Raw genomic sequence first — 72,089 nt, forward strand, 5'->3', positions numbered from 1 at the left:
CCGGCCAATAGTAGCCGGCATTGGTTCTCTTACGTCGAATGTGTCTGAATTTGTGGATACCCACATTAAGAAGTATGTTACCTATCTTCCATCTCATATTCGTGACTCCACTCATGTTTTGCAGATCTTAGAAAATGTTAAATGGGAAAGTAATTATATGTGGTGCACTGTGGATGTACAGGCTTTATATACGGCCATCCCCCATGTAAAAGGCATAAATAGTGTCAGGAATGTACTATCACAGGACCCTGAACTTAATATTCCTATGGTCAATTTCATCTGTGACTGCCTCCACTATGTTTTGGTACACAATTACTTCACATTCCTGGATGACTGGTATATCCAGTCATGCGGCACAGCGATGGGCACGATTTGTGCCCCGAGTCTAGCGAATATTTACATGGGTGAATGGGAAAATTCATCTATAGGGCAATTTGCGGACTATATAGTCCTATTTAAAAGATTCATAGACGACATTCTGATAATATGGAAGGGTGGTGAGGAACTACTTAAGACCTTCATTGATAATATCAACATCAATGAATATAACTTAAAGTTCACATATAAAGCGGATAAGTTCAAAATTGAATTTTTAGACCTAATTCTTGATAGCACTGAATTGACAACTATGGGTAAAATTAATACATATACATTTTTCAAGAAAGTGGACTGTAATAGTTACTTAGACTTTGCCAGCTGTCATTTACCTAGCTGGAAAAGAAATATTCCTTTTTCTCAATTCACGCGACTTAGACGAAATTGTGCCACTCTTGATAAGTTTGATGAACAAGCTTCAATTTATACAGAGAGGTTTCTGGACCGAGGGTATCCAATAGGCCTAATTGAACAGTCCAAAAAACGAGCAAGGGATAAGAATAGACAAGACCTGCTTGTATATAAGGACAAAGTGGCAAAAATGGAATTAGAGAAAAATAAAAATATATGCCCATTTGTCACAGACTTTAACAACGAAGCTGGAAACATAAAAATGATACTCAAAAAGAATTGGCATATTCTACAACTAGATCCTGTATTAGGGGAACATCTTCCTAGTCACCCTGGGATTTTTTACAGGAAAGCTAAAAATGTCAAAACTTTGGTATCAAGAAGCCGATTAGCACCTATTAGAGAGAATAAAGACAAACATTTTCTGGATGATCTCAAAGGCAGCCATGCCTGTGGTAGCTGCAAGGTGTGTAAACTCCTTGATAAGGAGAAAACTATCTTCTATGACAAAAACAAAACTAAAACATATCAAATTAATAGTTTTATTAATTGTAACTTTACCCATGTAGTATACATGCTTATATGTCCTTGCGGTTACAGATACATCGGCAAAACAAAAAGAATGTTAAAAGTACGTATATTGGAACATACTAGAAACATTAAAAATCAAGTCACAAATCACAGTGTTCCACGACACTTCAAGGAACACCATCAAAGTGATCCGACGAAGCTTCGATTTAAAGGTATCGAACACATTAGTATGAATAAATATGGGGGAGACCGGGACTTAGAACTAGAACGCAGAGAAACTTTCTGGATACTTACCCTCAAAACTCTGAGACCAGAGGGGTTAAATGAAGGGTTTGAGATCACCCCTTTCCTTAAGTGATATTCTCCCCACATATATATATATATATACTCCCTTTGATAACTTTCTGGCAATTCTCTGAATATTATTCTGTTTACGTGATTGTGTTGTCAGACCCATATAAATAATCATCCAGTCGTTTATGTACTTATTGTTTATCTAGTCATACAATAGCATAATGGGTACGCATTGTTATATGTATAAAATCCATCTATATTTGAATTGTTTAATCAGATGTCAACTAGTAAATTTTATATCCATGTATGTTCTATACATTGCGCCATTAAGGCCGGTGTACACTATGCCAGTTATGCTTTTATAATGTAGGATCTGACCGCACACTGTGGTATTGTAAAAAAATCCTAAAAAAAATCTTAGAAAAGGATTTAAATAATGAAGGAACACTTCCCCTGTAACTTGTATTTAACTATACACTATCTACGCTTAGCCGCATTTAGTGGTGCTTATTATTCATCCTAATTTAAATTGTTTGAATAACTGAAATAATCTATCTAAATAATCTAAATAATACTTGTTTTTAGTATAATATCCTAAATGTGTGTTCATCAGGGGTCTATTATGCCAATATACGACAGTTTGTGGCTCACATCCTGCAGACCCTATACTTATGTAATCTGATCTTTTACGGCTTTGTAAACCAAGCTGCAGACTGTGTCCTTAAATCCTATAAATGGTCTAAATTGTTTTATATAATTATGGAGACTATAATAGTTCCGTTAATGTGTACACCTTCATTTGAGAGGTGGTCTTTAATGATAACATGACAATGTAACAATATATATCTTCTTGTACATTTATCTAACAAGCTCTTAATTACTACCAGGGAGTATCGTTATGGTATACTTCCACCATAGCTTTTAACAACAGCCTGCAGCTCAGGTGTAATCACTCCAATACTCATGTAAATTAGACACTGAACACTTTATAATGGACCTGACCGTCACAGACTCCAGCCCTCTGACGAAGTCTATGACGAAACGCGTTGGGGCGGAGTCTGGTGACGTACATGATCGTTGGTATCGCTGAGCAAGGAGTCGGGGACGTGTGTGATTCCTGCCCGAGAGCCTGGGGAGACCAGCCGTCGTCGGGTGGAGGTATCCGGTATGATCGCCTGACACTTGCTGCTGCTTTTCCAATTGATCACTCTTACTTGAATCACGTGGTAACCAGCCCACACTGGTTGCCTTCTGGTACGAATATTTACAATTGGTTTTAAAATACCCTGTGTATTATTTTTAAAATAAAACTTTTATGCACTATGGAGCGCCCCCTATATATGTTTTGTTGATATATATATATATATACACTGCTCAAAAAAATAAAGGGAACACTTAAACAACACAATGTAACTCCAAGTCAATCACACTTCTGTGAAATCAAACTGTCCACTTAGGAAGCAACACTGATTGACAATCAATTTCACATGTTGTTGTGCAAATGGAATAGACAACAGGTGGGAATTATAGGCAATTAGCAACACATCCCCAATAAAGGAGTTGTTCTGCAGGCGGTGACCACAGACTACTTCTCAGCTCCTATGCTTTCTGGCTGATGTTTTGGTCACTTTTGAAAGCTGGCGGTGCTTTCACTCTAGTGGTAGCATGAGACAACCCACACAAGTGGCTCAGGTAGTGCAGCTCATCCAGGATGGCACATCAATGCGAGCTGTGGCAAGAAGGTTTGCTGTGTCTGTCAGCGTAGTGTCCAGAGCATGGAGGACCGCTACCTCCGCCTTTGTGCAAGGAGGAACAGGAGGAGCACTGCCAGAGCCCTGCAAAATGACCTCCAGCAAGCCACAAATGTGCATGTGTCTACTCAAACGATCATAAACAGACTCCATGAGGGTGGTATGAGGGCCCGACGTCCACAGGTGGGGGTTGTGCTTACAGCCCAACACCGTGCAGGACGTTTGGCATTTGCCAGAGAACACCAAGATTGGCAAATTTGCAACTGGCGCCCTGTGCTCTTCACAGATGAAAGCAGGTTCTCACTGAGCACATGTGACAGACGTGACAGAGTCTGGAGACGCCAAGGAGAACGTTCTGCTGCCTGCAACATCCTCCAGCATGACCGGTTTGGCAGTGGGTCACTAATGGTGTGGGGTGGCATTTCTTTGGGGGGCCGCACAGCCCTCCATGTGCTCGCCAGAGGTAGCCTGACTGCCATTAGGTACCGAGATGAGATCCTCAGACCCCTTGTGAGACCATATGCTGGTGCGGTTGGCCCTGGGTTCCTCCTAATGCAAGACAATGCTAGACCTCATGTGGCTGGAGTGTGTCAGCAGTTCCTGCAAGATGAAGGCATTGATGCTATGGACTGGCCCGCCCGTTCCCCAGACCTGAATCTAATTGAGCACATCTGGGACATCATGTCTCGCTCCATCCACCAACGCCACGTTGCACCACAGACTGTCCAGGAGTTGGCGGATGCTTTAGTGCAGGTCTGGGAGGAGATCCCTCAGGAGACCATCTGCCACCTCATCAGGAGCATGCCCTGGCGTTGTAAGGAGGTCATACAGGCACGTAGAGGCCACACACACTACTGAGCCTCATTTTGACTTGTTTTAAGGACATTACATCAAAGTTGGATCAGCCTGTAGTGTGTTTTTCCACTTTAATTTTAAGTGTGACTCCAAATCCAGACCTCCATGGGTTAATAAATTTGATTTCCATTGATAATTTTTGTGTGATTTTGTTGTCAGCACATTCAACTATGTAAAGAACAAATTATTTAATAAGAATATTTCATTCATTCAGATCTAGGATGTGTTATTTCAGTGTTCCCTTTATTTTTTTGAGCAGTGTATATATATATGTATATATATATATATATATATATATAAGCATACTCCCCCTCCCACCCCCCGTACCCACCTACCTCATAACCCTAAATACGATGGTACCAGGTAGACGTAATGAGGAATATGAACATAACTTTTTCAATAAGAATACACAAGATAATTCTGAAGATGCTTATTGTGTGTCAGCGATATGGTATAATGGGGACCATTCCGAGTTGATCGCTAGCTACCGTTGTTCGCAGCGCAGTTATAAGGCTAAAAATTGGCATTTCTGCGCATGCGCATGCACCGCAATGCACACACGCACATACGCGTACAAAGTTCTTTTTGGTTTTGCAGAGGTTCTAGTGAAGCTTTCAGTCGCACGGCACAACGCAGGATGATTGACATGAAGTGGGCGTTTCTGGGTGGTAACTGACCGTTTTCAGGGAGTGCTTAGAAAAACGCAGGCGTGCCAGGGAAAACGCAGGCGTGGCTGGGCGAACGCTGGGTGGGTGTGTAACTTCAAAAGCCGTCCCACCAACGTCAGAATCAACGCACACGAAGAGTAAGTCCAGGGCTGGTCTTGTATTGCACAAAATGTTTTTGCAGGTGTTCTGCTGCACAGGCGTTCGCACTTCTGTAAAGTGAAAAATACACTCTCCGGTGGGCGGTGACAATGCGTTTGTACGGCTGCTAAAAACTGCTAGCGAGCGATCAACTCGGAATGACCCCCAATATTGGAGATGTTTAGTGTAATTTTGAGTGATATAAATGTTTTTATTAACCTGTATTGTATATACTGTATACAGTAGATAGGTTTGGTATGGGGGAAGCAGTGATGATACCGCCGCATGGGATCCCGGCGATCACAATGCCGATGCCGGGATCCCGCACAGCAGTAAAGTGCCAGCACTGGAATCCTGCCACCACAGGCTTATCTCCCTTTATGGGTGTCCACAACACCCATAGAGTGAGAGTATAAACGGTGGTGAGCCACCATGCCCACAGTATGGCGAGTGCAGGTAGTCCACAAGGGGTTTACTAGCGCTCGCCCGCTGCCGGCATCCTGGCCATCGGTATTACATACTGATTCCCGGTACGGCATCGCAACTGTTTGAAATCCCGACAGGGGTGCAGGAGGCTGCTGACCCTAATCCTCTCCCTCCCCCTAACCCTGCCTCCCGCAGCCTAACCCTCCCTCCACGCAGCCTAACCCTCCCTCCCCGCAGCCTAATCCTAACCCTCCCCACGCAGCCTAACCCTTACCTCCCTGGGATACTTACATCCGGGATCCTGGCTGTTGGGATGCCAGTGTCAGTATTCAGTAGCGGATCTTGCCACGGGCAAGCAGGACTTTTGCCCGGGGCGCCGCCTTCCGGAGGGCGCCGGCGCCATCCGGAGGGCGCCGCACCAGGGCAAGATCCACTACTGCCCAGCTGCCCTCCGCTACTGCCCCCAGCTGCCCGCTGTGACCCGCTGCCCGCTCCGAAGGGAACTAGACGCGTAGCGTCTAGTTTCCCTTCATGGAGACGACCTTTACTGTGCGGTGCGCGATGACGTCATCGCGCACCGCCCAGCAAAGGTCCTCTCCACGAAGGGAACTAGACGCTACGCGTCTAGTTTCTCTTCGTGGAGAGGACCTTTGCTTTGCGGTGCGCGATGACGTCATCGCGCACCGCACAGCGTTTCAGCAGCGCTACTCTAAACAGGGGGGCGTAACTGAGCACGCCCCCTGCACGAAACCACGCCCCCTACTTCCCGCCCGGGGCGCAAACAGCGCTGGAACCGGCCCTGTCAGTATTCTAACAGGTGTCGGGATTCCAACGTTAGCATTCTGCCTGCCGGGATCCAGAGTGCCGGGATTCCAACTGCATCCCATATAGATTTTATGGTTTAATGTGTTATGTTGTTTTTTTAGGTTATTTTTACATAATATTATTCTGCTGTAACATTAGAAATGGGTGCAGGACTGATAGGCTGAGGCCACACTACATCATGATTAGTTGGAATGTATACAGATTTCCATTGTATTAGATCATTTAGTACTATAGTGCTATTTGTACTATGCTGCTGCTGATATTCCAGCACACAGCACCGGCATCCATTCATGATGCAAAATACGAATTGAGCCATGATTATATTTAGCAACTAGTTACCAGCCCGTCAAAATGACGGAACAACTAACAATAATGTCAGTGTTAGTGGCTGTGCGCGGGATCCGGTCTCTAGGTTGACAGTAACTAGGTCGACACTTTCTAGGTCGACCACTACCGGTCGACAGTAACTAGGTCGACAGGGTTTCTATGTCGACAGGTCTCTAGGTCGACATGTTCTAGGTCGACAGGTCAAAAGGTCGACATGAGTTTTCACTATTTTGTTCTTTTTTTGAACCTTCTCATACTTATCGGTCCACGTGGACTACGAATGGAACGGTAACCTGCCCGAAGCATGGCGAGCGAAGAGAGTCATGCGAGGGGACACGGTGCACCAATTTGGGGTTCCCGGTCACTCTAAGAAGAAAATGACACAATTTTTTTTTTTAAAAACTCATGTCGACTTTTTGACCTGTTGACCTAGAGATGTTGACCTAATTACTTTCTACCTTCCATACCGCACCCGCTGTGCGTGCCTGAATGGAGCAACACTTCAATTTTTCCATTGGGCGCCATCTAATGACCGCCAATGCGCAAAACACTTGAATTCCCCCATAGAAGTGGGGTGCAGCTTTGGCTTTTATTATATAGGATATGGATCGACAGTAATTACTTGATTAACTATTTGTATAGTTAAGAGAGCCTCCTAGCGGCATGTAGGCCAGCCTTCTGACAAAGGGGGTCATTCCGAGTTGATCGCTCGCTGCCGATTTTCACAGCGCAGTGATCAGGTAAAAAACGGCAAAACTGCGCATGCGTCCGGGCCGCAGTGCGCATGCGCAACGTACTTTCACACAAAACTATGCAGTTTTACACAAGGTTGAGCGACTCTTTTCCGTCGCTCTGTTGATCGGTAAGTGATTGACAGGAAGTGGGTGTTTCTGGGTGGTAACTGAACGTTTTCCGGGAGTGTGCTAAAAAACGCAGGCATGTCAGGTAAAAACGCAGGCGTGCCTGGGGAAACGGGGAAGTGGCTGGCCGAGCGCAGGGCGTGTTTGTGACGTCAAAGCAGGAACTAAACAGACTGAAGTGATCGCAAGGAAGGAGTAGGTCTGCAGCCACTCTGAAACTGCTTGAAAAAATTTCTACACTGTTCGTTCGCACTTCTGCTAAGCTTATATACACTCCCAGGGGGTGGCGGCTTAGCGTTTGCACTGCTGCTAAAAGCAGCTAGCGAGCGATCAACTCGGAATGAGGGCCAAAGTTTCATAAGTCTCATGATGAAACGTGTTAGGGTGTGGCCTACTGACACTGCCTTCTGCTGACACGGCATCTGCTCTCGCCTCCTTTGCCCGGCTACTCCCCGACATGTGGCTTCCTGCGCGGTGTGGGGAAGAAGCAATCTGCTGCTTCTTGCTGAATTTAATGTGGTCTGTAGTCCCAGTATTCACACTGGAGACGGTTGACGATTTCCTGGTGCAGTATACTAAACCATGTGGTATCCAGCCCACAGTGTATATTGATTTGGTACGAGCATATTGTACCTATTGCAGTGTTCTTATTGCTTGATTAAATAAATTATTTTATGCACTATGGAGCACCCTCCTAGCTTCTTGTTGTTTTTTAAATGTCAATGGACCCATGAGACCTTGGGATTTTTTCTACATAGGGAAGCTGCAATCTTAAGGGGTCATTCCGAGTTGTTCGCTCGTTGCTGATTTTCGCTATACTGCGATTAGTCGCTTACTGCGCATGCGCAAGGTTCGCAGAGCGCATGCGCTTAGCTATTTTACACAAAAGTTAGGTATTTTACTCACGGCATAACAAAGCTTTTTCATCGCTGTGCTGATCGTAGTGTGATTGACAGGAAGTGGGTGTTTCTGCGCGGAAACTGGCCGTATTATGGGAGTGTGCGGAAAAACGCAGGCGTGTCAGGGAAAAACGCGGGAGTGTCTGGAGAAACGAGGGAGTGGTTGGGCAAACGCTGGGTGTGTTTGTGACGTCAAACCAGGAACGAAACTGACTGAGCTGGTCGCAATGGCTGAGTAAGTCTGGAGCTACTCAGAAACTGCTAAGAAATTTCTATTCGCAATTCTGCTAATCTTTCGTTCGCAACTCTGCTAAGCTAAGATACACTCCCAGAGGGCGGCGGCTTAGCGTGTGCAATGCTACTAAAAGCAGCTAGCGAGCGAACAACTCGGAATCACCCCCATAATCTCTCTCGCTCTCTCTCTACCTGAGCTCTGTTCCCCTACTATGTTCTCCCCTTCTGCATCCACACAGCGGTGCAGTCTTATTTTCCATTGGCCAAAGCCGTGCTGTAGCTCATTATCTGTCAGCTGTCTCACAGCTCTGTTGTTTTTTTCTTTAACTCAGTAACTGATGCAAAAAGGGTTCCCTTGAGTACATATTTGACTTTAGGGAAAAGAAAGAAGTCACATGGTGCTAGGTCTGGTGAGTATAGAGGGTGTTCCAGGGCCAGATTAACAATGGGGCGGGTGGAGCTGCAGCTCCAGGCCCCCCATGAAAATAGGCCCAGATAGTACTGGTAGACATTGTTGACAAGAAAAAAATATTTTATTTATGTCACCACCATCAGTGGCCATCCGAAGTCCCACCCACTGCCTCCCTGGCTCCCTCACCCCCTCCACCCCACTTAGTGCCCACATTATACGTAACGTAGCGCAGTTGCATGCACTCCCTGCGTGGATACGGAAAAGAGGATGGCCCAAGGCCGAGACGGCCCTACCCTCAACTCATGTTTTCTCCCACTCCTCCTTTCCGCCGTGTGCTGCCGCGGCTTAACGCTGCGAGATCCAAATGATAGGGGCTGCTGCAGGCGCTAATGAAGGGAACACGTTGCTGCCAGCACTAAAGACGGGGACCCGCTGCTGCCACCGGTAAAGACAGGGACCCGCTGCTACCACCGCTAAAGAATGGAACCCACTGCTGCCACCGGTAAAGATGGGGACCTGCTGCTGCCGCTGGTTAAGACGGGTACCCGCTACTTCCGCCACTAAAGACTGGAACCCGATGCTGCCGCCGGTAAAGACGGAGACCCGCTGCTGCCGCCAGTAAAGACGGGGACCTGCTACCGCTGCTAAAGACGGTGATCCACTGGCACTGCTATTGAAGGTACGAAGTGCTGCCTGTATGAGGAGGGGCGGGGGGAGGGGGGGTGTTAGGGGATGCCTGGTAACATGATACCAAAGTGCACCTGTAAGGGGGGTTAGGGAATACCTGTCTCAACCCTTTCTCTCTACCCCCTTTTTTCTCTCACTCTGTCTCCTACCCACTCTCTCTGTCCCCCCTTCTCTCTCTCTGTGTCTCCGCCCCCCCCCCCCCCCCCCCCGTCTCTTCCTCTCTGTGTCTTCTCCCCTTCTCTTCCTCTCGGTGTCTCCCCCCTTCTCTTCCTCTCTGTCTCCCCCCTTCTCTTCCTCTCTGTCTCCCCCCCTTTTCTTCCTCTCTGTGCCGCTCCTTGTCTTCCTCTCTGTGCCCCCCCCTTGTCTTCCTCTCGGTGCCCCCCTTCTTTTCCTCTCTGTGTCCACCCCCTTCTCTTCCTCTGTGTCTCCCCCTTCTCTTTCTCTCTGTCTTCCCCCCTTCTCTTTCTCTCTGTGTCCCCCCCTTCTCTTTCTCTCTGTCCCCCCTTCTCTTTCCCTCTGTGTCCCTCCTCTTTCTCTCTGTGTCCCCCCTTCTCTTTCTCTCTGTCCCCCCCCCTTCTCTTTCTCTCTCTCCCCACCTTCTCTTTCTCTCTGTGTATCCCCACTTCACTCTCTTTTGGTGTCTCTGTCTCCTCCCTTCTCTCTATCTGTGTCCCCCCTCTCTCTCTCCCCCTCTTCTCCCTGTGTGTCTGCCCGTTCTTTCACTCCACTCTGTGTCTCCCCCTTCTTTCTCACTCTGTCTCCCCCCTTCTCCCCTTCTCTCTCTGTGTGTCCACCCCCTTCTCCTCTATGTATCCCCCGTTCATTCTCCCACTTCTCCTCCTCTCTCTCTGTCTCCCCCTTCTTTCTCCCTGTGTCTCCCCCCTTCTCTGTGTCTCCCCTTCTCTCTCTCTCTCTCTCTCTCTGTCTCCCCCTTCTCTCTCTTTCTCTCTGTCTCCCTCTTCTCTCTCTCCCTCCCTTCTCTATCTCTGTCTTGCCCCTTCTTTGTGTGTCATCCACTTTCTCTCCCTGTATCCCCCTTCTCTCTCCGTATCTCCCCACTTCACTCTCTGTCTCACCCCTTCTCTCCCTCCCCCTCTCTCTCCCTGTGTCCCCCATCTCTTTGTCCCCCCTTTTTTCACTCTGTCTCCCCCTTCTCTCTCTTTATCTACCCCTTCTTTCTCTGTCTCCCACCTTTTCCCCTTCTCTGTCTCCCCCCCTCTCTCTCTCCTCTCTGTCTCCCCTTCTTTCTCTGTCTCCCCCATCTTTCTCTATGTCTCCCCCTTCTTTCTCTGTCTCCCCGTTCTCTCTCTCTGTGTCTCCCCCTTCTCTCTCTCTCTGTCTCCCCCTTCTCTCGCTCTCTCTCTCTCTCTCTCTCTCTCTCTCTGTGTCTCCCCCTTTTCTCTCTCTCTGTGTCTCACCCCTTCTCTCTGTGTGTCAGCCACCTTCTCTCCCTGTATCCCCCTTCTCACCCCGTGTCTCCCCATTTCACTCTCTGGCTCACCCCTTCTCTCCTTCCCCCTCTCTCTCCCTGTGTCCGCCCTCTCAATGTCTCCCCCTTCTTTCACTCTGTCTCCCCTTCTCTCTCTCTTTGTCTCCCCCTTCTTTCTCTGTCTCCCACCTTCTCCCCTTCTGTGTCTCCCCCTTCTCTCTCTCTGTGTCTCCATCTCTCTCTCTGTGTTTCCCCTTCTCTCTCTCTCTCTGTCTTCCCCCTTCACTCTCTCTGTGTCTCCCCCTTCACTCTCTCCTTGTCTCCCTCTTCACTCTCTCTGTGTCTCCCCCCTTCACTCTCTCTGTGTCTCCCCCCTTCACTCTCTGTCTCCTCCTTTTTCCTCTATCTGTGTCTACCCACTTCTCTGTGTGTCTACCCCACCCTTCTCTCTTCCCGCACTCCCTCCTCTCTCTCCTCCTCATCACCCCCCTCTTTCCCCTTTCTCTCTCTCCCACTTCTCCCCCTCTCTCACTCTTTCTCTGTCTACCCCTGCTCTCTTTGTCTCCCTACTTCTCTCTCTTGCTCTCTCTGTGTCTCCACTTCTCTTTCCCCCTTCTCTCTCTCTCTCTCTCTCTCTCTCTCCTCTTTCACTAATATAAGTATAGCAGGGAGGGTTAGGGTTAGGCACAATGGTGAAGGTTAGTGTTAGGCTGTGGGAGGGAAAGGTTAGAATTAGGCTGTGGAAGGGGAAGGTTAGGGTTAGACTGCATGAGGAAAGGGTAAGGGGGAGAGTAAAGTGTAGGGTTAGTTTACTTACCAAGTGGTGTCAGCATCCTCCCTTACCCGACCCATAGACAGGCACATTCAGACATAGGCACATAAAGACATAGCGGAGCACATACAGGCATACTATAGGCACATACGGACATACAGAAGCACACATGGACATAGAGGAACACATACGGATATAGGCACGTATGAACATAGAGGGGCACATTTAGACATAGAGGAGCACATACAGACATATTTATTATTATTATTTTCCTTTATTTATATGGCGCCACAAGGGTTCCGCAGCACCCAATTACAGAGTACATAAACTAATAATCAAACAGGAAATCAGCAACTTACAGTTGACGACAATATAGGACAAGTACAGGGTAAATAAACATAGCTACATCAGCAGATGACACTGGAATAAGTATCAGGTGGCAGAAGACTGCTGGATTTGGTGCAGCTGAAGATTATTGAAGTAAGAAAAGGGTAAGCACATGAGGGAAGAGGGCCCTGCTCGTGAGAGCTTACATTCTAAAGGGGAGGGGTAGACAGACAGGGGTGAGACAGATGGGGTACATAGAGAGCGTGGAACAGAGGTTTAGGATGAGATTTGGCTGGGTTTGGTGAAGAAGTGGGTCTTGAGAGCCCGTTTGAAGTTTTGTAGAGAGGTGGAGAGTCTGAGGGGGAGAGGTAGGGAATTCCAGAGAAGTGGTGCAGCACGTGAAAAATCTTGGAGGTAGGAGTGGGAGGAAGTAATCCGTAGGCAGGAGAGTCTGCGAGCATTAGCAGAGCGAAGAGGACAGGTGGGAGTGTAAAGCGAGATAAGATCAGAGATGTAGATGGGAGAGGAGTGGGTGAGGGCTTTGTAAGCGAGTGTGAGAAGCTTGAAATGGATTCTGAAAGGGAAGGGGAGCCAGTGAAGGTCTAGTAAGAGAGGAGAGGTGGACGTAGTGCGTTTGGTGAGGAAAATGAGCCGGGCAGCAGCATTGAGGATAGATTGGAGTGGAGAGAGGTATTTGTCAGGAATGCCAGTCAGGAGGAGATTGCAGTAGTCCAGTCTGGAGATGACCAGTGAGTGGATAAGAGTCTTAGTAGCATCCTGGGTCAGAAAGGGTCTGATCCAGGAAATATTTTTTAGATGAAAACGGCAGGTTTGTGAGAGGTGCTGAATGTGTGGTTTGAAGGAGAGGGAGAAGTCAAGGATTACTCCAAGACAGCGCACTTGGGGGGTAGAGGAGATAGTAGTGCCATCAATAGATAATGAGATTGTAGGAGGTGAGGTTATGCGGGAGGGAGGGAAGATGATCAGCTCGGTCTTAGACATGTTAAGTTTAAGAAAGCGCTGGGACATCCAGGAAGAGATAGCAGAGAGACAGTTGGAGATACGAGTGAGGAGAGCAGGGGAGAGGTCTGGAGAGGAAAGATAGATTTGAGTGTCATCAGCATAGAGATGATATTGGAAACCAAAAGAACTAATGAGCTTACCTAGTGAGGACGTATAGAGAGAGAAGAGAAGAGGACCAAGGACAGAACCTTGGGGTACCCCTACAGTTAGTGGAAGTGAGGGGGAGGTGAAGTCTTGAGAGGAGACAGAGAATGAACGGTCAGAAAGGTAGGATGACAACCAAGAGAGGGCAGTGTCACGCAGACCAATGGAGTGAAGGATTTGCAGTACGAGAGGATGGTCCACAGTGTCAAAAGCAGCAGAGAGATCAAGTAGAATAAGTAGAGAGTAGTGTCCCTTAGATTTAGCAGCATGGAGGTCATTGCCTACTTTTGTAAGGGCAGTTTCAGTGGAGTGGAGAGGACGGAAGCCAGACTGGAATGGGTCAAACAGTGAGTGTGAGGAAAGAAAGGAAGTAAGGCGGTTGTAGACAATACGCTCAAGGAGTTTGGAGGCAAAAGGGAGGAGAGAGATGGATCGGTAGTTGGAGAGAGTGTTTGGATCAAGGGTAGGTTTTTTTAAGAATAGGAGAGATGAGTGCGTGCTTGAAGGCAGAGGGGACAGTGCCTCATGAGAGGGAGAGATTGAGAAGGTGGGAAAGATGGGAACAAGCAGAAGAAGAGAGGTAGCAGAGGAGGCGGGAGGGGATAGGGTCAAGTGGGGAGGTGGTGAGGGGACAGGAACGAATGAGGGCCATGACTTCCTCTCCAGATGCATGGGAGAAAGATGACAGAGTTGGTGCGAGGGATGGGGAGGGTTGGTAAGGGATGGGAGAAGGCTGGTTACTGATGGTCTGGTGTGATGTGATGTCCTGACGTATGGAGTCAATTTTGGATGTGAAGTAAGTGGCAAAGTCAAGAGCAGAGAGTGAGGAAGGGAGACGAGGTGGAGGTTGGCAGAGGAGTGAGTTGAGAGTGGCAAAGAGGCGCCGGGGGTTGGAAGACTGGGAGGAGATGAGGTTCTTGAAGTATGACTGTTTAGCAAGAGAAAGGGCAGCACTGAAGGATGAGAGCATAAGTTTGAAATGGAGGAAGTCTGCCTTAGAGCGTGATTTCCTCCAGTGTCGCTCAGCAGTACGTGAGCATTTTTGCAGATATCTGGTGCATTTGGTGTGCCAGGGTTGAGGTGTTAATTTGCGAGGGTGAATAGTGGTTGGTGGAGCAACAGAGTCAAGAGCAGAAGTAAGGGAAGCATTGTATGTGGAAGTGGCTTGTTCAGGGCATGAGAGAGAGAGAATAGGAGAGAGAAGTGAGTCAAACAGGGAGGAAAGGAATGTGGTGTCAATAGCTTCAATGTAACGCTTAGTGATGGTAGCCTTAGGAGGTAGAGATGGGGAAGTCGAGAGAGATAGGTTAAAGGAGAGCAGGTGGTGGTCAGAGAGGGGAAATGGGGAGTTGGAAAAATCAGAAATATCACAGCGGTGAGTGAAGACCAGATCCAGTGAGCTCCCATTCACATGGGAGGGTGAGGAGGTCCACTGGGAGAGACCAAGTGAAGAGGTGAGGTTAAGGAGTTTAGAGGCAGGGGATTGTGTGGGGATGTCAATAGGGATGTTGAAATCGCCTAGGATAATGGTGGGAATGTCAGAAGAGAGGAAGTGAGGAAGCCAGGAAGCAAAGTTGTCGATGAATTTGGAAGCAGTGCCAGGGGGGCGGTAAATGACAGCTACTCTAAGATGGACTGGTTGGAAGAGGCGTATGGCGTGGACCTCAAATGTAGAGACTATAAGGGATGGTTCTGGTGGTATGAGTTGGTAGGAGTAACTAGAAGGTAAAAGGACCCCAACACCACCCCCATGGTGACCCCCAGGTCGGGGGGTGTGTGTGAATGTGAGGCCCCCAGCAGAGAGAGCAGCAGCAGAAGTAGTGTCAGAGGGCGTAATCCATATATATAGGCACATTCGGGCATAGAGGAGCACATACAGACAGAGGAGCACATACAGACATAGAGGGGCACATACATACAGACATAGGCACATAAAGACATAGAGGGGCACATACAGACATAGGCACATTTGGACATACAGTACAGGAGCACACATGGACATAGAGGAACACATCCGGATATAGGCAAGTACGAACATAGAGGGGCACATTCAGACATAGAGGACCACATACAGACATAGGCACATAAAAGACTTAGGGGTCTATTTACTAAGCCTTGGGTGGAGATAAAGTGACCAGAGATAAAGTACCAGCCAATCAGCTCCTAACTGACATTTTTTCAAACCCAGCCTGTGACATTGCAGTTAGGAGCTAATTCGCTGGTACTTTATCTCCGTCCACTTTAACTCCATCCAAGGCTTAGTAAATAGACCCCAAAGGCACATACAGACTGAGGAGCACATACAGACAGGCACATATGGACATAGCAGAGCACATACAGACATAGGCACATATGGACATAGAGGACCACATGAGCTCCAAATTCTAACTTGCCACTAGAATGACTTTACACCCCACATCACTGGTCACACCCCCATATCACTAGTCACACAGCCACAGCACTAGTCACACCGCCACAGCACTGGTCACACCCCTGTGGTGGCACACAATAGGTCCTTCAGCAATTTCAGCTCCAGGCCCATGTGGGCCTTAATCTGGCACTGGGGTGTTCTAGCACTGCAATCTGCTACTTGGACAATAAACTGCTTTGCAGAGAGAGCTGTATGGGCTGGTGTATTGTTCTGATGGAGGATGAAACCCTTTTTCCACAACTCTGGCCTCTTTCTTCTGATTCTTTCCTGCAAAGTTACTAGACCATTTTTGTAGTAATGTTGATTCACTGTTGCACCTTCAGGTACCCAATCTACCAAAATAACACCCTTGATATCAAAGAAAACAATTAATATGGCTTTGAATTCGGATTTGCTTTGACAAACTTTCTTTATTCTTGATGACGGTTGCATTTTATTAATAAACTGTGGGGGGGTTATTCATTGATCAATTAAGTAACAGGTGGTATATGCTTCATATAAGCAAAGAGGGAAGGGAGATTAAGGTGGTTGAAGGTAGGTAAGTAGCTTTGCCCTCCACGGTGCTAGCAACACCCCACTGCACAGACCACACCCCACATCACTGGCCAAACCCATATATTAGTAGTCACACCCCCACCATGCTATTCACACCCCTTATGGCAGCACACAATAGGCCCTTCATAAATTTCAGCTCCAGGCCCATGAGGACTTTAATCTGGCACTGTTCTCACTACACTGCAACTATGTACATAATAAATTCAACACTCTGTAAGGCCTTATGTCAAACTCTACCTCTACGGCTCCCTCGGACTTGATCAATGATCATGTGATGAAAACTAGACAAATTGTGTTTCAATTCTAAAAAGTGACTAGCTACCAGCTGGTCAGAGGTCTTCCAATTCAGAGCTTTCCTGATCCCCGGCCTGTGCATGGCCATCCGCTCCTTAAAGGTGCAGATGATCTTGCTGATGCAACAAAGCCCACATAAGCGCTTAAGCAAATAAACCACAAACAAGCACGAACAAGTCAATGCAAATCTTATATTGTAATTACGCCCTGTATGTGGATGAAAAAGCATTTTTCCAGTTGTCATATGGCTACATGTTTTGCAACCAGTGCACTTGTAGCATCCTACACTCTTTTTCTGAATATTCATAGATGACAGAGCATGTTCAGTAATATCTGAGTGGACTATTTGATCCTTTATATTTCCTCCTCTTTTTAAACATGACAGTATTTTTGTTTGCTGAAAACATTCAATTTCTTTATCCCTTGGAATAATAGGCCAAAGGAATTAAGATGATCTTTCAATAATTTAATTTGGGTTAATTTTAGAGATGAGCGCCGGAAATTTTTCGGGTTTTGTGTTTTGGTTTTGGGTTCGGTTCCGCGGCCGTGTTTTGGGTTCGACCGCGTTTTGGCAAAACCTCACCGAATTTTTTTTGTCGGATTCGGGTGTGTTTTGGATTCGGGTGTTTTTTTAAAAAAACCCTAAAAAACAGCTTAAATCATAGAATTTGGGGGTAATTTTGATCCCAAAGTATTATTAACCTCAAAAAACATAATTTACACTCATTTTCAGCCTATTCTGAACACATCACACCTCACAATATTATTTTTAGTCCTAAAATTTGCACCGAGGTCGCTGTGTGAGTAAGATAAGCGACCCTAGTGGCCGACACAAACACCGGGCCCATCTAGGAGTGGCACTGCAGTGTCACGCAGGATGGCCCTTCCAAAAAACCCTCCCCAAACAGCACATGACGCAAAGAAAAAAAGAGGCGCAATGAGGTAGCTGACTGTGTGAGTAAGATTAGCGACCCTAGTGGCCGACACAAACACCGGGCACATCTAGGAGTGGCACTGCAGTGTCACGCAGGATGTCCCTTCCAAAAAACCCTCCCCAAACAGCACATGACGCAAAGAAAAAAAGAGGCGCAATGAGGTAGCTGTGTGAGTAAGATTAGCGACCCTAGTGGCCGACACAAACACCGGGCCCATCTAGGAGTGGCACTGCAGTGTCACGCAGGATGTCCCTTCCAAAAAACCCTCCCCAATCAGCACATGATGCAAAGAAAAAGAAAAGAAAAAAGAGGTGCAAGATGGAATTATCCTTGGGCCCTCCCACCCACCCTTATGTTGTATAAACAAAACAGGACATGCACACTTTAACCAACCCATCATTTCAGTGACAGGGTCTGCCACACGACTGTGACTGATATGACGGGTTGGTTTGGACCCCCCCCCAAAAAAGAAGCAATTAATCTCTCCTTGCACAAACTGGCTCTACAGAGGCAAGATGTCCACCTCATCTTCACCCTCCGATATATCACCGTGTACATCCCCCTCCTCACAGATTATCAATTCGTCCCCACTGGAATCCACCATCTCAGCTCCCTGTGTACTTTGTGGAGGCAATTGCTGCTGGTCAATGTCTCCGCGGAGGAATTGATTATAATTCATTTTAATGAACATCATCTTCTCCACATTTTCTGGATGTAACCTCGTACGCCGATTGCTGACAAGGTGAGCGGCGGCACTAAACACTCTTTCGGAGTACACACTTGTGGGAGGGCAACTTAGGTAGAATAAAGCCAGTTTGTGCAAGGGCCTCCAAATTGCCTCTTTTTCCTGCCAGTATAAGTACGGACTGTGTGACGTGCCTACTTGGATGCGGTCACTCATATAATCCTCCACCATTCTATCAATGTTGAGAGAATCATATGCAGTGACAGTAGACGACATGTCCGTAATCGTTGTCAGGTCCTTCAGTCCGGACCAGATGTCAGCATCAGCAGTCGCTCCAGACTGCCCTGCATCACCGCCAGCGGGTGGGCTCGGAATTCTGAGCCTTTTCCTCGCACCCCCAGTTGCGGGAGAATGTGAAGGAGGAGATGTTGACAGGTCGCGTTCCGCTTGACTTGACAATTTTGTCACCAGCAGGTCTTTCAACCCCAGCAGACCTGTGTCTGCCGGAAAGAGAGATCCAAGGTAGGCTTTAAATCTAGGATCGAGCACGGTGGCCAAAATGTAGTGCTCTGATTTCAACAGATTGACCACCCGTGAATCCTTGTTAAGCGAATTAAGGGCTGCATCCACAAGTCCCACATGCCTAGCGGAATCGCTCCGTGTTAGCTCCTTCTTCAATGCCTCCAGCTTCTTCTGCAAAAGCCTGATGAGGGGAATGACCTGACTCAGGCTGGCAGTGTCTGAACTGACTTCACGTGTGGCAAGTTCAAAGGGCATCAGAACCTTGCACAACGTTGAAATCATTCTCCACTGCACTTGAGACAGGTGCATTCCATCTCCTATATCGTGCTCAATTGTATAGGCTTGAATGGCCTTTTGCTGCTCCTCCAACCTCTGAAGCATATAGAGGGTTGAATTCCACCTCGTTACCACTTCTTGCTTCAGATGATGGCAGGGCAGGTTCAGTAGTTTTTGGTGGTGCTCCAGTCTTCTGTACGTGGTGCCTGTACGCCGAAAGTGTCCCGCAATTTTTCTGGCCACCGACAGCATCTCTTGCACGCCCCTGTCGTTTTTTAAAAAATTCTGCACCACCAAATTCAAGGTATGTGCAAAACATGGGACGTGCTGGAATTTGCCCATATTTAATGCACACACAATATTGCTGGCGTTGTCCGATGCCACAAATCCACAGGAGAGTCCAATTGGGGTAAGCCATTCCGCGATGATCTTCCTCAGTTGCCGTAAGAGGTTTTCAGCTGTGTGCGTATTCTGGAAAGCGGTGATACAAAGCGTAGCCTGCCTAGGAAAGAGTTGGCGTTTGCGAGATGCTGCTACTGGTGCCGCCGCTGCTGTTCTTGCGGCGGGAGTCCATACATCTACCCAGTGGGCTGTCACAGTCATATAGTCCTGACCCTGCCCTGCTCCACTTGTCCACATGTCCGTGGTTAAGTGGACATTGGGTACAACTGCATTTTTTAGGACACTGGTGAGTCTTTTTCTGACGTCCGTGTACATTCTCGGTATCGCCTGCCTAGAGAAGTGGAACCTAGATGGTATTTGGTAACGGGGGCACACTGCCTCAATAAATTGTCTAGTTCCCTGTGAACTAACGGCGGATACCGGACGCACGTCTAACACCAACATAGTTGTCAAGGACTCAGTTATCCGCTTTGCAGTAGGATGACTGCTGTGATATTTCATCTTCCTCGCAAAGGACTGTTGAACAGTCAATTGCTTACTGGAAGTAGTACAAGTGGGCTTACGACTTCCCCTCTGGGATGACCATCGACTCCCAGCGGCAACAACAGCAGCGCCAGCAGCAGTAGGCGTTACACGCAAGGATGCATCGGAGGAATCCCAGGCAGGAGAGGACTCGTCAGACTTGCCAGTGACATGGCCTGCAGGACTATTGGCATTCCTGGGGAAGGAGGAAATTGACACTGAGGGAGTTGGTGGGGTGGTTTGCGTGAGCTTGGTTACAAGAGGAAGGGATTTACTGGTCAGTGGACTGCTTCCGCTGTCACCCAAAGTTTTTGAACTTGTCACTGACTTATTATGAATGCGCTGCAGGTGACGTATAAGGGAGGATGTTCCGAGGTGGTTAACGTCCTTACCCCTACTTATTACAGCTTGACAAAGGGAACACACGGCTTGACACCTGTTGTCCGCATTTCTGGTGAAATACCTCCACACCGAAGAGCTGATTTTTTTGGTATTTTCACCTGGCATGTCAACGGCCATATTCCTCCCACGGACAACAGGTGTCTCCCCGGGTGCCTGACTTAAACAAACCACCTCACCATCAGAATCCTCCTGGTCAATTTCCTCCCCAGCGCCAGCAACACCCATATCCTCCTCATCCTGGTGTACTTCAACACTGACATCTTCAATCTGACTATCAGGAACTGGACTGCGGGTGCTCCTTCCAGCACTTGCAGGGGGCATGCAAATAGTGGAAGGCGCATGCTCTTCACGTCCAGTGTTGGGAAGGTCAGGCATCGCAAACGACACAATTGGACTCTCCTTGTGGATTTGGGATTTCAAAGAACGCACAGTTCTTTGCGGTGCTTTTGCCAGCTTGAGTCTTTTCAGTTTTCTAGCGAGAGGCTGAGTGCTTCCATCCTCATGTGAAGCTGAACCACTAGCCATGAACATAGGCCAGGGCCTCAGCCGTTCCTTGCCACTCCGTGTGGTAAATGGCATATTGGCAAGTTTACGCTTCTCCTCCGACAATTTTATTTTAGGTTTTGGAGTCCTTTTTTTTCTGATATTTGGTGTTTTGGATTTGACATGCTCTGTACTATGACATTGGGCATCGGCCTTGGCAGACGACGTTGCTGGCATTTCATCGTCTCGGCCATGACTAGTGGCAGCAGCTTCAGCACGAGGTGGAAGTGGATCTTGATCTTTCCCTAATTTTGGAACCTCAACTTTTTTGTTCTCCATATTTTATAGGCAGAACTAAAAGGCACCTCAGGTAAACAATGGAGATGGATGGATTGGATACTAGTATACAATTATGGACGGACTGCCACGGTTAGGTGGTATAAAAAAACCACGGTTAGGTGGTATATATTATAATAATAATACAATTATGGATGGACGGACTGCCTGCCGACTGCCGACACAGAGGTAGCCACAGCCGTGAACTACCGCACTGTACACTGGTTGATAAAGAGATAGTAGTATACTCGTAACAACTAGTATGACACTATGACGACGGTATAAAGAATGAAAAAAAAACCACGGTTAGGTGGTATATATTATAATAATAATACAATTATGGATGGACGGACTGCCTGCCGACTGCCGACACAGAGGTAGCCACAGCCGTGAACTACCGCACTGTACACTGGTTGATAAAGAGATAGTAGTATACTCGTAACAACTAGTATGACACTATGACGACGGTATAAAGAATGAAAAAAAAACCACGGTTAGGTGGTATATATTATAATAATAATACAATTATGGATGGACGGACTGCCTGCCGACTGCCGACACAGAGGTAGCCACAGCCGTGAACTACCGCACTGTACACTGGTTGATAAAGAGATAGTAGTATACTCGTAACAACTAGTATGACACTATGACGACGGTATAAAGAATGAAAAAAAAACCACGGTTAGGTGGTATATATTATAATAATAATACAATTATGGATGGACGGACTGCCTGCCGACTGCCGACACAGAGGTAGCCACAGCCGTGAACTACCGCACTGTACACTGGTTGATAAAGAGATAGTAGTATACTCGTAACAATTAGGATGACACTATGACGGTATAAAGAATGAAAAAAAAACCACGGTTAGGTGGTAGGTATATAATAATAAATAATACAATTCTGGTCGGACGGACTGCCTGCCGTGTGCCGACACAGAGGTAGCCACAGCCGTGAACTACCGCACTGTACACTGGTTGATAAAGAGATAGTAGTATACTCGTAACAATTAGGATGACACTATGACGGTATAAAGAATGAAAAAAAAACCACGGTTAGGTGGTAGGTATATAATAATAAATAATACAATTCTGGTCGGACGGACTGCCTGCCGTGTGCCGACACAGAGGTAGCCACAGCCGTGAACTACCGCACTGTACACTGGTTGATAAAGAGATAGTAGTATACTCGTAACAATTAGGATGACACTATGACGGTATAAAGAATGAAAAAAAAACCACGGTTAGGTGGTAGGTATATAATAATAAATAATACAATTCTGGTCGGACGGACTGCCTGCCGTGTGCCGACACAGAGGTAGCCACAGCCGTGAACTACCGCACTGTACACTGGTTGATAAAGAGATAGTAGTATACTCGTAACAATTAGGATGACACTATGACGGTATAAAGAATGAAAAAAAAACCACGGTTAGGTGGTAGGTATATAATAATAAATAATACAATTCTGGTCGGACGGACTGCCTGCCGTGTGCCGACACAGAGGTAGCCACAGCCGTGAACTACCGCACTGTACACTGGTTGATAAAGAGATAGTAGTATACTCGTAACAATTAGGATGACACTATGACGGTATAAAGAATGAAAAAAAAACCACGGTTAGGTGGTAGGTATATAATAATAAATAATACAATTCTGGTCGGACGGACTGCCTGCCGTGTGCCGACACAGAGGTAGCCACAGCCGTGAACTACCGCACTGTACACTGGTTGATAAAGAGATAGTAGTATACTCGTAACAATTAGGATGACACTATGACGGTATAAAGAATGAAAAAAAAACCACGGTTAGGTGGTAGGTATATAATAATAAATAATACAATTCTGGTCAGACGGACTGCCTGCCGTGTGCCGACACAGAGGTAGCCACAGCCGTGAACTACCGCACTGTACTGTGTCTGCTGCTAATATAGACTGGTTGATATTTAAAGAGATATTAGTAGTATACAACAATACTATACTGGTGGTCAGGCACTGGTCACCACTCCTGCAGCAAAAGTGTGCACTGTTAATTAATATAATTGTACTCCTGGCTCCTGCTAACAACCTGCAGTGCTCCCCAGTCTCCCCCACAATTAATTATAAGCTTTTAATTTATACATTGATGACTGTGCAGCACACTGGGCTGAGCTGAGTGCACACAGACTGAGTCACACTGTGTGACTGACTGTGCTGTGTATCGTTTTTTTTTTCAGGCAGAGAACGGATATAGCAGAGAGAAGTGAACGGATATATTATATTAAATAAAAGTTAACTAGCAACTGCACTGGTCACTGACTGTGGTAAACTAACTCTGTCTGCGACTCTGCACAATCTCTCTCTATCTAATCTATCTATCTCTATTCTAATGGAGAGGACGCCAGACACGTCCTCTCCCTATCAATCTCAATGCACGAGTGAAAATGGCGGCGACGCGCGGCTCCTTATATAGAATCCGAGTCTCGCGATAGAATCCGAGCCTCGCGAGAATCCGACAGCGTCATGATGACGTTCGGGCGCGCTCGGGTTAACCGAGCAAGGCGGGAAGATCCGAGTCGCTCGGACCCGTGGAAAAAAAAGTGAAGTTCGTGCGGGTTCGGATTCAAAGAAACCGAACCCGCTCATCTCTAGTTAATTTGTACCCAGTGAAAACGATTTTTAACCACATCCCTTGATGATTTCTTCCAAAGGAAAGGATCCTCCAAAGATCAAGGCAGCAATTAGTCATGCTGCTTCAGGTCTCCTTCATCACTATACAACTACAAAAACTAATCAGGCGCGGACAATGAGAACTAGAGATGAGCGCCTGAAATTTTTCGGGTTTTGTGTTTTGGTTTTGGGTTCGGTTCCGCGGCCGTGTTTTGGGTTCGAACGCGTTTTGGCAAAACCTCACCGAATTATTTTTGTCGGATTCGGGTGTGTTTTGGATTCGGGTGTTTTTTTCCAAAAACACTAAAAAACAGCTTAAATCATAGAATTTGGGGGTCATTTTGATCCCAAAGTATTATTAACCTCAAAAACCATAATTTACACTCATTTTCAGTCTATTCTGAATACCTCACACCTCACAATATTATTTTTAGTCCTAAAATTTGCACCGAGGTCGCTGTGTGAGTAAGATAAGCGACCCTAGTGGCCGACACAAACACCGGGCCCATCTAGGAGTGGCACTGCAGTGTCACGCAGGATGTCCCTTCCAAAAAACCCTCCCCAAACAGCACATGACGCAAAGAAAAAAAGAGGCGCAATGAGGTAGCTGTGTGAGTAAGATTAGCGACCCTAGTGGCCGACACAAACACCGGGCCCATCTAGGAGAGGCACTGCAGTGTCACGCAGGATGTCCCTTCCAAAAAACCCTCCCCAAACAGCACATGACGCAAAGAAAAAAAGAGGCTTTTTACTGATATTTGGTGTTTTGGATTTGACATGCTCTGTACTATGACATTGGGCATCGGCCTTGGCAGACGACGTTGCTGGCATTTCATCGTCTCGGCCATGACTAGTGGCAGCAGCTTCAGCACGAGGTGGAAGTGGATCTTGATCTTTCCCTAATTTTGGAACCTCAACTTTTTTGTTCTCCATATTTTATAGGCAGAACTAAAAGGCACCTCAGGTAAACAATGGAGATGGATGGATTGGATACTAGTATACAATTATGGACGGACTGCCACGGTTAGGTGGTATAAAAAAACCACGGTTAGGTGGTATATATTGTAATACAATTATGGATGGACGGACTGCCTGCCGAGTGCCGACACAGAGGTAGCCACAGCCGTGAACTACCGCACTGTACACTGGTTGATAAAGAGATAGTAGTATACTCGTAACAACTAGTATGACTGACTATGACGGTATAAAGAATGAAAAAAAAACCACGGTTAGGTGGTATATATTGTAATACAATTATGGATGGACGGACTGCCTGCCGAGTTCCGACACAGAGGTAGCCACAGCCGTGAACTACCGCACTGTACACTGGTTGATAAAGAGATAGTAGTATACTCGTAACAACTAGTATGACTGACTATGACGGTATAAAGAATGAAAAAAAAACCACGGTTAGGTGGTATATATTATAATACAATTATGGCTGGACGGACTGCCTGCCGACTGCCGACACAGAGGTAGCCACAGCCGTGAACTACCGCACTGTACACTGGTTGATAAAGAGATAGTAGTATACTCGTAACAACTAGTATGACACTATGACGGTATAAAGAATGAAAAAAAAACCACGGTTAGGTGGTATATATTATAATACAATTATGGATGGACGGACTGCCTGCCGACTGCCGACACAGAGGTAGCCACAGCCGTGAACTACCGCACTGTACACTGGTTGATAAAGAGATAGTAGTATACTCGTAACAACTAGTATGACACTATGACGGTATAAAGAATGAAAAAAAAACCACGGTTAGGTGGTATATATTATAATACAATTATGGATGGACGGACTGCCTGCCGAGTGCCGACACAGAGGTAGCCACAGCCGTGAACTACCGCACTGTACACTGGTTGATAAAGAGATAGTAGTATACTCGTAACAACTAGTATGACTGACTATGACGGTATAAAGAATGAAAAAAAAACCACGGTTAGGTGGTATATATTATAATACAATTATGGATGGACGGACTGCCTGCCGACTGCCGACACAGAGGTAGCCACAGCCGTGAACTACCGCACTGTACACTGGTTGATAAAGAGATAGTAGTATACTCGTAACAACTAGTATGACACTATGACGGTATAAAGAATGAAAAAAAAAACACGGTTAGGTGGTATATATTATAATACAATTATGGATGGACGGACTGCCTGCCGACTGCCGACACAGAGGTAGCCACAGCCGTGAACTACCGCACTGTACACTGGTTGATAAAGAGATAGTAGTATACTCGTAACAACTAGTATGACACTATGACGGTATAAAGAATGAAAAAAAACCCACGGTTAGGTGGTATATATTATAATAATACAATTATGGATGGACGGACTGCCTGCCGACTGCCGACACAGAGGTAGCCACAGCCGTGAACTACCGCACTGTACACTGGTTGATAAAGAGATAGTAGTATACTCGTAACAACTAGTATGACTATGACGACGGTATAAAGAAAGAAAAAAAAATACCACGGTTAGGTGGTATATAATTATACAATTATGGATGGACGGACTGCCTGCCGAGTGCCGACTGCCGACACAGAGGTAGCCACAGCCGTGAACTACCGCACTGTACTGTGTCTGCTGCTAATATAGACTGGTTGATAAAGAGATAGTATACAACAATATACTACTATACTGGTGGTCAGGCACTGGTCACCACTAGTCACACTGGCAGTGGCACTCCTGCAGCAAAAGTGTGCACTGTTTAATTTTAAATTAATATAATATTATGTACTCCTGGCTCCTGCTATAACAACCTGCAGTGCTCCCCAGTCTCCCCCACAATTATTATAAGCTTTTATACATTGATGTGCAGCACACTGGGCTGAGCTGAGTGCACACAGACTGAGTCACACTGTGTGACTGCTGTGTATCGTTTTTTTCAGGCAGAGAACGGATATAGCAGAGAACGGATATATTAAATAAAAGTTAACTTAACAACAACTGCACTGGTCACTGTGGTAAACTCTGTCTGCACAATCTCTCTCTCTCTCTCTCTCTTCTAATCTATTCTAATGGAGAGGACGCCAGCCACGTCCTCTCCCTATCAATCTCAATGCACGTGTGAAAATGGCGGCGACGCGCGGCTCCTTATATAGAATCCGAGTCTCGCGAGAATCCGACAGCGTCATGATGACGTTCGGGCGCGCTCGGGTTAACCGAGCAAGGCGGGAAGATCCGAGTCGCTCGGACCCGTGAAAAAAAAAGTGAAGTTCGTGCGGGTTCGGATTCAAAGAAACCGAACCCGCTCATCTCTAATGAGAACTCAGCAATGTGATCCAATATCCCTCTCAGCTAAACTGCAGCCTCAAATGGGGGTCACTGTAACCCCACAGAAAATAGAAATACACCCAAATATGGGGGTCATTCCGAGTTGATCGTAGCTGTGCTAAATTTAGCACAGCTACGATCATCTTCCCTGACATGCGGGGGGATGCCCAGCACAGGGCTAGTCTGCCCCGCATGTCAGTGCACCCCCCCCCCCACACACACACACACAAATACAAAAGCATCGCACAGCGGCGATGCCTTTGTTTTTGTGGAGTAACTCCCAGCCAGCGCAGCTCCTGCGGCTGGCCGGGAGTTAATTGTCGCTGCCACTGGCCGCAGCGGCTGCGTGAGACGTCATGCAGCCACCGCGGCCCGTCCCCCCAACGGTCCGGCCACGCCTGCGTTGGCCGGACCGCTCCCCCTAAACGGCGGCTTAACGCCGCCGTCCAGCCCCCTCCCGCCCAGCGACCGCCTCTGTCTCAGAGGCGATCGCTAGGCAACGACGGCTGCCATGCGCCGGCGCACTGCAGCGCCGGCGCATGCGCAGTTCCGACCCCATTGCTGCGCTGCAACAAACTGCAGCGAGCGATCGGGTCGGAATGACCCCCTATACACATAAAACATTTATTAACACTCACAATATATACAATTACACATGGGCAGTGATTAGTATTTAAAACATATAAAAGATATTCAATAAGCTCTTTCTACAACGACTTGCTGGTTATTATACCAATCCACTATATTTTCAAATAACTTATATTAGTTACCGCAACGCATTTACTCAAATGGGTAACACAATATTCATGGATGTGTGAAGAACAAATCTTTTTCCATGTCAAACATGATTGAGTTCACATATAATAGGGCCTTTTAGTTGTCAGTAATATTGGCCTTCAAACATGAAATCATTTCTTTTGAGTGTTAACCCTATAAAAAAAAAGTAATATCCGGACCTGTATATTGCATAAAAGTCTCCTTGTAGATTCAAGTATCCAATGATGAGGGATGTTTGCATAGAGACTGATAACATCACTGGTACATAGGAAACAGGATGCCAAATCATTTGGTAGACACTGTAATTTAACCACTTAACAGACAATTTTTTCCCTTCAGAACTTTTATAACTGTTTTGTTTTTTTATTTAATATAGTTTAATTTTTTTTAAATATATATTTAAATATTATATTGTATTAAGCCATGCTTGACACAAATGGTGATCCCGATCTAAGGACTTGATGGCGAGCTTGCCCGTGTGGGATTCTTGGTATTTATGCTAGCGGTGGTTTAAACCGCCACCGTTGGTACGCCTTTATCAATGTGCTCTGTGAATGAAGTTTATTAAAGTGTTACTCTTAATGCACTATTGGCACCTCCTTTCATCTCTATTTTCCATATATACATATATAGTAAATACTGTTAATGCATGCATGATAATTTACCAGATTAATAACAGCAAATATACCATAGTCATGTGCACTAGTATAAGGTAACATATGTATAATTCAAATGCACAATCTGGAACCTGATCCCTGGAGGAGGGGGTAGGTTCCCGGGTAGTGGGGCCTATAGGGGGTTTCCCCTGTACCCCTGTGAGCCAGTCCGATTCTATGTCTGGTCAGGAACTAAGGAATTTCTTTCTTCAACATTTGATCAACCTACTCTCATAAAGGGTTTTCCTATTTAACATTTTGCAAGTATTTGTAGAATCTGCAGTGGCGAGCAGGATGCCATAAATAAACTCGATTTGATCAGGGCTATCTTCAGCTTTGTAGACCCTGGGCAAAACAATGCACTGAGGCCCCTACACACAATGAAACAACATCGGCTATCCATCCATCAGTGTTGCCCATAGATTACAGAGGCTAATACCATCTGAAGAGGATGTTAGATTCCGGAACATGGCAAATATGTCAGCCTAACAGGCCCCATATAATCTTTTGGGAGTTGATTCTGCTGTCAGAAATGTGGGATGCTGGCCAGATGGCATTGTGTGTGGCACTGAATCAGGCCCTAAATGAAGAGTACAAGCACACCTTATTCCAGCCATCAAAACATGCATTATTTTGTATAATGTTCCGATCAACATAGTTTTTGTTATTTATTCATATTTTGCCTGCTTTTATTTTCATCAATAGTAGGTTAAATTACCCCAATGTATGACTACTCGATATGGAATGCGGTCAATTTACCTACAATTAAAATCCTGACAGTCAAAATCCCGCCATTTAAATTACCGACAAGGTCAAAATACTGACATTTAAAATGTCGACAGGTCAAAAAGTCGACATACGTTTTTCATGATTTTTTTTATTGAAACCGACTTGTTTATACGTTACCATCCCAGTGGACCTGGAGGGGGAATATAATAGTGTACCGAGCGCAGCAGTGAGCCATGGGAGGAGACGCAGCACAATGAAACTTTTTGACCTGTCAATATTTTAAAAGTCTGTATTTTGACCTTGTCTGTATTTTAAATGTCGGTATTTTGACCTTGTCAGTATTTTGACCATTGGTCAATTGTTGGATTTTGACCGTCGGGATTTTGATTGTAGGTTTTTCATACTGATCACCTCATTATATGGTACAGATGGAGCCACAATTATCTTGACTTCTATGTTGCGCCTAGGCCTAAGCACACCATGGTTTATTAGCATAAGCCTTTCATCTATTGTTCTCAGTTGCAATACAATAAGAGAGAACAATACAGCAGGGGATTAAGTCATTATAGCAAGGGATTAAGTCTAACTGCCCTGACTCCGTTAATCCTATTAAAGGCCAAGATAAAGGTGGCTCTATCTGTATATGCTATATGGTTATCTACCTAGGTGATACAGTTGTTTTAGTACACTGTAACTGCACTTTAACGACTAATGAAATGCAGTGGAATGTGACTGTTCAATGTAATATGTTCCATCGTAATATAGATGGGTTTATCGTTTAGTAATTATTATCATTCATTATGATGTACTGAGTGTAGATGGATCTGACAATAGCCCATTGACACAAAGTCCTGGGCAGGAGTTTGCAGTTAGAGGTAAAGACCCAACTATAGGTCTGATTCTGAGTTGGAAAGGGGTCCCCCAGCCTAAGCATTCATTCCCCCTAACTAGTCACCTCAGCCATGGGATTCCATGGAAAGTGGGGACCCCCTCCCCCAATAAACACTGATACAGGTTTCAGCAAGCCTCCCCACATGTCGGTATTTAGTAAACAACAAGTACCAGCATGCATTGGCTGTGAGAGCTCTGACTGTCAATCAATAGCCAGGCTACAATTCCCATGGTAACAGCTGCTAATTGGCTGGAGGCTCTGCAAATGACAGAAACTACGTGCATTTATTAAATGTATGACCCTGAGATTATACTTAATTTGGGGGGCAAAGAAGGGCACTAAAAACACTCAGCTCCAGCCACATGATTATAAAATAAATTAGGAGTTGACTGATTCACCCCCTAGTGACAAATGTAAACTGAGTTGTGAAGACTCCCAACCCTTTACTAAAGCATAGCATGAGCGTGTCCGCAGAGGTAGACCATACTAGCCACCCTTTAAAGTTTATGTGCTTCACAACCGCTTCTTGCACGTTATGATGCAGAAGTTTTGTAGCACTTTCCCGCCCAACAGCACTTATAAATGAAGAGTTAGTAAAAACAGGGGGGAAAAAGGAAGAAAGGAATTTGGGAGAGACGGAAGGACAAACACCACCCAACAAGATGGCTTCTCAGATTGCTAACAGCCGTATAAATCACACACCTAGCCACTGCCTAAAGTTCCCTCATAGGCCAATCCTGACCAGCCGCAAAATCTCCAAAGCTAATCTACCTAGCAATAGTTGACAAATTCTAAACCAATTACAAAACTCTTAGGACTTTTATAGTCTTAAGCTTATACAGCTCTTGTCTCATCTTAACCACCATGGACTGGCACTAGTGAAACATGAGAGGAAAATAATGCATTTAATATCTATCGTAGAAGTAGGCCATAATACCCAGTCCCATAAACAGGTCAGTGTGATGACAACATCATACTTTTTTCTGTATGAAATGCTTGCCTCACTGCAATAATTATGGATAAATATGTAGCCATACCTGTAAGGGGTACCAAGGGAGGCCAGACGGGCAAGGGCCGTGGCAGCGATACATCATCAGCCTCTTCGCCCGTTTCTCCCGCTAATCGAAGGGGCGACGTTGACAAGGAACAAGCCTACGACACCACTCCCCCTGCCGTTGCTGGCTCTCGAACCTCTCAAGAACTGAACGCCCTTCTAGCCTCACTTCTGGACCAGAAGTTAGCACCACTTAAAGATTCTATCGATTCAGCACTCACCCAACTTACAAAACACGATCAGCATCCCTCTGAGGCAGAAAAACGTATTTCAGATTTGGAAGACGAGCTTGCCACAGCCAGGGCCACTTTATCTGTTCAGGAGAAATCGGTGAGGTCCATGGCGGACAAGCTAGAAGATTTAGAAAACAGGAACCGTAGAAATAATATCCACATTATTGGCCTCCCTGAATCGGTCAAGTATACAGACCTAATGCCGTTGGTCTCCAAATGGCTGCCACAAGAATTAGGATGTGTCCCAAATTGCTCCTCGTTGCTGGTGGAGAGGGTATATCGTGGGGGTCCTTACAGGCAAGCCACTAGAGATCGCCCCCGCCCAGTGATATTACGGATCTTGAATTTTGCTGACAAAGTGCATTTACTGGAAGGTTATCGTAAAAGTGCCGATCTGCGTTATCAAGGTGCAAAGCTACTGATGTTCCAGGATTTTTCATATTTGGTGGCTATGAAACGTCGTGAGTTTGCCCCGGCCTGCAAGAAGTTATTTGATTTGGGAAGCCGATTCTCACTGCTATATCCTGCAAAGCTTCGTGTCTTACACAATGGCAAACCTAATTTCCTTGAAACGCCACAGGTGGCCAAGAATTTTGTGGACTTACTTTCTTCAGGATCCTCGGCACTCAGATCGGATAAGGACTGATAATGTGTAGTCTGGTTTGTGTTGTTATCTTCTCTCCTCTTTTCCATTCAGGTTTTTATTTTCTTGTTTGGCTTTCACAGCCTCCATTACCTGTTTCTCAATGTTTGCTGTAGTGCGGCTGACTGAAAGACACTGCATTGTTCTCATTGTATTTTATTTCTTATTATTTACCCTGCTGCAGATTTTGCTACACATGTGGACTCACGATGTTTCATTGTACCATTATTATTATTGCTGCTGGGTCGCTCATGTTAAGTTATTACATGCTCCCCAACCCCCCCCCCCCCTCCCCCATCCCTCCTCCTCTGGCCCTGCTGTCATTGTTATGGATACTGGCAGTCTTCTGGATTGCCCTATTGGGTTCGGAAAAGTTATAAGATGTTTTGGAAATTGTCTGTTTGGTTTATTGTTTTAGATCTATGGTATTTGTGTGCAGGTTTGGCAAGTTGCTCTGGGTACTCACACTCTTGTCCTTGTCCGCTTGCTGGGACCGGACGGACACGACTGCTTCTCATATTCATGATAGTTTTGTGGCCTAGAGTGGGTATTGGATAATATGGTTGCATCAACTGATAGCTCCACTAGGTCTCAGTCTTCCCTAAAATTTGTCTCTTGGAATGTGGAGGGACTAAATTCCCCTATAAAGAAACGCAAAGTGTTATCTCATTTGAAATGCCTTAAGCCGAATATTGCATTTTTACAAGAGACCCATTGGGATGTAAAAGACCCGAATACGCTTAGGGGACCATGGGTGGGAGAATTTAAAACCACTTCATTCACGGCTAAACGTAGGGGGGGTTTGATTTTATTCAGGAAACATTTGCCCTACACCATCAAAGATACGTGGTCTGATCCGGAGGGTCGTTTTCTTTTTATAAAACTCTCACTTTTGGGTTCCCTGTACACCTTAGCGGCGATATACGCACCAACTGGTTTGACCAAACCATTCTTTACGGCTTTGTATTCGAAATTCCAGGAATGGGTGGAAGGGGAAATATTGCTTGGTGGCGATTTTAATTGTGCTATTTCTAGGGGTTTGGACTGCTCCTCTGGCCGGGGTGTGGAGGGAGCTAGCCCTTTTAATAGATTCTTTGAAGCTACGTGATCCATGGTGTCAAAGTCGAAAAATATTGCAGTACACACATCACGTACGAACTACACACAGATGGCCTCCGCGTGTGTACTTGTTCTGCTGTGCGTGCACATATTCGCAATTTGCGTATGGTCGCTCCCGCGGTCGTGCACATCAGTGCGTGGTATGGGTATTTACGGTAGAGTTTGTGAACGCATGGAGAGCTATCAAAACACATTACATATTTAATCCAAATAGTGCACAATGTACACATAGTCCCCCTGCACCACACCAGAAAATAACAACAGTTTAAATGGTTTCAGAACAAGGGATTTCACCTTTACAGAATAGGAGGGGACAGAACAAGGTCATAAGGTGGTGTTTGGTATCCAGCTGTAGGGTATTTTAAGGGTAACATTCCGGTGTTGGTTTGAGGAACATTGCATGTTCCTGCGGATAGTTATGTGCAGAAGCAGAATATAGATATAAACTGTATTTTCTGTACATTATGTATGCGGCGGGAATCCAGAGGAGACCACCCACAAGAGCAGTTAGAACAGACATCGCCCACCAATTCAAATCGACCTATGACCTCTCCTGTACTGTAAAAGTGCATTCCTGTGTCCAATGGACAAAGGGATTACAGTATCCATTGTATTGCTTTTGGAAGAATTGTATAAATATAGTCTGCTACAGCCTGGTTTGGCACAAGACTCACAACGTTATCTATTAGATTACGGAGGACCGGACCGGGAAGCGCACGCGAATGTACCATTGACTGTAGCCATTATTCTGTTATATTGTCTTATATTGTATTGTATATATTGTAACCCCCTTTCAGCAATATTACGCTGTGGTGTCGGAACCCAGTGATTTAACTACAAATCGGTGTTGTGTCTTCCTTTCCCCGCTATGGTTTAAAAGTGTATTAGTAACGCATTGCATTGCTGTATAAGGCTTAAAGCGTATTCATTGGGTGTGTACGTGCTGCGGGTGCATTGTACCATCAGCGCGGCGTTTGTACACAGAGTCCGTACATCGTAAGGGACTCTGTACGCTAATAGCGTAAAAAGTACGTAGCGTGTGTACCAAGTATAGCGGCCGCAGCGGCTAATGGTTTAAAGTGTGTTTAGAGTGTATAGAAGGTATAGCTTTTCATTCCTGTATATAAATCGACATTATCAATTGAGGGCATCGTCCGGTTTTCCACATATCCACAGCCTAACAGGTCACAGCAGACTTAACCTATCAGCAAAAGGGTGGACAGGTATCCTACGTATCCTTTTCTTGGTCGGTGGATGCACTGAGAAACCCTATTTATTTGCTGATTAGATGACGTCTGCTCTGTATGGTTTGTAGGGATGCTGGCAGAACTCGTAAGGTAAACAGAGAAAAAAGCTATTTAAAATCTGTGAATTTATTTTTTGGCGCCAAATGCGTACACAACAAAAGCGTACACCCATACTCTTTGTACACCCGCTTACATTGTTGCCATAGGACTGATTGCTAGATTCATAATATAAATATTAAGGAAGTAAGTGTAAAACACAAACGCAGTCTGGCCTAGTTATAAAGGTTTATACAGAAAGAAACTGTGTGGCGTGTTAAGTGAGCGATTATAGTTAATATTGCTCACATTTATAGAAATTGTGTGAGTTGTTTTATTGCGTCCGCACATTGGTACACGAGGTACGGAACGTGAGGACAGCGTACACAAAAACGTGCACGTGGCGCAAGGCTGCACACGTGGCACAGAGGATCGCACGGTTGCGTAATTACGCAAGCTTGCGTAGCGTTGTGTGCGCATAATAAAACCACACGATAGTTCATTTAGTTTAAAGGTGGGACAGTAGCCACGCTACAATAGCACTGCTTGTCTAAATGAATGATAATTTTCTGTACAGAAAAAAACCAAAGTGTATTTGAGTGAGCGAACATAGGAGCGAGTGGAAATTTGAACCCCGGAATTCGGGATCCCGTCGTGCGGTACATCAAGTGAGTGGAGACTTGGTGGCGTGAGGCGGCTGACTCACGTTAGTATAAGGTTTAAAACGCAAATCGTGAGGTGATTTGTAAAGGAGCGTGATAGTGCATTGTATTGCGAAGTATTGAAGTTAAAAGGTTTTTGGTATTACGCTCCAGACTGAGGGTCCCAGTTTGTACAACGACCCGTGATCGTACGGCAGATAGGTAACAAGTACCTATATGCTGTGCGATTGGACCACGCATTTGTGGATGTGATATATATAGCGCAACTGGATACCCCTTTACGTGCTTTGCGTAAAATCGCGGTACCATTAGCACTGTATAGAGCATACGCAAGTGGGATTTGTGTATAAGTGTATAGGGAGTTTTCGCTGGTCTCTCTCAGGAAAATCTCCAACGGTGTATATTCACTGGAAATAGGTAAGTCACTCCTAAACACTTCCAGTGAATAGAAATCAGATAGGGACCTCACTGGGTACGCGGTGGTCATTCTTGGAGTGAGTCGTGGTACCCGGCGGAGAAGGAGTGGGTGAAAGCGCTTTAAGAATTTCACCGTCTATTCGTATTGTGCATTGGGGATTGCGTAATAGGAAAAAGTCAGCGATGGGATCCAATTGCACAAGCGGTGGACGTTTAACCAGGGTTCAGGTTGAGGTGCCGCGGCCCAAGGGGTCAGCGAGGTTTGTTACGTGTGGTAAATATGGATCACACACTGAAGACTTTTTGTCTGAATGGGTACGTATGACTGACAAAGATAGGGTACCATTCCCTAAAGTGGGCAGTTTTGAACCTGAGGTATTGCAAAATTTAAGGATAAGGATATGTCTAATAAAATCCAGAAAACAAAGGATTAGACATACAGATTGTTTAAATTTATGGCAGCAAGAGGGGGATATACAAAGAGAATTAGCTCGCGCAGCAGGTTCCAAACCTAGCGGCAAAATAATGGCGACCGCACCACCACCACCACCGTATATTGTGGGGGAGAAAGTGGCTACAGACAATGGCACATTGGTACAAGATAAGAGTGTAATTGATAAATGTACTACTAATACTAACCCTTGCCAGTTGTATCTTATTTTAAATTTTCCCCAGAACTGCAAGCAGGAAGATGAGCCCAGCACAATATCGGCACTCTCTCTAGCAGCCACCATACAAGACACTCAGGTGGGCACGGCACAACCAACAAGAGCAGTAGTCAGGCCCCCTAGCGGAGGGATAAGTGAGGTCGTGTCCACAGGTAAGTACGGTACCGTACATTATGCAGAAACCATAGCACCCCACATTGTAGAATCAAACCAGAATGATGTAATTGAATTAAATCCTGTCAGGGTGATTGCAGTCCCCAATGGGAAGACTGACGCTCAGGGAGTAACTCCCGTCAGGAACATTGCCATGCATTGTCCCTGGTCCCGGACAGAATTAAGGTCAATTATGTCAGAATTTCCTGATCCCTGAAAAGATCTAGTCGCATGCCAGAGGTTCATTAAAGAGTTAGGTAACGCCACCGAACCCACAAACAAAGATTGGCGAACAGTGCTACGGGTATGTTTACCCTCCAATATTGACCCCGCGAAGTTCATAACTGATTGTAACCTAGACGCAGAGGTACCTCTCACTGAGGAGTACACTCAGGAGAATGTGCAGCAAATAAATCTGCAATTAGGAGTATATTTCCCTACTGTTGTCAAATGGAATAAAATCTTTTCCATAAGACAAAAAGAAGGTGAAATGGCATCTGAATATTTCCATCGAGCACTGCAGGAAATGGCTAGATACACTGGGGTTGAGGATATTAAGGACAATGCACATCACAGGCAGGTAGCCGTTTCTGTATTAATGGACGGGTTGAAGGACACACTGAGGACAAGGGTACAGACCTCTCTACAAAACTGGAGAGGTATCTCAGTGGCTGCATTGAGAGAGTCCGCTGTTGAGCATGATAGGAACATCGTTAAACACAGGGAGTCACAGGGGAAAAACTGATGACTGTAAGTATAGGTGCACTTACCACAAAGCGACATCAGCCGAAACCCCAGACCCCTGATGGTAAGTCACGTGAAGCAACATGCTATAATTGTCACAAGGTAGGACATTACTCAAGGGAATGTAGGAATAAAGGTTCACATAATGTATACCGACCCCCTAGATCAGGATATGAACCACACTACAATACACATAATTGGGATCAGGGACCGCATAGGAGAAGTTACGAGCCACACGCAGGGGAAACAAGGAGGTACCCACCTGGGAGGGACTGGTAGACCTCTGAAAATTCTCAGCTACCCCCTCACATATTGTAGCTGCCAGTGTGCTGCGGGAGGGTCTCACCACACAATAGGGGTTGGCCACACCTGTAGTCTGGAGCCAGTGAAGTTGATTGCTAGCCTTGGTAGTGAACCTGAGGTCACGGTTGATGTAGCTGGTATACCATTACCTTTTCTTGTAGACACAGGGGTGGCCAGGTCAGTGTTAAATTCGACTGTAGGTATAAAAACCACGGGTAAAACAATTGCGGCAATGGGAGTAACAGGAACAGTGCAACACTACCCTTTGAGTAGACCTGCAGAGATTACGATAGGGCCCTTGCAAACCAAGCATTCTTTTTTGCTGGCTGCAGCGGCTCCGACTAACCTGCTTGGAAGAGATTTATTGTGTAAAATGCGGTGTGTCATATACTGTACTCCTGAGGGTGTCTTCTTGGATATACCTGAGAATCACGTTCAGGAAGTACAAGATATATTAGACACCCCTCAAAGCCTAATGTCGCATTCTGCTGTTATAGACAAGTGTCCAGCAAAGGTAGAGGAAATGATCTCACAAATACCAGGTTCCCTTTGGACCAAAGATGGACAAGACACTGGATTGATGGGCGAATGTAGCTCCGGTAGTAGTGCAAGTAAAAGACTGTAGGATAGCTCCAGAAATCCCCCAGTATCCTCTGAAGCCAGAGGTAGAATTAGGAGTGTACCCCGTCATAGAGCGGTTGCTACAACAGGGCATACTAGTCAGGACGTCCAGCACGGCCAATAGTCCCATCTTCCCTGTGAAAAAGAGTGGGGGGAGGGGTTATAGGCTAGTGCAGGATTTAAGGGGGATAAACAAGATAGTTGAGAGCCAATTCCCCGTAGTGCCCAATCCAGCTGTCATCCTCATGCAAATTCCCCCTACTGCAAAATGTTTCACTGTCATTGACCTCAGTTCTGCCTTCTTTTCTGTCCCTCTGCACCCTGACAGCCAATACCTCTTTACATTTACATACAGGGGAGTACAGTACACCTGGACTCCCCTTCCCCAAGGCCCCAAGGTTTCATTGACAGCCCAAGTATTTTCTCCCAGACTTTGCATGACTGTTTACAATCCTTTCAACCTGAGAGTGGATCAGTGCTAATACAGTATGTCCATGACTTATTGTTGTGTTCTGATTCACTCGAATCGTCCTAGAAAGACACGAAACAGCTTCTGTTTCATCTTTCTCATACAGGACACAAGGTTTCTAAGGATAAGTTGCAGTTGTGCCAGACCAGGGTAAAATATTTGGGACATTGCTTGTCTCAAGGACTTAGACATCTCACCGCTGATAGAATACAGGCGATTCGCGACATGACTCTGCCACAAACCCAGCAACAGATCCGCACTTTCCTTGGAATGTGTGGGTACTGCCGAAACTGGATCCCAGGGTTCTCCATGCTGGCTTTACCTTTGCAAGAAATGGTCTCTTCGAACAAACCAGATCGGATTTCGTGCACAGATGAGTCCGAACTGGCATTTGAGAGACTCAAACAGTGCCTATCACAGGCACCTGCATTAGGTATGCCAGATTATGGGAAGCCCTTTGAATTATACGGTACAGAAAGTGCAGGGTGCGCGGCAGGTGTCTTAACCCAGAGACATGGTGATGCCAGCAGGCCGGTAGCTTACTACAGTGCACAGTTGGACACCGTAGCGCGGTCTCTCCCCACATGCTTGCGAAGTGTTGTAGCGATAGCTTTGTTAGTAAGTAAAAGCGAAGACGTAGTGTTAGGACACAACCTGACCATCCATACACCTCATGCAGTATCATCCTTACTAAACTCCGCCCAAACCAGACATGTCTCATCGGCACGGTTTACAAAATGGGAATTATCACTGATGGCCCCTGTAAACATCACCATTAAGAGATGCAGCACACTAAGTCCTGCAACTTACTTGTCAAGTGTGCCTGGACAGGCACAAAGGGTGGAGGATGAGAATGATGGTGAAGGAGGATTTAGTGCAGAGACTGATACGCATGATTGTATGGAATACCTGAATCAGACTTTCACTGCGAGACCTGACATCAGTGACAACCCACTGGAAGGTGTAGACTTTACCTTTTACACTGACGGTAGTTGCCACAGACAGACAGAATCGGGAGACTTGTGTACTGGATACGCAGTCGTAGACGACAGAGGTATCATAGAAGCTGAACCCCTGGGCCCACCGCACTCAGCACAAGTTGCTGAGCTGGTCGCCCTAACCAGAGCGTGTGAATTGGCCAAGGGTAAGTCAGCTAATATATACACAGATTCTAGGTATGCCTTTGGAGTGGTGCATGATTTTTCATGAAATTTCATGACGGCAGCTGGCACACCTGTAGCGCATGCGTCCCACATAAAAAGGCTTCTAACAGCGATACAAGAACCAGACAGAGTGGCTGTTATCAAGTGCAAAGCACACACTTACAACCAAGACCCAATTTCACTTGGTAACAGCCGGGCAGACGAAGCTGCTAAATCAGCAGCCAGCACCCCCATACAAACGAACATTACATCACTGATGACATTCAACACAATCAACACACAAAAATTTATTGAAATGCAAAATTTGTGTTCTTCACAGGAAAAGGCGGTCTGGAGGTCAAAGGGGTATGGCCAGGAGTCCTCAGGACTCTGGACAGGTGGACACGGTAAGCCAGTGGCCCCCAGAGCATATCTTCCAGGTCTAGCTGAGGCGGCACACGGTCTGACTCACCTAGGCAAAGAGGATATGTGCAAGCTAGTGAGAGCCTACTGGTGTGCGCCAGGATTCTCTTCTCATGCAGGTAAGAGAGCAATGACATGCCTTACTTGCTTGAGGAAGAATATTGGAAAGTCAATACCAACAGAGCCATCCCATATCCCTCCGACATACGGACCTTTTCAGGTAATACAAATTGATTTCATACAGTTACCACCCTGTAGGAATTTAAAATATGTGTTAGTCTGTATTGATGTATTTTCCAACTGGGTAGAAGCGTTCCCTGCTGCCACAAATACTGCTACGTTCACTGCAAAGAAAATTGTGCAGGAATTTGTGTGTAGATATGGTATCCCTAGAATAATTGAAAGCGATAGGGGTACCCATTTTACAGGTGAAGTCTTTCAGGTTATGTGCAAACTAATGGGAATTAATAGCAAGCTGCATACTCCGTACCGACCACAGGCGAGTGCGAAGGTGGAGAGAATGAACAGCACTATTAAGAACAAGCTTAGCAAAGTTATGGCTGAGACTGGATTGTTGTGGCCAGAAGCTTTGCCACTAGCATTGTACAGCATCAGAACCACGCCCAGGTCCCCCCTTAACCTATCACCCTTTGAGATTCTTTTTGGTCGACAACCTCATGTAATGATAGACCCCCAGGATGATTTGAAATGCAATAATGAAGTGACTGTGAAATATTTGGTTGGGATGAGCCAGCAGCTGAGAAATCAAAATAGAAATCTAAAGCTGGTGATTCCTGACCTACCGAACAGTAATTGTCATGACATTGAACCTGGGGATTATGTAATGATTCGAAATTTTCTACGCTCAGGTTGCCTCATTGACAGGTGGGAAGGACCGTACCAGGTCTTGCTAACCAGCATGACAGCATTAAAGGTTGCTGAAAGAGAGACTTAGGTCCACTCGTCCCACTGTAAGGAGGTCGCTGACCCGGAGAGAACCCATGACAAAGAGCAGAGTGTAGAGAACATCGTATCACTGGAGTGTCTGTTCCGGGAAGGTTGAGAGGCAGGACTGTTGAGACGGCACCTCAGCGCGGAGAACAACAAGACCAGAGGCGGTTGTCGCACCAGTTTTTTTTTCTTTTTCCATCTCCCACTACCCTCCTTCTCTTCTTCTCTTTCTCCCCCCCTTCTTGTCTCCCTTCTCTCCCCTTAACAAGATGGATCTACCCCAAGAGACTGCGTTTCGGGTTTTTCTGTTAATCCTGTTGTTGACCAGGACAGTCTGTTACGGTGAGGGTCCCAGAGAGGTCGAGCAAGGATCTGGAATGGGTTCTGATGGCGAGGATGGATTTGTAGAATCTCAGGAGCAACACATCACTCGAGCAAAGGCGGGTATCAGAAAGCGCTCTGGTAGTCAGGGAGCTCGGAGGCACTGTGAAGGGTTATTGTCTGAGGAAAATTGCATTTGTAGGAATTGTGAGAACATAGTCGAGGATGGGTGCATCCAGAGATGTCAGTCCAGCCTTAATATCGACATGGACCGTCATCCATTGAGTGATTACCACTCACTAGTGGGTAAGGTCTTAAACCAGACAGAATGCTGGGTGTGCTCACAAGTACCTCAAGGTCAGAGCAAGTCAGGATTAGTACCATACCCTTTAGCAATAGATGAGGTACTCGAATTACGGGGTGGGAGACCGGTGGACAAGAAATTCAATATTTCTAGGCCCCCTAGTTTGAAGCTCCACCAGTATCATGTAGATAGATCCTTATTATGTTTCAATATTTCCAATTACCAAAAACCGGGAAATTGGGAAGTGACGTGGAATAAGCAGACAATGACCTTTTCACACAGAGCTGATAGGATACCCATAGACTCTGAACTTGTACGCCAAATAGCCAACAGTGGAAGGTATTTTCGGTATAGGTATATTCGTGGAAGCAAGACCATGTGGGTTGGAAAAGTATCGCCAGGGTATTGTGCTCATATCATCCAGCCCGATACTTGTATTGAGCAGATGGGAGAACTAGGGATTGGGTTTTTCACGTGGAAAGTTTGTAATATGGTGATGTCATATTCTGTCCCCTATGTTCTCCCGGATGATGCCTATTTCATATGTGGGAGGAAGGCGTACAAGTGGCTTGCCCCGAGCTCAGAGGGATTGTGTTATATTGGGAGAGTACTGCCAGAGGTCATGATCATAACCCATGATAAGATGAAAGATATTCACCGCAGTGCTCAGGCTCCTTATACTCATACTCACTATGAACACATCGTCAAGAGACACCTCATAGATAGGACAGAGCACGCAGCCTCTGATTTGATCCACGAATCCACTGGGATTCAATTCCTTCTCGCATTAGACATCACCCGTACTGCCAGAGGAATTATAAATTATAGGTATATCCATGCGCTAGCGAACTTGATAGATAATATCACTGAGATGTATGACGACACCTTCACTTATACGGGAAGGGAGTTACAAGCTTACAAGAAGGAATTGATCCAGCACAGGATGGTCCTAAATTATATCACAGCCGTGACGGGTGGGTACTGTGTCACTTTGGCAACTCAATATGGTGTGAAGTGCTGTACGTATATTACAAACAGCACTAACGACCCCACGGAGATTATCGTTCAAAAGATGGACGATATCTTGCAGTTGAAGTGGGAGTTCCGGAGGAGACACAACCTTACCCTGACGGCTGTGGGTAATGAGCTGACCGGCTGGGTCTCATGGTTGAACCCACGAAATTGGTTCTCAGGATTAGGAGAGTGGGCTCAAAATGTTATTATGAGTGTAGGGAAGTTTCTCCTTTGTATCCTGGGAGTCGTCATAATTATTGGCTTGATATTTAGGTGTGTTCGAATTCTGACGCGGCGCAAGCACGGCACAAAGTTGATGAGTCTAGGGAGCGAGGGCATTGTTATAGCAGCAGATTTAATTTATGACCCATCCATAGAGACAGTGTTATGATAAGGATTGCAAATGAATTCCATGGCCTGTTTCTTTCACCCGTTTTTCTTTTGTCTCCCCCTCTGTCCAGATACACTTATCCGGAAAAGACATCAGCCCTACCCAAGAATGTTTATGTAAATGTTTATGTGAATGTATTTTAGATATGTGTCTTATCTTCAACTCTACAACTTTCAGTTAACGAGACACATAGTCGACAGGTGATATCTACATATACTAGCACTCACATATGTTCCCCCTCCATGTATCATCAACTAAATGTGCACCCCATTTGTTGGAACAAGAAGCCGAAAAGAGCTCGGTAGTGTTTGTTGGCCCATTTACAGACCCTAAATACGGAATGAGAAGGATTTAATGTATACTTCGCAATACCGTGAAGCTTATTTAGAACATATACGGCATGATGATACATGAACCTCAGACATGGAATCATACATACATGCTTTTTACTATCCCACTAGGTCATACATTTCCTACCTACCACTCTCCCCCGACCATCCAAAACTTCTGTAGATATTGTGTAGATATTTTTCTGTTTAGTGATTAGATAGTGGTAGTTATTGGTGACTGCCAAAGGGTGGACTGTCAAAGTCAAAAAATATTGCAGTACACACATCACGTACGAACTACACACAGATGGCCTCCGCGCGTGTACTTGTTCTGCTGTGCGTGCACATATTCGCAATTTACGTATGGTCGCTCCTGCGGTCGTGCGCATCAGTGAGTGGTATGGGTATTTATGGTAGAGTTTGTGAACGCATGGAGAGCTATCAAAACACATTACATATTTAATCCAAATAGTGCACAATGTACACATAGTCCCCCTGCACCACACCAGAAAATAACAACAGTTTAAATGGTTTCAGAACAAGGGGATTCACCTTTACAGAATAGGAGGGGACAGAACAAGGTCATAAGGTGGTATTTGGTATCCAGCTGTAGGGTATTTTAAGGGTAACATTCCGGTGTTGGTTTGAGGAAGATCGCATGTTCCTGCGGATAGTTATGTGCAGAAGCAGAATATAGATATAAACTGTATTTACTGTACATTATGTATGCGGCGGGAATCCAGAGGAGACCACCCACAAGAGCAGTTAGAACAGACATCGCCCACCAATTCAAATCGACCTATGACCTCTCCTGTACTGTAAAAGTGCATTCCTGTGTCCAATGGACAAAGGGATTACAGTATCCATTGTATTGCTTTTGGAAGAATTGTATAAATATAGTCTGCTACAGCCTGGTCTGGCACAAGACTCACAACGTTATCTATTAGATTACGGAGGACCGGACCGGGAAGCGCACGCGAATATACTAGAGATGAGCGGGTTCGGTTTCTCTGAATCCGAACCCGCCAGAACTTCATGGTTTTTTTCACGGGTCCGAGCAGACTCGGATCTTCCCGCCTTGCTCGGTTAACCCGAGCGTGCCCGAACGTCATCATGACGCTGTCGGATTCTCGCGAGGCTCGGATTCTATCGCGAGACTCGGATTCTATATAAGGAGCCGCGCGTCGCCGCCATTTTCACACGTGCATTGAGATTGATAGGGAGAGGACGTGGCTGGCGTCCTCTCCATTTAGATTATAAGAGACTGAGAGAGATTTACTGGAGCTGACTAGGAGGAGTACTGTTACTGTAGAAGTGTAGAGACTGAGTGGAGAGAGTTTACTAGTGAGGACAGTGCAGTTTACTTTATAATCCGTTCTCTGCCTGAAAAAAGCGATACACAGCACACAGTGACTCAGTCACATACCATATCTGTGTGCACTGCTCAGGCTCAGGCCAGTGTGCTGCATCATCTATTATCTATATATAATATTATATATATCTGTCTGACTGCTCAGCTCACACAGCTTATAATTGTGGGGGAGACTGGGGAGCTCTACTGCAGTGCCAGTTATAGGTTATAGCAGGAGCCAGGAGTACATAATATATTATATAGTGAGTGACCACCAGACACACAGTGCAGTTTATTTAATATATCCGTTCTCTGCCTGAAAAAAGCGATACACACAGTGACTCAGTCAGTCACATACCATATCTGTGTGCACTGCTCAGGCTCAGGCCAGTGTGCTGCATCATCTATTATCTATATATAATATTATATATATCTGTCTGACTGCTCAGCTCACACAGCTTATAATTGTGGGGGAGACTGGGGAGCACTACTGCAGTGCCAGTTATAGGTTATAGCAGGAGCCAGGAGTACATAATATATTATATAGTGAGTGACCACCAGACACACAGTGCAGTTTATTTAATATATCCGTTCTCTGCCTGAAAAAAGCGATACACACAGTGACTCAGTCAGTCACATACCATATCTGTGTGCACTGCTCAGGCTCAGGCCAGTGTGCTGCATCATCTGTTATCTATATATAATATTATATATATCTGTCTGACTGCTCAGCTCACACAGCTTATAATTGTGGGGGAGACTGGGGAGCACTACTGCAGTGCCAGTTATAGGTTATAGCAGGAGCCAGGAGTACATAATATATTATATAGTGAGTGACCACCAGACACACAGTGCAGTTTATTTAATATATCCGTTCTCTGCCTGAAAAAAGCGATACACACAGTGACTCAGTCAGTCACATACCATATCTGTGTGCACTGCTCAGGCTCAGGCCAGTGTGCTGCATCATCTATATATATTATATATCTGTCTGACTGCTCAGCTCACACAGCTTATAATTGTGGGGGAGACTGGGGAGCACTACTGCAGTGCCAGTTATAGGTTATAGCAGGAGCCAGGAGTACATATTATATTAAAATTAAACAGTGCACACTTTTGCTGCAGGAGTGCCACTGCCAGTGTGACTGACCAGTGACCTGACCACACTGACCACCAGTATAGTTAGTAGTATACTTATATTGTGATTGCCTGAAAAAGTTAAACACTCGTCGTGTGACTTCACTTGTGTGTTTTTTTTTTTTTTTATTCTATAAAAATAAAACTCATTCTGCTGACAGACAGTGTCCAGCAGGTCCGTCATTATATAATATATAATATATACCTGTCCGGCTGCAGTAGTGATATATATATATTTTTTATATCATTTATCATCCAGTCGCAGCAGACACAGTACGGTAGTTCACGGCTGTGGCTACCTCTGTGTCTCTGCACTCGGCAGGCAGTCCGTCCATAATTGTAATACCACCTAACCGTGGATTTTTTTCATTCTTCTTTATACATACATAGTTACATAGACATCTTCTCTTTATCAACCAGTCTATATTAGCTGCAGACACAGTACAGTACGGTAGTTCACGGCTGTGGCTACCTCTGTGTCTGCACTCGGCAGGCAGTCCGTCCATAATTGTATACCACCTAACCGTGGTTTTTTTTCATTCTTCTTTATACATACATAGTTACATAGACATCTTCTCTTTATCAACCAGTCTATATTAGCTGCAGACACAGTACAGTACGGTAGTTCACGGCTGTGGCTACCTCTGTGTCTGCACTCGGCAGGCAGTCCGTCCATAATTGTATACCACCTAACCGTGGATTTTTTTCAGTCTTCTTTATACATACATAGTTACATAGACATCTTCTCTTTATCAACCAGTCTATATTAGCTGCAGACACAGTACAGTACGGTAGTTCACAGCTGTGGCTACCTCTGTGTCTGCAGTCGGCAGGCAGTCCATAATTGTATACTAGTATCCATCTCCATTGTTTACCTGAGGTGCCTTTTAGTTGTGCCTATTAAAATATGGAGAACAAAAATGTTGAGGTTCCAAAATTAGGGAAAGATCAAGATCCACTTCCACCTCGTGCTGAAGCTGCTGCCACTAGTCATGGCCGAGACGATGAAATGCCAGGAACGTCGTCTGCCAAGGCCGATGCCCAATGTCATAGTACAGAGCATGTCAAATCCAAAACACCAAATATCAGAAAAAAAAGGACTCCAAAACCTAAAATAAAATTGTCGGAGGAGAAGCGTAAACTTGCCAATATGCCATTTACCACACGGAGTGGCAAGGAACGGCTGAGGCCCTGGCCTATGTTCATGGCTAGTGGTTCAGCTTCACATGAGGATGGAAGCACTCAGCCTCTCGCTAGAAAAATGAAAAGACTCAAGCTGGCAAAAGCAGCACAGCAAAGAACTGTGCATTCTTCGAAATCCCAAATCCACAAGGAGAGTCCAATTGTGTCGGTTGCGATGCCTGACCTTCCCAACACTGGACGTGAAGAGCATGCGCCTTCCACCATTTGCACGCCCCCTGCAAGTGCTGGAAGGAGCACCCGCAGTCCAGTTCCTGATAGTCAGATTGAAGATGTCAGTGTTGAAGTACACCAGGATGAGGAGGATATGGGTGTTGCTGGCGCTGGGGAGGAAATTGACCAGGAGGATTCTGATGGTGAGGTGGTTTGTTTAAGTCAGGCACCCGGGGAGACACCTGTTGTCCGTGGGAGGAATATGGCCGTTGACATGCCAGGTGAAAATACCAAAAAAATCAGCTCTTCGGTGTGGAGGTATTTCACCAGAAATGCGGACAACAGGTGTCAAGCCGTGTGTTCCCTTTGTCAAGCTGTAATAAGTAGGGGTAAGGACGTTAACCACCTCGGAACATCCTCCCTTATACGTCACCTGCAGCGCATTCATAATAAGTCAGTGACAAGTTCAAAAACTTTGGGTGACAGCGGAAGCAGTCCACTGACCAGTAAATCCCTTCCTCTTGTAACCAAGCTCACGCAAACCACCCCACCAACTCCCTCAGTGTCAATTTCCTCCGTCCCCAGGAATGCCAATAGTCCTGCAGGCCATGTCACTGGCAATTCTGACGAGTCCTCTCCTGCCTGGGATTCCTCCGATGCATCCTTGCGTGTAACGCCTACTGCTGCTGGCGCTGCTGTTGTTGCCGCTGGGAGTCGATGGTCATCCCAGAGGGGAAGTCGTAAGCCCACTTGTACTACTTCCAGTAAGCAATTGACTGTTCAACAGTCCTTTGCGAGGAAGATGAAATATCACAGCAGTCATCCTACTGCAAAGCGGATAACTGAGGCCTTGACAACTATGTTGGTGTTAGACGTGCGTCCGGTATCCGCCGTTAGTTCACAGGGAACTAGACAATTTATTGAGGCAGTGTGCCCCCGTTACCAAATACCATCTAGGTTCCACTTCTCTAGGCAGGCGATACCGAGAATGTACACGGACGTCAGAAAAAGACTCACCAGTGTCCTAAAAAATGCAGTTGTACCCAATGTCCACTTAACCACGGACATGTGGACAAGTGGAGCAGGGCAGGGTCAGGACTATATGACTGTGACAGCCCACTGGGTAGATGTATGGACTCCCGCCGCAAGAACAGCAGCGGCGGCACCAGTAGCAGCATCTCGCAAACGCCAACTCTTTCCTAGGCAGGCTACGCTTTGTATCACCGCTTTCCAGAATACGCACACAGCTGAAAACCTCTTACGGCAACTGAGGAAGATCATCGCGGAATGGCTTACCCCAATTGGACTCTCCTGTGGATTTGTGGCATCGGACAACGCCAGCAATATTGTGTGTGCATTAAATATGGGCAAATTCCAGCACGTCCCATGTTTTGCACATACCTTGAATTTGGTGGTGCAGAATTTTTTAAAAAACGACAGGGGCGTGCAAGAGATGCTGTCGGTGGCCAGAAGAATTTCGGCGTACAGGCACCACGTACAGAAGACTGGAGCACCACCAAAAACTACTGAACCTGCCCTGCCATCATCTGAAGCAAGAAGTGGTAACGAGGTGGAATTCAACCCTCTATATGCTTCAGAGGTTGGAGGAGCAGCAAAAGGCCATTCAAGCCTATACAATTGAGCACGATATAGTAGGTGGAATGCACCTGTCTCAAGCGCAGTGGAGAATGATTTCAACGTTGTGCAAGGTTCTGATGCCCTTTGAACTTGCCACACGTGAAGTCAGTTCAGACACTGCCAGCCTGAGTCAGGTCATTCCCCTCATCAGGCTTTTGCAGAAGAAGCTGGAGACATTGAAGGAGGAGCTAACACGGAGCGATTCCGCTAGGCATGTGGGACTTGTGGATGGAGCCCTTAATTCGCTTAACAAGGATTCACGGGTGGTCAATCTGTTGAAATCAGAGCACTACATTTTGGCCACCGTGCTCGATCCTAGATTTAAAGCCTACCTTGGATCTCTCTTTCCGGCAGACACAAGTCTGCTGGGGTTGAAAGACCTGCTGGTGACAAAATTGTCAAGTCAAGCGGAACGCGACCTGTCAACATCTCCTCCTTCACATTCTCCCGCAACTGGGGGTGCGAGGAAAAGGCTCAGAATTCCGAGCCCACCCGCTGGCGGTGATGCAGGGCAGTCTGGAGCGACTGCTGATGCTGACATCTGGTCCGGACTGAAGGACCTGACAACGATTACGGACATGTCGTCTACTGTCACTGCATATGATTCTCTCAACATTGATAGAATGGTGGAGGATTATATGAGTGACCGCATCCAAGTAGGCACGTCACACAGTCCGTACTTATACTGGCAGGAAAAAGAGGCAATTTGGAGGCCCTTGCACAAACTGGCTTTATTCTACCTAAGTTGCCCTCCCACAAGTGTGTACTCCGAAAGAGTGTTTAGTGCCGCCGCTCACCTTGTCAGCAATCGGCGTACGAGGTTACATCCAGAAAATGTGGAGAAGATGATGTTCATTAAAATGAATTATAATCAATTCCTCCGCGGAGACATTGACCAGCAGCAATTGCCTCCACAAAGTACACAGGGAGCTGAGATGGTGGATTCCAGTGGGGACGAATTGATAATCTGTGAGGAGGGGGATGTACACGGTGATATATCGGAGGGTGAAGATGAGGTGGACATCTTGCCTCTGTAGAGCCAGTTTGTGCAAGGAGAGATTAATTGCTTCTTTTTTGGGGGGGGTCCAAACCAACCCGTCATATCAGTCACAGTCGTGTGGCAGACCCTGTCACTGAAATGATGGGTTGGTTAAAGTGTGCATGTCCTGTTTTGTTTATACAACATAAGGGTGGGTGGGAGGGCCCAAGGACAATTCCATCTTGCACCTCTTTTTTCTTTTCTTTTTCTTTGCATCATGTGCTGATTGGGGAGGGTTTTTTGGAAGGGACATCCTGCGTGACACTGCAGTGCCACTCCTAGATGGGCCCGGTGTTTGTGTCGGCCACTAGGGTCGCTAATCTTACTCACACAGTCAGCTACCTCATTGCGCCTCTTTTTTTCTTTGCGTCATGTGCTGTTTGGGGAGGGTTTTTTGGAAGGGACATCCTGCGTGACACTGCAGTGCCACTCCTAGATGGGCCCGGTGTTTGTGTCGGCCACTAGGGTCGCTAATCTTACTCACACAGCTACCTCATTGCGCCTCTTTTTTTCTTTGCGTCATGTGCTGTTTGGGGAGGGTTTTTTGGAAGGGACATCCTGCGTGACACTGCATTGCCACTCCTAGATGGGCCCGGTGTTTGTGTCGGCCACTAGGGTCGCTTATCTTACTCACACAGCGACCTCGGTGCAAATTTTAGGACTAAAAATAATATTGTGAGGTGTGAGGTATTCAGAATAGACTTAAAATGAGTGTAAATTATGGTTTTTGAGGTTAATAATACTTTGGGATCAAAATGACCCCCAAATTCTATGATTTAAGCTGTTTTTTAGTGTTTTTTGAAAAAAACACCCGAATCCAAAACACACCCGAATCCGACAAAAAAAATTCGGTGAGGTTTTGCGAAAACGCGTTCGAACCCAAAACACGGCCGCGGAACCGAACCCAAAACCAAAACACAAAACCCGAAAAATTTCAGGCGCTCATCTCTAGAATATACTCACGTATGTACCATTGACTGTAGCCATTATTCTGTTATATTGTCTTATACTGTATTGTATATATTGTAACCCCCTTTCAGCAATATTACGCTGTGGTGTCGGAACCCAGTGATTTAACTACAAATCGGTGTTGTGTCTTCCTTTCCCCGCTATGGTTTAAAAGTGTATTAGTAACGCATTGCATTGCTGTAAAAGGTTTAAAGCGTATTCATTGGGTGTGTACGTGCTGCGGGTGCATTGTACCATCAGCGCGGCGTTTGTACACAGAGTCCGTACATCGTAAGGGACTCTGTACGCTAATAGCGTAAAAAGTACGTAGCGTGTGTACCAAGTATAGCGGCCGCAGCGGCTAATGGTTTAAAGTGTGTTTAGAGTGTATAGAAGGTATAGCTTTTCATTCCTGTATATAAATCGACATTATCAATTGAGGGCATCGTCCGGTTTTCCACATATCCACAGCCTAACAGGTCACAGCAGACTTAACCTATCAGCAAAAGGGTGGACAGGTATCCTACAAATCCTTTTCTTGGTCGGTGGATGCACTGAGAAACCCTATTTATTTGCTGATTAGATGACGTCTGCTCTGTATGGTTTGTAGGGATGCTGGCAGAACTCGTAAGGTAAACAGAGAAAAAAGCTATTTAAAATCTGTGAATTTATTTTTTGGCGCCAAATGCGTACACAACAAAAGCGTACACCCATACTCTTTGTATACCCGCTCACATTGTTGCCATAGGACTGATTGCTAGATTCATAATATAAATATTAAGGAAGTAAGTGTAAAACACAAACGCAGTCTGGCCTAGTTATAAAGGTTTATACAGAAAGAAACTGTGTGGCGTGTTAAGTGAGCGATTATAGTTAATATTGCTCACATTTATAGAAATTGTGTGAGTTGTTTTATTGCGTCCGCACATTGGTACACGAGGTACGGAACGTGAGGACAGCGTACACAAAAACGTGCACGTGGCGCAAGGCTGCACACGTGGCACAGAGGTACGCTGTGGTGTCGGAACCCAGTGAATTAACTACAAATCGGTGTTGTGTCTTCCTTTCCCCGCTATGGTTTAAAAGTGTATTAGTAACGCATTGCATTGCTGTATAAGGTTTAAAGCGGATTCATTGGGTGTGTACGCGCTGCTGGTGCATTGTACCGTCAGCGCGGCATTTGTACACAGAGTCCGTACATCGTACGGGACTCTGTACGCTAATAGCGTAAAAAGTACGTAGCGTGTGTACCAAGTATAGCGGCCGCAGCGGCTAAAGGTTTAAAGTGTGTTTAGAGTGTATAGAAGGTATAGCTTTTCATTCCTGTATATAAATCGACATTATCAATGGAGATGATAACATCCGGTCTCACGGGAGTATACTTTTTATTCTCTCCCTCATCATACTTCTTCCCGAATAGATTTTTGGTTACTCTCTGACACACTATATAGTAGGGTGGTTGGCTCAGGTATAGACCCTATTGTTCTTTCAGACCATGCGCCAGTTTGGGTACCCCTTTCTATTAATGATCCCCTGATTACTTCTTATAATTGGAGATTTCCTGCCTACCTTGCCAGGTCTACTGATTTTCGTAAACACTTGATAACTGCATTCTGTGATTATAAACATGATAACTTGGGTCATTTAAATGATATTCAGTTATTCTGGGCTGCGGCAAAACTGGTAATTAGAGGTCAGGTAATGGAGTATGTGGCCAGGAAATGGAAAAAGCTTTCAAAAATTATTGAAGATCACAGTAGATTATTGACAGCGGCATATGATGCCATGCTGCAGTCAGACTCTGTAGCCTCCCGGCAGCAGTACTTGGACGCCAAACACTCTCATGATGCCTTATGTACTGAACGGGCCCAATTTGCTCACGACATTCAGCGTAGCAAGTATTATTATGGGTGCAATAAATCGGGGAGACTGCTGGCTAACCTTGTACGTTCCCATAACACCCCTTCCCGTATATTTCAAATGAACCCTTCTAATGGACCCCTGGTTACAGACCCATCTGGTATATCTAGTCATTTCAGTCAATATTATCAGTTGCTTTATACCTCCCCACCTGATTCTTCACCAGAGGGCGCTCTGTTCCTCTCTAAGGCGGAGTTGCCTGTCCTAACTGATGAGGAAAGAGATTTATTAACTACACCAGTAACATCCGCAGAATTATCCTTTTTGATCAAATCATTGGCTAAAGGTAAATCCCCAGGTCCTGATGGTTTTGGAGCAGACTACTATCAACTCCTTTTGGACCATGTACTACCCCACATGGTTACCTTATTTAACTCTTTGCTTTCTGGTGAACAACACCCCCACATGACCTTTTTACCAATAACTCTCTGATATCTATCATGTAAACGATTGGGATTATCCCATTCTCTCACTGTATTCTCACCATTACTAGATAATCGTGATTTTCAACAGGGAGACCCTCCTGCGATTTTTTTGGACTTGGCATCTCCATGGACTCCGTTTGGCATATCACTTGATGGATAATAGTTTCTCCAATACCCACACCCTAGAAAGGCTCAAGGAGCTGTTCCCTGGTGTCCAGATTCCCATAATTGCCTATTTCCAAGCCCGCCGTTGGGGGCGTGGCCTGGCACCGGAGGAGAGCAGTCGCAGCTTCTTAGAGCTCCTGCTTTTAAACCATCTACCCTGCCCTCTGGAACAGCTCAGACCCGCTCCTTCGCTCTGTCCTTCTCCCTCAAGCCCCCTTCTTACCCCCCTGCTCCTAGCTGACCGAGGCCGCGGAATCGGGGAGCACCGTGGATGCTCCTGCGGATTGCGGCCTGGTCCCCACGCTTAAGCCGGAGCCTCGATTTCGGCATTTGCCCGCCGGACCTCCGGGCGGACCGAAACTAAGGCGCACTGACCTACTCGGCCCCTCACTGTACTTCGGGACGGCCCCGTTTGACCCGCTGCACAGCCCTGATCCTCACCGCCTGAAGCCGTGTAGCCGGGGGACGTCGTGGAGGCGGCCTTGGTCTTTCCCTGCAGCCAGGGCCGCATACATTGCAGCGGGGACACTGCTGCTGCCGGAAGGGGCTCTCCTGGTTCACTAGCTGCCATTTTGTTGCTTCAAGCCGCCCGTGTGGCCTGGGGAGTGGACGCTGCTGCTACACGCTGTACACCTTGCTGAAAGTGCGGTAAGGTGTCCCCTCCCCTATCTCCTCTACCTCCCTGTGGCCTGGCTGATGCTCCCAGAGGCTGGCGGCATTAATCACCCACCTGAAGGTCTCCAGACTTCCATGCAGTGTTTCCTGTATGCCCTAGTTTAGGATTTGTAAAATCCCTATCTTCTCTAATCCACGCTGCTATTGATACAAAAGTGCTGTCTCACTGGAATTCTCTCATTGCATATCCTTGCCGGCTGGCGGACTCTGCTCCTTGGGGACTTATTGCACCTTACTGTGCCTACTGAATTCCCTGTTCTACTCTCTAACTTACCCGCACCGATCTCTGAACTGCATCCATGCTTCAGTGACTTGGCCTGCACCTGCAGGTGGTACTACATATCCCGCCGCTCTATGCATATTGTGACCAAGATGTGATGATTCTAGGGGTAGATACTTAGTTTCTGAGACCCGATACACCTTTTACTAGTCAAATTCTCTGTGTACTTCCGTTGGCCCTTGTTGCTGATACCCAAGCATGGAAAAATTCCTGATACCTCTGTCTATGATGTCTACGGGCACTACTCAGCAGTCTCGGGAAGACACCCCCTGCGGCAACTCATCCGATTCTGATCTCTCGAACGCACATTCTCTCAATGCTCCCGCAAGTCGAGACCGCCTGTTAAGCAGCCGAAAATGAAACATAAAGACCTAATAGCGGTTTTGGGGCCCCTCTTGGACGAGAAACTGGCCGGTATCAAAGAAACTATCGAATCTACGTCGACCCAGCTTAGCCAACACTCAAGTCGCCTAGACAAAGTGGAACAGAGAATATCTTCCCTAGAGGATGATCTAGAGGCAGCCCAGCGTACTTTGCAAACCAAACAACTAGAGATTTCTGACCTCTCGGAGAAGCTCGATGACCTCGAAAATCGCAGTAATTGTAATAATCTACGAGTCATAGGCATCCCAGAGTCGATTAAAGGCCACGAGCTCTTAGACCTCCTGTCGTCGGGCATTCCGGAACAACTATCCATGGATCTAAAGGGTACCCCTCTTGTCATTGAAAGGGCCCATAGGATCGGGCCTGAATGGAAAACCTCTTCTGGGAATCCTCGCCCTGTCATAATGAGAGTCCTGAACTATGCGGACAAAATGAGACTTCTTGATCACTACCGTAAAACTGCTAGCTTATCCATTGATGGTGAACGCCTCCTCATTTTTCAGGACTTCTCTACCCTTGTAGCTACGAAACGCAGAGAATTTGCCCCTGTCTGCAAACACCTATTTGACACAGAGATCAAGTTTTCACTACTCTATCCGGCTCGCCTCAGAATATTCGAAGATGGTAAACCACGATTCTTTGACGATCCAGAAGAGGCCAAGCTCCACTTTTCCCTGCCTAATTCTTGACCTCTACCCATGTTTATCTTTCTGCAGTTTATTATTCACCTGAGCCCATAGTCGGGTCTCACATACGAACTACCTGAGGGGTGTTTGTTACACACTCCTGATCTGTTTACTGCTCATTTGTTGTTTCTTAATGTTTTTGTTATTGTTAGAATGTTTATTTAGCTTTGTCTGCCTAGGACGGGACCCCCTCCCTCCATTGGGGGACCCCCCCTTCCCCATTCCCCACTCGCTAGGACGGGGAGGGACCCTACTTCATCCTATACATCTCTTTTTAATGTTCTTCCCAGTGGGAGATGGTTGATATGTCTTCCGACGCCCACCCACACTCTCATGCAGACGGAGATCCAAGTAAGGGTTCACTTCGCATTATATCCTGGAACGTAGAGGGGCTTAATCACCCGGTTAAGAGGAAAAAGGTGGTGTCTCACCTATAACGAATGTCTCCCCATGTTGTATTTCTTCAAGAGACGCATTGGTTAGATGACCCTAGACACACCTTGCGTGCCCCTTGAGTTGGGGACTGTATTTCATCCCCATACCACTCTAAATCCAGGGGAGTAGCTATATTGTTCCACGCCAATCTACATTACACTATACTTAGAAAACGTCATGACCCCGAGGGTAGATTTATACTACTAGATGTATCTATTGATAATGTTGTATATATCTTCTCAATGTATACGCACCCAATGTCTCCCCTGATTCTTTTTTTTTGCAGAGCTCTTAACAACACTCCTTACATGGGGTGGCCAGAATCTGATTGTTGGCGGGGACTTCAACTTAGTAGCCGACCCATCCATGGACAGGTCAAGAGTGAGTACCCACACTACTACACCTCTTGCTCATCTACTATCTTCATTCTGCACACAGCTGGACCTTCTTGACCCCTGGCATATCTTTCACTCTACCCAGAAAGACTTTTCTTTCTACTCCCACCCTCACTCCTCTCACTCCCGTATTGATTACATATTTACCGCTTCTTGTCTTCTTTCCCAGATTACCCACACCTCCATTGCTGATATTATTTCTGACCATGCCCCCATATCTCTACACATTCAACTGACTTTATCTCATCGTAGTACCCCACGATGGCCCTTCCCTGCCTACTTGCGCCAATCTACTGATTTCCTTCTCCACCTTAAGCAGTCCTGGCTCAACTACAACTTAGATAATAGAGACACCATCTAGATACACCACTGTTCTGGGGCGCTGCTAAGGCTGTCCTTAGAGGGCACGTTATGTCCTACACTCACTCCAAATGGAAAAAATGATCTTCCCAATTGCAGACCTTGAATGCGACACTCACCTCCACTTATAGCAGCTATACACAGCACGATACCCGCGCGCACAAGGAGTCTTTTCTCTCAGCCAAACTTATATACGATACCTTCCTCACGGAACGAGCTCAAATGTCCTATGATTACCAGCGAAACAGACTCCACAGGTGGGGTAACAAATCAGGCAAATTGTTAGCCAACTTAATCAAAGGTCCCAAATCCCGTACATGGGTAAACGCAGTCGATAGCTCGGGTACTTTGAGTTCTGACCCCGAAGTCATCTGCACTGAGTTCAGAAACTTTTATCAATCCCTTTACGCCAAAGGCCCTGATGATTTGGAAGCCAAATGCTCCTTTATAGAGGCTGCTGATCTCCCTATTTTGACCCAGGAGGAGAGGGACTTCCTAGAGAACCCGATCACAGTTGAGGAGATTACTGACACGATAAAGGCCCGGCCGAATAATAAAAGTCCCGTCCCAGATGGTTTTGGCGCAGAATTTTATAAAATGCTCTGAGAAGAGCTAGCCCCCACCCTTACGGCTCTTTATAATCACATTCTTACCTCCAAACAAACCCCGCTCAGATTTAATGAGGTTACGATAATAATTATAGCAAAACCTAGCAAGGATCCTTCCCTCCCTGGCTTTTACAGCACGATCTCCCTCCTCAATCAGGATTTCATAATTCTTACAAAATTAATGGCCTACCAATTACAGCTCTGTTTTTCTCGCATTATATCGCCTGCGCAGTTGGGCATCATTAAACATAGGCAGTCGGTACGGGGCATTAGGACCGCCTTGGCGGCTATCACCTACTCAGGCAACCACAACATTAAAGATAATATCCTAATTAACCTTGACGCCGAAAAGGCTTTTGATAAGATTGCCTGGCCTCATCTCGCCAGAGTTCTACTTTTTCAACGTTTTGGTGAGAAATTCTGTGGCCTTGTATGATAGCCCCACTGCGCAGGTGATAGTCAACAATATATCCTCCACTTCTTTTACTCTTGAAAGGGGAACTAGACAGGGATGCCCCCTATCCCCCCTCCTCTTCAATTTGGCTCTGGAACCCTTTATACGTTATATTCTTAATTTAGCTGATTTTCGAGGTATACAGATCGGCAATAGAGAGGTAAAATTGATAGCATTTGCGGATGATATCCTCCTTTTTACTTCTAACCCTAGGCAGTCTGTTTTCGTGTTGCAGAACGCCATTACACAATTCTCCTCTTTCGCTGGCTTTTCTATCAATTATGATAAATCAAAGGCCCTAGCCATATCTCACCAGGCCACTATGGGCTGGGTCACTCCTTTCCCGTTCCGATGGGCCCCTGCTCATATCACATATCTTGGTGTCTTACTGCCTTCTGACCCTACTCGTCTCTACTCATGCAATGTCCATCCTATCCTCACCAAAATCCAGATTGAACTGGCGCTTTGGCAACAGCTACCCCTCATCCTCATGGGACGATGTAACCTCGTTAAGATGGCTAGTTTTCCAAAATTGCTCTATGTCCTCCAGATGGTGCCTGTCATACTCTTAAAGTCTGATCTATCCCTCCTCAACTCGTCTATTTCTAAATGTATTTGGTCCAATAAGAGACCGAGGATAAGCTTCTTCAAATTATCCCAGGGGATACAGAATGGAGGACTGAATCTGCCGGACATAGGGAAATACAATAGAGCGTGCCTTCTTCGCTTTACTATGGACTGGCTCAGGGGTATGATGATTTTCACTGACTCATTGATAGACTCCCAACTCTGCGCCCCCTTCTCCCTTGCTTTCATTCTGCATGCGAATAGATCCGACATGACGTCTCTCCACCTTGACAATTTACTCTTAACCTCCACTATCGCGGCATGGAGATTGTCTAGAAAATCTTGGAAGCTACACTATTCTCACTCACTTTTCCTCCCCTTCATTGGTAACTTAAACTTTCAGAAGGGACTAGCTTCTTTCCCTTTCATAGTTTGGCGCTCTGCGGGACTCACACGAGTCGGTGTCCTCCTCAACTCTAGGAAACAGCCACTTACTTTCGCCGAAGCGATGGCCAAATATAACATTAACCCTCTTCACGGATTCTACTACTTTCAGGCCTCCCACTATGTACATTCGGTTCTTTCACACCTTCATGCATCGGATTACATTAACTCCCTAGACACACTCCTACATTCTGGCACATGCTCTATCTCGACTATATACGCCCGAATACGCACAGACCTTATACCCACTGCCGAACTGACTCAAGTATAGAAGTGGTCTTCCCAAATCCCTTCTATGTCCCCTGAGGATGTGATGAATAGTTTCACCACTTCTCTAAAAATTATCCCGGCAAGCTTATACCAAGAAATGTCATATAAGATTTTACATAGAGCCTACATATTTCTGAAAATAAGTCATTTGATAGGTCTCTCTGACTCTGCGAAATGCGTGAAATGCTCTGCACCGTTGGCTGACCTTATGCACTACTTTTGGCACTGCCCCCGCATACAAACTTTTTGGAATGGGCTACAAGCATATAGTGCATCCGAGTTAGATGTACGCTTTCAATGTACTGCCTCGTGGGCTCCTATTGGTCATATCCTGGATCAACCAAATATCTCCTCCCAAGATAAAAAGCTGGTGATGCTCCTCTCAGTGGTAGGCAGGAAGTCCATACCACAGCAGTGGATCTCTGACACCCCCTCCCCCCCATGTTGCATATGGCGACCTCTAGGCTACTCTTCTTGTTCACGATGGACTGGTTAGAGACTTCACTTAATAAAGAGGTACTGACTTCTGTGCTGTTTCCATGCTGGGGAAGGTTCATAAATAGACTACCCACTCCCACAAAACTGGCCATTCAGCAAAGTTTTCACTGCACCACTTGGTATTGTCATCAAATTTTAGACGAAAGGCCTCCCATCTCTCTCCCGTAATCGTCCATTTCTCTTCACCACCTCTACTCCCCTCTTTCTCCTAATCCTCTTCGCCTATTATTACCTTTTTATATTCTTCTTTTATGCTCCCCTTCATGGATTTCCGTCACCTATATATCTGTTCTTACTTTAATGGCATCTCCATGGATGGGTTGGGGGTCCCCTAGCCTTGGCAGGTAATGTTCTTTCTATGTTAGTGTATTATTTTTGTTCCGCGTTCCCCAAAGGGGTGAACACCTGTATATGTTTAGCTGTTTATGTTTCTATTTTTGCATCAGATTTGCAACTATTTCCCACAAACAATAGACTTTCTTTTATATAAATCTGTCATTCACTATTTTGATATTTCATGTTAGAAAATGGAAAATAGGAGGTATGGTTCTAGGCCCTGTTCTCTTTGTGATTAATATGCTTATATACTTATATCCTCTTATGTGGGGATGGGCCTTTTGAATCTTCATGCTGTATATCTTTGTTTGCTTTGTACCTCAATAAAATATATTTGGAAAAAAAACAAGACTATTGACTGATCTGAACCATTCAAACCATTCTCTGTTGTATGATATTATGATAAAAACCCGCCTAGGTTCCTCCTTTCCCAGCTCTTTATTGTATGACCATGTTAGGAAGAAAATTGACCTTAATACCCTATCTACAGGTTTGGCAAAGTGGAAGGATCCCTTCCCTAGTCTTCCCTTACAGACTAGTGTTACGGCCTCAGCTACACTGAATAAACAGTTACTCTCTTCCTCGTTTGCTGAAATGCAATTTAAGATCCTTCACCGTGCATACTATACCCCATAACTAAGGTTTATGACAGGAGTGGCAGATGACTCTAATTGTTTTAAGTGTAACCTCCCTGTCGCTGATATTCTTCATTGTCTATGGTCTTGTTCGATAGTTCAAACATTTTGGGTTAATGTCCAAACTTCTGTGGCTATTACCCTCCATATCTCTTTTAACATGACATTGCCGTGGGCACTGTGGAATTACTATACTCATCCCCCATCTTCACAACACACTAAAGGCACTGTGCTTTTGCTTGCTAAGATAGCAGCAGTGGCTAAAAAAACTATTTTGTCCCAATGGATACACGCTACCCCCTTCCCTCTCTCTGTCATGTTGCCGAGATTAGCTCATGTTTACAGGATGGAGTGGATAGACTGTTCTTTAGATCTGGAATTCGGATCACAAAAGTTTTTTGATATTTGGCTGCTCACATTGTCTATTGAAGACAGGGAATTTCTTCGAGGTATAGTGCGTACCTCATCCTGGTACAATTTGACTACGTTAGAGAAACGTTCCCCACCTTTCTAGATGCAGGTTCACTACACAGGCTATAAGCTGCTACAATGAGTCACTCTGTCCACCCCATGCTAGTGTTCGATTTTCTTCTGCAACCCGAGATTATTTTTCGATTGTCACTATACAATCCCTCCTATATGTATTTATGATTCTGCTCACATCTGTATTTGTTCTTATATATTTATGTCTACTGTGTTCTCCTGTGGAGCTTTTGACTTATTTTATCTATTGCCTACTTGCCGACCTGTATACGAGATTATACTTGAAGATTTTTATGTTGTTTACATCTTTCAATAAACATATTTGAAAATAAATACTTGCCTAAGTGATTGTGGTTAGCTACATGATCGTATACTGAATGTACAAAACAGAATTGTGTAATTACCAAAAATTGAAAATGTCCTGATCTACTATATAAAAGCGAAAATTTGTCCTTCTGTCTTTCTATACAAATCCACAGTTTACAAGCTATGACTGTGAAATTTTACACACGAGTATATTGAAACACAGCTGAGGCAACTAAAACAATTAGAAATCCTTAGCACCCCTAGGGGGGGATACAGCAGCACAAGAGTATATCAGCAGACAGCATAACTCTGGAATTGCTGAAGCAATGTACTCAAAAATTGGTACACATATGCCTTACAAACTGGGAACAAACTCTGTGGGGGGAAGACACCCCTAGCACCCCTAGGGGTGAGGCAGCAGCACTGAGTATTTCAGCAGACAGCATAACTCTGGAATGCCTGCAGCAATTTACAACAAACTTGGTACACATATGACTTACACTCTGGAAACAAACACTGTGGGGGTCAGACACCCCTAGCACTCCTAGGAGTGGGACAGCAGCACAGAGTATGTCAGCAGACAGCATAACTGTGGAAGGCCTGGAGCCATTTACACCAAACCTGGTACACATCTGACTTACAATCTGGGAACAAACTCTGTGGGGGTTAGACACACCTAGCACCCCTAGGGGGTGGGACAGCAGCACAGAGTATTTCGGAAGACAGCATAACTCCCACATGTCTGGACCAATTTACAACAAACCTGCTACACATATGACTTACACTCTGGGAACAAACACTGTGGGGGTAACACACCACTAGCACCCCTAGGGGTGGCCCAGCAGCACAGACTATATTAGGACATGCATGATATGTTAGTGATGACAGGGCTGCATATGACAGGGCCAGTGACATTATGTGAGGATGAGAATGGAGGTAGCACAAACCCACACACTGAGAGTTATATAGTGGAAGTAGCACGGTCCCCCAGCAGCACAGAGTATATCAGGAGATACATAATGTGCTACACTAGATAAGAAACTGTAAAAAAATCGATATTTTCACAGGGGCACTGACATGATGTGAGGAGGGGAATGGAGGCAGCAGGAAGCCACAGACTGAGAGTTGTATAGTGGGAAGAGCAAGGTCCCTTGGGGGAACAAAAAGGGGTCCGGCCACTACACAAAGTGCATCAGGGAAGCAAGATATGCCTATATACTAGATCTCCAACCAACGTAAATTACGAACAACTAACATTCTAATTTACCATCCTCATCCTGTAGCGAAGCACGGGTATTCAGCTATCTACAATGTTATTTATACTGTGTGTTTAATATTTACATTTATATCTGTAAACAGACATTCTTAAAATCCCGGGCAACGCCGGGTACTCCAGCTAGTAATAAATAAAACTCACCTCAAATTGCAATGTATCAAACCTGAAGAGAACCTTTTACAGGTGTTTCACTTTCAACACATGGGTATTCAGAGACAAATGGGATGATATAACAAGTCTAGATCCTGGTACAAGTAGTTTCCAATCATGTTAAATATACATTAAAAAACCCCAATGTGTTTTTTTTTTTTTGGATTGCTGTTCAGAAAAAAAAGAAACAATTCAGTACTAAGCAAAATAAAAACATCCTGCTGACACTGCTAATCATCCACTGTATTGCTCTTAATTTCGTACTTAGTACATTTTCATATTACAGAAATGATGTGACTTTTATAAATTGTTAGTAAAAATATGTTCGAGAATTGCTGTAGTACTGTATGTTGGTTGGTTTCATTTGTTTTGGAGTATAATCAGCATCCCATACTGGATAGTGATATTTAAAGTTTGGAAATTGAATTTTCTAAAGTACAATAATTCATTTAAAGTTTGTATGATGCTAGTTTCAAACATATTTATCTCCTGACGTACTGTAAATAAACAGAGGAAAGTTGCATTTAAGACTAGCACAAATGCTTCTCTTTGATATATAAAACCAGTTACTAAGTGAACATGGTACTAATCGTAACTGCATATACCAGATCTTGCAAAAAATCTTTTTACTGAGCCTACAAATTTGTTATGTGTTGTTTGCTCGGTGGTATCTCCATGGCAACGAAATGGTTGTATGAGGAGCTGGTCGCTGAAGCCAGAAGACATGTAATGGAACTAATTTCTCTACATGAGTCAACGCCTAACTGAAAAGGAAGCATAAAAGAGAATGATTCGTAATCTGCTGTACATTAGAATAAATGTAACAGACGTACATTTACTTTAAGCAGTTACAACTGTGAAACCTCCTGGGATGTACAAATCCCACCTTTTGTTAGCTATGAAGATCACAAAACTGGAGTTTCAAGCCCTAAAACTTTGTGCTTAACCCTTTCATTGCCAGCTGTTGTGGAAGGTTTAACTATTTTTGGAAGAAGAGATACCACTTGTCCTATGCAGGATCCAGTCAGATGGTCATCATTAAACATGTCAGCATTCATAATGTCAACACTACAATGTCTACATGAGTTAATATCTCAACAGTAGACATGTTGACTTCCTCAGAATCTCAACATGCTCACAATGTCTAGGGATATGCTGTGGGGGGAGGTTAGGGTTAGGCTGCAGGGGGAAGTTAGGATTAGGTGCCACTGGGGTAGAGGTTAGGGTTAGGTGCTGCTGGGAGGGCTAGGGTTAGGATGTGGGGGACAGTAGGGTTAGGTGCCACTATGGGGAAGGTTAAGTATCACTGGGGGGGCTAGGGTTAGGCTGGTGGGGGGCAGTAGGGTTAGGTGCCACTATGGGGAAGGTTAAGTATCACTGGGAGAGCTAGGGTTAGGCTGTGGGGGGACAGTAGGGTTAGGTGCCACTAGGTGTAAGGTTAGGTGACACTGGTTGGGCTAGGGTTAGGCTGTGGGGGGACAGTAGGGTTAGGTGCCACTATGGGGAAGGTTAGGTATCACTGGGGGGGCTAGATTTAGGCTGGGGGGGGGGGCAGTAGGGTTAGGTGTCACTATGGGGAAGGTTAGGTATCACTGGGAGGGCTAGGGTTAGGCTGTGGGGGGACAGTAGGGTTAGGTGCCACTAGGTGGAAGGTTAGGTGACACTGGTTGGGCTAGGGTTAGGCTGCAGGGGAAGACAGTGCTGCCATCAGAAAATTGTGATACCCAGGACTGACAAAATAGGCAGCACACCCTTTAACACCTCAAGAATCCATTAACCAATTTCGCCCATACAGCATCCATTAGCCCATCTCTCCCAGATTAGTTATCATTCCACCCTATCAGCTCCCATAAAGCTCCATTAATACACTCACATGACACACCACGCATATAAACACACACCACACTTATATACATACACATATATAAACAAACACATATAAACACACACCACACTTATATACACACACATATATACACACACATACACATACATATACACTACATACCACCAGTGCTTAAAGTGGTCCTGGAGAGGTGGTGGAACTCATTTCCCCCACCATCTACCTCCCCCCCCCCCCACACACACACACACACACATACCTTCCCATTAGACAGAGCCAGGATCAGTGTTAGGGTTTAGGCACCACCGTGGTTGCAAAAAAAAGGTAGTGTGGTCTCACAAGGATGGGTGTGGTCACACAATAGAACCCCCAATTCAAATTATGCCGCACAGTAGAACAATCTTATTCACATTACACCGCACGTAGTGCCCCTGATTCATACTACACCACATAGTAGTGCCCCATATTCATGTTACAACACACAGTAGTGATCCTTATTCACATTACATCAAACATTAGTGCCCCTTATTCATGTTATGTCACTCAGTAGTGCCCCGTATACACAATGGCCCTCATTCCGAGTTGATCACTCGCTGCTGTTTTTTGCAGCATAGCGATCAGGCTAAAAACCGGCTGTTCTGCGCATGCGTATGTGCTGCAGGGCGCACGCGCCAAGTAATTTCACACAAAACTAAGCAATTTAACACAGGGGCGAGCAACGCTTTTCAGTCGCTCTGCTGATCGTTGTGTGATTGACAGGAAGTGGGTGTATCTGTGGGGAAACTAACCGTTTTCCGGGAGTGTGCTAAAAAACGCAGGCGTGTCAGGCTAAAACGCAGGGGTGGCTGCAGAAACGGGGGAGTGGCTGGCTGAACGCAGGGCGTGTTTGTGACATCAAATCAGGAACCAAACAGTCTGCAGTGATCGCAATCTAGGAGTAGGTCTGGAGCAATTCTGCTAATCTTTCGTTCACACTTCTGCTAAGCTAAGATACACTCCCAGAGGGCGGCGGCCTAGCGTTTGCAATGCTGCTAAAAGCAGCTAGCGAGCGATCAACTCAGAATGAGGGTCAATGCCAATAGTAGTAGTGCCCCTTACACATAATTTAACCCCTGCATACCACACACTGGCGTATTTATAATGGTTGTAGTGTGGGCGTTGCACACGGGCCCCCGGAGTCCAGAGGGGCCCACACCTCACACCCTGCACCCATTATTTGTAATACTTACCCTCCGGAGTCCCGCAGCAAAGCAGCAGTGCTGCAGGAATCACTGGGGAAATGGCACACCATTTTCCCAGTGTTTTGCGCTGGGACAGCACTAGGGTCTCCTATGGACCCTAGTGCCAAGAGTCACAGCACTGCCGCCAGCTATAGAGGAGGGGGCCCTGACTGAGCCTTCACAAGGGCCTCCTCCTCTCTAGATACACCTCTGATACCACATATATATAGAAACACACACCACATGTACCCATTCCTTTCTCCTCATCAGGAAGCCAATATAGAGTTAACATACCAGGTGTATTCCAAAAGCAGCTCCTCCTGTAATCCGGGGGACTGAACTTGTGACTGACAGGCTCTGGAGCATCCCAGTGGAATGAGAGAACTGAAGGAGAGGAAAAGGTTAGCCACCACAGTGCCTGCACTGCTCTAAGCAGGCAGACTAACTGAACTCACCAACAACCAGGTGAGAGTGTGCAAGTGCAGTGCCTGGGCCAGAGGAGGCAGGGCTCAGGAAGATGGCTGCTTTTAGTCTCCTCATCTGTTGGCCTATTTTTAATGAGGATATAGAGCTGCAGCTTCACCCACTGCAAGCCTCTTTCTCTTTCTCTGTCCGGGCCCGAAAGTCCAGTCTCAGCTGTTCCCCATGATGGTGGCCCTGGAGGGTTAGGGTTAGGCTGCTGGGAAGGTTAGGGTTAGGCTGCAGGGGGGAGGTTAGGGTTAGGCACTAGGATGAGGCTTAGGGGTAGGTACTGTATTAGGTATAGGGGGTAGAGTACTCCCAGAAATGCAATTGCTGAGACATCAATGCTAATACTGCTCTGCACATGACCGTCAGAACCTGGAAGAAGACAAAGACACCACTGCGGCAGACAGGAGAAGGCAAGATACCACTAGACCAACAAGTACGTTTTGTTCACAGTTCATTATGATGACATACAGGCAGGGCCGGATTAACAATGGGGTGGATGGAGCTGCAGCTCCAGGCCCCCCATTGAAAATAGGCCCACAGCATCCCCTGCAGCGCAGCCAGTGTTGAGAGGGAAAAAAAATTCCTGTCACCACCAGCAGTTCACTCACCTCCCGATCACTGGTGGAAATCACATAACCCCTGACACCAGCCGGCAAACAAGCCCCTCCTGGTCAGACAAAGGCGATGCAGAAACACCGCCACTGGACCGCACAGAAGCTCCGTCCTGACCCGTGCTGCAAGAAGCTCCGTCTCCCAGACACGTCCAAAGCCACGCCTCCTGGATCCACTTGAAGCTTCGCCTCCCAGACCTAACCAAAGCACCGCCTCCCGGACACACTGGAATCCCCTGTCTCCTGGACACATTCGAAGCCCCACCTCCCAGACCCACATGAAGCCCCACCTCCCACATGAAGCCCCACCTCCCGGACCTGTCCGAAGCTCAGCTCACATGCTGTGACTCTGTGAGTACTTTTGAACACTTTCATTCTGCGCAGCTGGACGACAGATATGGCTGTAGCAGCCTACAGTATGCGCCTTCCCCTCCTGCATCTCTGGCCCCACTCCTCCCGTGTCTCTGCCCCCTCAAGTCCTGTAATCTCTGCCTCCTCCACACCTTTGTCTCTGCCCCTTCCCCTGCTGCGGCTTTTCCCCCTCCACACCTATATATCTGCCTCTTCCCCTGCTGTGTCTTTCTTTGCCCCCTCCCCACCCGTGTCTCTAGCCCCTCCACACCTGTATCTCTGCCCCTTCCCCTCCTGTGCCTCTGCCCCCATCCCACATGCATCTCTGCCCCTTCCCCTGCTGCCTCTCTGCCCCCTCCACACCCATGTCTCTTCCCTCTCCACACCTGTATATCTGCCCCTTCCCCTACTGCGTCTTTTCCCCCTCCGCACCTGTATATCTGCCCTTTCTCCTGCTGTGTCTTTGCCCCCTCCCCACCCATGTCTCTGCCCCCTCCACACCTGTATCTCTGCCCCATCCCCTCCCGTGTCTCTTCCCCTCCACACCTGTATCTCTGCCCCTTCCCCTCCTGTGTCTCTGCCCCCAGCCCACCTGCATCTCTGCCCCTTCCCCTGCTGCCTCTCTGCCCCCTCCACACCCGTGTCTCTTCCCCCTCCACACCTGTATATCTGCCCCTTCCCCTACTGCCTCTTTGCCCCCTCCACACCTGTATATCTGCCCCTTCCCCTACTGCGTCTTTGCCCCCTCCACACCTGTATATCTGCCCCTTCCCCTACTGTGTCTTTGCCCCCTCCACACCTGTATATCTGCCCCTTCTCCTGCTACGTCTTTGCCCCCTCCGCACCCGTGTCTCTGCCCTCTCCACACCTTTATCTCTGCCCCCTCCCCTCCCGTGTCTCTTCCCCTCCACACCTGTATCTCTGCCCCTTCCCCTGCTGCGTCTTTGCCCCCTCCCCACCCGTGTCTCTGACCCCTCCACACCTTTATCTCTGCCCCCTTCCCCTCCTGTGTCTCTGCCCCCAGCCCACCTGCATCTCTGCCCCTTCCCCTGCTGCCTCTCTGCCCCCTCCACACCCATGTCTCTTCCCCCTCCACACCTGTATATCTGCCCCTTCTCCTGCTACGTCTTTGCCCCCTCCCCACCCGTGTCTCTGCCGTCTCCACACCTTTATCTCTGCCCCCTCCCCTCCCGTGTCTCTTCACCTCCACACCTGTATCTCTGCCCCTTCCCCTGCTGCGTATTTGCCCCCTCCCCACCCGTGTCTCTGACCCCTCCACATCTTTATCTCTGCCCCCTTCCCCTCCTGTGTCTCTGCCCCCAGCCCACCTGCATCTCTGCCCCTTCCCCTGCTGCCTCTCTGCCCCCTCCACACCCATGTCTCTTCCCCCTCCACACCTGTATATCTGCCCCTTTCCCTACTGCCTCTTTGCCCCCTCCACACCTGTATATCTGCCCCTTCCCCTACTGCATCTTTGCCCCCTCCACACCTGTATATCTGCCCCTTCCCCTGCTGCATCTTTGCCCTCTCCACACCTGTGTCTCTGACCCCTCCACACCTGTATCTCTGCCCCTCCACCTCCTGCGTCTCTGCCCCCACCACACCTGCATCTCTGCCACTTCCCCTGCTGCAACTCTACCCCCTTCCTCACCCGTGTCTCTGCCCCCTCACCTGTATATCTGGCCCCGCTTCACCTGCATCTCTGCCCCCTCTCCACCTGCATCTCTGCCCCCTTCCCACCAGTGTCTCTGCCCCCTTCACCATGTGTGCTTCTCTCAGCCTCTTCACCTGTATCTCTACCACCTCCCCACTTGAGTCTCTGCCCCCTCCCCACCTGCGACTTTGCCCCCTCCCCACCCATGTCTCTGCCCCTCCATACCTGTATGACTGCCTCTTCCCCTCCTGTGTCCCTGCCCCCACTCCACCTGTGTCTTTGCCCCCCTCCTCACCTGTACAATTACCCCCACACCACCTGCATCTCTGCCCACTTTCCACCTGTAGCTCTACCCCCTCCCCACCGGTGTCTCTGCCCCCTTCACCACTTGTGCCTCTCCACCTGTATCTCTACCACCTCCCCACTTGAGTCTATGCCCCCTCTCCACCTGCATCTGTGCCCCCTCCCCACCCGTGTCTCTGCCCCCTCTTCACCCATGTCTCTGCCCCTCCACACCTGCATCTCTGCCCCCTCTCTACCTGCATCTCTGACCTCTCACCACCTGTATCTCCGTCCCCTCTCTAACTGTATCTCTGCCCCCTTCACTACGTGTGCTTCTCCCAGCCTCTTCACCTGTATCTCTACCACCTCCCAACTTAAGTCTCTGCTTCCTCTCCACCTGTGTCTGCCCCTTCACCGACTGTGCTTCCACCCCTCTCCATCCTGTGTCTTTGCCGCCTCTCCATCTATGTCTCTGCCTTCTCTCTACTTGTGCTTACGCCTCCCTCTTAACTTCTGTCTCTGCCACCTTCACTACCTGTGTGTCCACGCCTCTTACCACCTGTCTCGTTCCCCACTTGTGGCATTGCCCCTTTTACACCTGTGCCTCTGCCTCCATGTGTATCTCTGCCTCCCTCCCCACTTGTGCCCCTTCCCCCTTCACCACCTGTGCTTCTGCCCCTCTCATCACTTCTGTCTCAAGGTATTTTTACGAAAATGCAGGGACAGAGCTTTCCCACAAGCTCTGTCCCTCTTTGCGATAATTGATACATTCCTGTGTTGTATTCAATTATCGCAATGTGATTTTGGTCAAATGTATCACACCTGCATCTTAGATGTAGATTGTGATAAATATGCCCCATAGTGTGGAGATGTAGTGTAGTAGTGATATAGTGAAGAGATGTAGTGTCGGAGGAAGTGCAGTGATGTACAGTAGTATGCACCACACCCCCATGCCCACACAGCGAGTAATTAGCTGCGGCGCTAATTACACCCACTGCACGGAAACAATAGGCCCTTCATAAATTTCAGCTCCAGGCCAATGTGGACCTTGATCTGGCACTGCATACAGGTATGATCCATGGCTAAGCCTGTCAACAGTTGAACCATGTTGACATTCTCATGTTGACCTATGGCATGTTAACATGATAACTGTTGACCAATTATACTACACCAGTCCTGTGCATATAGGTTGTTCACATACTGACTCTAAAATGTTCAATCAATAAAAAACAACACATACTGCTGGCACCAAGGATGTATATAGAACTTTGATGGCCCCCTAGAAAAGTTTTGTCAGTGTCTCAAAGTTTATAAGGAGGAAAACACCAGCCCTCCCTTCCCTTACCTTCCTCTTCCCTTACTTACCTCTGCCTCCTCTCCCTACTCTGCTCTACACTTCTCATGTTGCTCAGTGAGGAAAGGAACACTAAACTTACTTTCCCTCTGAGCAGAATTTCAATTTAAAGTCTTAGCATGCTGACTTATGAACACAGCGTTATGGAACTTTAAATTACATGCAGTGTCGGCTACCACATAGCACAGAGCTCATTGACTGCAGACATTGCAGAGGTACAGTAGCTGGGATATGGAGTCACACAGGTGGCCACTACATGGTGGCTGGCAGCTGAGGGAACGTACAGTATACATTACCTTACTAGAATCCTAACTGGCACTATTAATCACATCATATGATGCATCACAATGCTCACTTGGGCATGGTTACACTTGCAAATATGAGAATGTCATATACTGATGGGAAAAAAAGTCTTTATTGCAATATTTAAGTCACTTTACTCAGCAGCTAGCATCAATTACAGTACATTCATTGTTAACACTCATTTTACACTGAATGATAGTAAATAAACTGCAGAATACTGTGACCATTGCATTGTGGTGTACCATTGAAAGTATAATATTTTACGGATCATGTACTAACAACATGACATTGGTTTAGGTATGTGTTTTGAGATCCTTGTCGGGACCATTAAGGTCAGCTGAAGTAAGCACGAGAGTAAAGATGGGGTTGCCAGGATTGATGTATATGAAATGGGTGATATATTGTCTGGAAACATAATGAAAGAAAGGAGCTGTACTTTAAGAATTTGTTGAAAACCTCAATGTGCCGATACCTTATCACAAATATTGTCTTGTTGTCACAAGGTTCTAATATTTTATGAGAATTTTTTTAAAGAAAGTTTATTAATAAATATCTGTACATCTCTAAACATTCTTTATGGTTGTACTCAATGAACAATGGGTTGAAGCTAATTAGATATTTCCTGTATTAAATATATATGTTTGATACACAAAAATGGTATAAAAGTTTATAACTAGGCTCCTCCTAAGAAACATTTCCCATTTATCTACCCAAAAGGCCCTTCCTGGCAGAGAACCATTCTGTGGGGTATTGCTGCCAAACAAACTAAAATACTTCTAAAACCCTTCTAATCAAACTTAAGGGATAAAGTACTATGAACGATGGGAGGGGGAGCAAGATGGCAGTGCTGGTGGCCTGGTATTTTTTCACTTTTTTTATGCAAATTGTTTTTATTGAAAATTTTCAAATATACAAAAACATGGAATGCGATACATAAGAAAAATAGTAAACAGAACATCACAAATCAATCCTAATATCCAGTAGATCAACAACAAAAAGCCTGTTCCTCGATAGAATATACATTATCGCACATTGGGCATAATTCAGACCTGATCGTAGCAGCAAATTTGTTAGCAGTTGGGCAAAACCATGGGGGTCATTCCGAGTTGATCGCTTGCTGATGTTTTTCTCAGCGCAGCGAACAGGTTACTACTGCGCATGCATAGCACCAGGCGCGTCGTACGGGTACAAAGTGAATCGTTGCTGGGTGATGGATTTAACGAAGAATCCATTCGCACAGCCGATCACAAGGAGATTGACAGGAAGAAGGCATTTATGGGTGTCAACTGACCATTTTCAGGGAGTGGTTGGAAAAACGCAGGCGTGTCCAGGCATTTGCAGGGCGTGTGTCTGACGTCAATTCCTGGACCAAAAA

The sequence above is a fragment of the Pseudophryne corroboree genome, chromosome 2, assembly GCF_028390025.1.
Source record: "Pseudophryne corroboree isolate aPseCor3 chromosome 2, aPseCor3.hap2, whole genome shotgun sequence".
In the NCBI taxonomy this organism is placed as follows: domain Eukaryota; kingdom Metazoa; phylum Chordata; class Amphibia; order Anura; family Myobatrachidae; genus Pseudophryne; species Pseudophryne corroboree.